Source organism: Equus przewalskii, chromosome 3, assembly GCF_037783145.1.
Source record: "Equus przewalskii isolate Varuska chromosome 3, EquPr2, whole genome shotgun sequence".
NCBI lineage: Eukaryota > Metazoa > Chordata > Mammalia > Perissodactyla > Equidae > Equus > Equus przewalskii.
In genome coordinates, this window is record NC_091833.1 from 118,837,833 (window position 1) to 118,906,809 (window position 68,977).

The 68,977-nt window shown below is 58.7% G+C and overlaps 1 protein-coding gene and 1 long non-coding RNA gene across 14 annotated transcripts; one reads left to right on the top strand and one right to left on the bottom strand.

Annotated features, from left to right (window-relative positions):
* Positions 1-23,273: 23,273 nt before the first annotated feature.
* On the top strand, positions 23,274-52,555 carry CTBP1 (C-terminal binding protein 1). 13 transcript variants are annotated; one of them, XM_070613481.1, is made up of 11 exons: positions 23,632-24,131; positions 30,129-30,228; positions 33,977-34,172; positions 36,163-36,317; positions 44,234-44,378; positions 45,430-45,636; positions 47,884-48,098; positions 49,737-49,867; positions 50,471-50,598; positions 51,247-51,364; positions 51,648-52,555. In XM_070613481.1, exons 3-11 carry the CDS (start codon positions 34,166-34,168, stop codon positions 51,832-51,834), a joined length of 1,293 nt encoding a protein of 430 aa, XP_070469582.1. In that variant the 5' UTR covers positions 23,632-24,131; positions 30,129-30,228; positions 33,977-34,165; the 3' UTR covers positions 51,835-52,555. The 13 variants fall into 13 exon arrangements, with proteins under 13 accessions (XP_070469588.1, XP_070469578.1, XP_070469579.1 ...); XM_070613488.1 differs by having other exon boundaries at positions 23,672-24,131; positions 51,651-52,555; XM_070613489.1 differs by lacking the exon at positions 23,632-24,131 and adding an exon at positions 24,682-29,219 and having other exon boundaries at positions 51,651-52,555.
* Positions 52,556-53,858: 1,303 nt separating this feature from the next.
* LOC139082415 (uncharacterized) lies at positions 53,859-57,284 on the bottom strand. Its single transcript, XR_011538389.1, has 2 exons — positions 56,980-57,284; positions 53,859-55,385 (listed from the first exon to the last, which is right to left on the bottom strand). It is a non-coding gene; the product is annotated as an uncharacterized lncRNA (long non-coding RNA).
* Between the last annotated feature and the right edge of the window lie 11,693 nt (positions 57,285-68,977).

Consider the following 68,977-nt stretch of genomic DNA (forward strand, 5'->3'; position numbering starts at 1 on the left):
AGTCCTGGGGGATGACGCCTAGGATGAGGACACTAGTGAGAAGGGGCCACCTTGATTGAACTTTTGAGCAAGCCCAACATCAACCACGTATCCCAGTAAGTCCATCCCCACCGACTCCACCAGCGTGGGCTAAACTCCTCAAATGCACTCAACACACAAAACAGGCCTCTCCTGAGGGGCCCGACACGAGTTCTCATCCACCCTTGGGAATAAAGTCAGCAAACAATGTGTTGTCAGTTGGCACGCGCTCTCACCGCTGCCTGCAGGGGAGGACGCTGTGAGATCTGACTTCCCGCAGTTTGTCCCCCAACCCCAGCCATGTCTGGTCTGAGCAGCTACAGTTCTGGTTGGGCTCAAATGTGCTCCTCCTGGTTCGGGCACAGCCCTGGGGCTGCACTTGCCAGCCACACATTCACAGACCCCCTACCTGCTAACACACAAGATTTAATAAGATCCAGTCTCACAAGGTAACACCCAAAATATCCAGGACATAACTGAAAAGCACTCATCACACCAAGGATCAGGTGAATGTCACCTTGAACAAGTCAGTCCATCAAAAGACGCCCAACACCGAGCAGACACGATGCTGGGGCTATGTGAGGACTCTAAAGCGGCCGTCATAAAAACGCGGCAGCAAGCAGCTACGGACATACTGGAAACAAACGAGAAAACGCAAGGCCTCAGCAAAGAAACAGAAAATAGGAAATTCAGATCTGAGAATTTAGAACCGAAAAAGCACAATAATTGACATTTTAAAAATGCAATAAATGGGCTCAGGAGCAGAATGGAGAAGACAGAGGAGAGACTCAAGAAACTTGAAGACAGTACAAGAGAAATGATTTTATCTGAACAACAGAGAGAAAATAGACTGAAAAAAAGAACAGAACCCCAGGTGCCTGTGAAACTGTAGAAAAAATCTAACATTTGTGTCCTTGGAACCCCAGAATGAGAAGAGAAAAAAAGCAAGGATTAAAAAGTATTTGAAGAAAAAGTGGCTGATAATCTCCCAAATCTGGCAAAAGACCTAAACCTAAAGATTCAAGAAATTGAGCAAAACTCAAATAGGACAAACCCAGAAATCCACACATACTGTGGACTGAATTCTGTTCCCTCCAAATTCACACACTGAAACCCAGACCCCAGGGTGGTGTCAGGATGCGGGGCCTTCTGTAGGTAACTGGGGTCAGATGAGGTCATGAGGGTGGGACCCTCCTGATGGGATTTGTGCCCCTCCGAGAAGAGACACCAGAGAGCTCAGGTCTCTCTCCACCGTGTGCAGACACAGCGGGAAGGTGGCGGTCGAAGGTGGCGGTCTGCAAACCAGGAAGCGGCTCTCAGAACCCGGCCGTGCTGGCACCTGCTCTCGGGCTTCCACCCTCCAGAACTGGGAGAAATAAAGGTCTGCTGTTTAGGCCGCCAGACTGTGGTATTTTGCTGTGGCAGTCTGAGCAGCCGAAGACCACACACAACATAATTATCAAACTTCTGAAAACTAAAGACAAAGTCTTGAAAGCAGTGAGAGACAAGTGACATCTTACCCATAGGGGGAAAACCACTTTAATGGCAGTGGGTTTTTCGTTAGAAACCATAGAAAGGAGGGGCACAAAACTTTTCCAGTGCTGAAAGAAAAGCACTGTCAACCCAGAATTCTAGATTCAGTGAAAAAATCAAGACTCTCAGATGAAGAAAACTAAGAATTTGTTCCCATCAGACCTGCCCTCAAAGAATGGCTAAAAGAAGTTCTTGACAGGAAAGAAACTTCTTTTAAAAAGAACCCTGGAACATCACAAAAGAAGAAGAAAGTAAGAAGGACTCAGTGTCCTCCACCTCGAGACTGAGGTGTTGGTGGAGGAACAGACACAGGATCACTGGGCCAGACTGAGGACCCAGAAGAGGACCTCCACTAGCACACCTCACTGATTTAGCACAACTCAATCAATTTGGTGGAGAAGGACAGTCTTTTCAACAAAGGGTAGCAGGGCAACTAGACATCCATATGTAAAAAAAGAAAAAAAGAAAAAAAAACCCAAAACAAATGAACAAAAATACCTTGACCTAAAACTCACCCCTTATACAAAAATGAACTCAAATTGATCACAGTCTAGATTTAAAAGTAAAATATAAAACTATAAAACTTTTAGAAGGATGCCTAGGAGAAAATCTTTAGGACTTGGGCTTGGTGAAGAGTTCTTAGATATGACACTAAAAGCACAATCTACAGAATAAAACCCTTGATAAATTAGACTTTATCAAAATTAAAAACTTTTTGCTCTATTAAAGACAACGTTAGGAGGATGAGAAGACAAGCTACAGACTAGGAGGACATATTTGCAAACCACATATGTGATAAAGGACTTGTATCTAGGATATATAAAGAGCTCTCAAAACTCAACAGTAAAACAACAAACTATCCAAATAGAAAATGAGCAGAAGATGTGGACAGACATTTTACCAAAGAGAATATACAGACAGCAAACAGGCCAACGAGGAGATGTCCCATGGCACTTGCCATTAGGGAAATCCGGATGAAAACCTGAATGAGACATCACTACCCACGTATTAGAACAGCCAGTTAAAATAGAAGATAGCGACGACGGCAAACGGCAAGAACGCAGCCCTATCACACATGCTGGTGGAACATACACGGTACAGCCACTCTGGGAAGACAGTTTGATAGGTTCTTAAAAAGCTAAACATAAACGTACCATACAACCTAGCAATCACATTCCTGGATTATTATCCCAGAGAACAAACACTTAAGTTCACACAAAGACCTGTGCACAAAAGTTCACAGCAGGCTTATTTGTAAAAGCCAAAAACCTGGAAACCCAAAATGCCCCTCAGTAGGTGAATGGATGGACTACCTGTGACACGTCCGCTCCATGGGACCCTACTCAGCGATAAAAAAGAACCACCGATACACACAACCTGGATGGATCTCAGGGGCATCATGCCGAGAGGAAAAACACCACCTCGTTAATGGACAAAACTGCCAAGATGGAGAACAGACTGGGGGTGGCCACGGTGGGAACGGTGGAGGTGGGGGTGGGCAGCGCGAGGGAGATCTTTGTGCTGGTGGAGCAGTTCCACACTGGACTGTGCTGTGGGGTAGGAGAACGCACACATGGCAAAATGACAGGACCAGACACACCCGTGGTGCCAGTGCTGGTGTCCTGCTGTCAGTTGTTCACAGTGATGTAAGATATTACCACTGGGGCACAAGGGGCGAGGAGACGGACAGGAGGAGACAGGTGCTGGGCTGAGGCAGCTGGTGACCAAGGGTGTGGGGCAGAGCAGCACCAGGGTGCTCTCGTCCTGAGCTGATGCTCTGCCTCCGGGAAGGAAGGGCCGGGACGAAGTGGTGGCTCCAGTGGGCCCTCCCGCCTCCCTCCCTCCACCAGTCCCCTGCCCCCGATGCCCCCCAAACCCTGCCATCTCCTGCCTCCCACGCGCCCCACCCCATCCCCGCCCAATGGTCCCCATTTTACAGACGAAGGAATTGGGGGCTTGGAAGGGATGAGCAGCTCCAGATCACACCCCAAACTTGGGTCCCAGCCCCTCTGGCCTGCAGGAGGCTGCTGTGTCCAAGGACCCACCCAAGTGCTCCCTGCACCCTCTGCCCTCTGCCCTCTGCCCCCGCCCAGTGCAGGAGACCTGGGGTCCCCAGCCAACAGGAACCGAGTGTGAAATGCCACCCCTGCCTGCGGGAGGGCTGGTCCAGAGATCCAGGACCCAGAGTGGACTTTCAGCAAATGTCCTCCTCAAACTGCAGCTTGTCTGTCCTCGCCATCTCATGCCTCACTTACCACATTAACACCAGCTCTGAGCCACTTCCCCCAGCTCCACCACCCTCCCCACTGCCCTGGAAACGCTCACACCGGCCTTGACTCCCTCAAGTTCCCCTCCCCAGCAGACCGGCCTTCTGGAGGACTCTCCTCCATCCAGGCCTGGTTGCTATGAGCACTGTGCCTTGAGCACAGCCCTGGGCCCCAGCCCCAGGTTCTCCTCTCCACTCCCACCCACCCCCCACCTTCCCTGCCTGCGCCCGCTTGCTGGGATCCGCATCTCACCTGAGCTCCAGCCACAGGCCCAGGAGCTGAGGGGCCCACCGCCCAGGAGGAGGTGCACCTGGAGCCTTGGTGTCCCCTCTCCCTGCTCTCATCTCAGGCCACGTCCAGGGAGCCCTGGTCCTCTGGCAAGTTCTTTAAAGCGTGTCCTTCCAAGATGACAAGCAGGTTTTCCAGCTTTGATTTCTTCTGCACACAGTTTCAGGGACTCCTTCAGCTCAGACACTCCCTTAGACAGATTTCACTAATTTCCCCGAAGGTGTTAAGAGCTGTTTTGGTCAATTCCAGCTTCCCCTCAGAGTCCGGCGTGCCTTCCTCCATAAGTTGGATGTCCACGGACAGGTCTTCCCACTTCTCGTCGTTCTGTTGTTCTAACGCACGCAGCCTTTGCTCCCTCTGAGCCAGAAGAAGAAGGGTCCCCAAGTGGTATGCCACCAGGACACCAGGCTGGTGTCGGTCCCAGGACAAAGGTCTTCAGGCCACGAGCCCCGCAAGCACCTTGGCCCAGTGACCCGTTAGGGGCCTGCGCTCTGAATGGCTCCAAACCCTGGCCAGGCCTTGGCACTGTCCTGCACAGACCTTTCCAAGCCTGCCTCGGACAGAAGGAGCAACCTGCCCTCGCAGATGGCCCCTGATCGGCCCTCCACTGGAGATGGATTTCCGCCTGGATGGGTGGCCTCTGATGTCTGTTACTGGGTCAAGACACTCCACTTGCCTGCGTTCAGGTTGTCCTTCCTGGCCATCTCCTGGCTTCCGTCTTACAGACAGAATCCTGGTGGGCGGGAGGGGCCGGGGGACTGGTTCTCTCCTTTCCGGAGGTTGGGGAACCACCGGGAAACCAGGGACACGCCCAGGGCCAGGGCTGCCAGGTAGCATGAGTTCCTGAGCCGCTCTCCTTACCCTCTGCATCTTCTGGGCACACCACATCGGAATGACGTCTTCTGCTAGGGAGCAGCCTCTTCCAGCCACCTCTGGGCCTGGCAGAGGCGCTGATCGCCAGGCGCAGGCGAGGACTCGGGGACATCCAGGAAACCTTGGGGCTGGACCCGCTGCGCACGTGGTGCTGGTGGTGGGGTGGTCCCGAGGACGAGAGCGGGGCCGGCGGCTGCCCTGTGCTGCGCTGGGTCAGCGGGACCCCCGGGGCACTCTTGCCGCCCGGCGCTTATCCGCGAGGCCTGGGAGGGCTTTTCGCTGGGTGAGGGTCCTCTGTACTGGTTCCCCCGCCGAAGAGGCCGCGGAGGCGAGGAGCACGGGCAGGTCCCGGAGTGCGGGGCTGGGACTCGGCCGCAGAGGGGCGCGCAGGTGGACGAACACGCAGACGGAGCGCACCGCGCCGTGTGGGCTACAGGCCGGGCGGCGCACGCAGCTGCCACCGAGGGGCCACCCCTACCCTTAGCCAGGCCCCGGGCCCGCGCCCCGGCTTTTATAACCGCCCCTCCGTCACAACGCCTCCTGTGACGTCACAGCTCACCCTGACCAGTGGCCCGGCGGCTCTCACCCCCTCCTCCTTATGTCATCACCCCGACTGGACGCCAACGGGGTGTCCCTACAGGAGGGCTCGCTGCCCACGCCGCCCGTGCGCCTTACAGTGTCCGGCTCCCTCCCCCCAGTGGCCGAGCGTTCACTTCACACGTGGAGCCCTGGGAGTCGGTGCGGCGACCGGCCACGCAGGCAGCCCTACCCAGTGCCCCAGGACCCTCGGGGATGGAGAGCCGGCAGGGTCCTCCCCGGGCCCTGCCCATCACTGAAGTTCCGCCCAGGGGTTCCATGGTGACCACTGGAGGCCTGGGTCCTGACGCTGCAACTGTTCTATTTGCTGCCCCGGCCTCTCCCGTCTGATGGCCGGCTCTGAGGACGGCACGCATGGCAGGGGAGGGGAGATGGAGAAGAGGGTGGGCAGGCTCCAGGTGTCCTGGGGCAAGCACAGAGGAGGCGAGACTCCAAGAAGAGGAAGGGTCCTCACGCCAGGGGTCGAGGGCCAAAGAGGGAGAAGGCTGCCCATCTGAGAAAGTGGAAGCACCTTCCTGGACGGCACCCATCACTCCTCCTACGCAGTGGTCTGCTCCTTCTGCGTCCCTGTGGTCATCACTGAAGACTTTAGCCCTGCTCGCTGCTGGCCACTACACCCCTGTGTATTTTCTGTGACTTCTGCTTCCATAATGACAATCCATTCTATACCTGAACTTTTGGTCCTTGACCTTCTCGCCTCCTGTTGCAAACATTGTTGGTATTTTCTCCAGCAGTCGTTTCTTCTTTTTGACACTGAATAGTGGTAATACTAATAAATAAAATGTAAGTTGTTCTGGTCTCCTGATGCAATGGGCTCAGAGAAAGTAGGCCCATTTCGGGGGAATGAATTGTGACTGGAGAAAACCAGTCATGGTCCTGCCCTTCCTCTTTGCCAGGATTGGTTGGGGGTGAGGAGGGCACTTGACCCGGTTCTGGCCAATAGGGCCTGAGAGGACGCCTGCTGCAGGAGAAACGTGGTGTCTGGGAAGGTTTTGTCTCTTTAACTAAGAAAGAAAGGCAGTAGGAATCAATCATCGCTCTCTGCCTTTGACCTGGTAGAGTGAGTGTGTGATGTTCGCAGCTGTAGCAGCCACAGTGAGACTGTGAGGAAAGAGGAAGGAGAATCCCAGAGGAGCTGATGAAAGCCTGCCCTTGCCGACAGGATGAATTCATCAACCCCGGAGCCTCCTGACTCCGGACTCCTTGTTGGCGACATCATAGCCACCTGTGGTGAAGCCACTTTGGGCCAGCAATTCTGTTACATGAAGCTGAACGTAACCCGGCTGATTCATTTCCTCCCCAGAATAACCTAAATATTTCTTGTTCCAATTCCACTTTCTAACAACCAAAATTTGTATTTATCCTGGTGAGGCATCAGCCATTGTAGGTTAGAGTCATATCTCATTCCTTTTGCATCCTCCAGTGTCCTAGCATCTTGCTCACCGCATAGTCACTGCTAAACATGTGCAATGAATAAAAGTGTGTAATGAATGGTTTACAGTCTGGGCCATCAACAGAGCACAGCCCTTCACCACACCAATATCTTCACTAGTGTAAAACAAGACAAAACAAGACAAAACAAGCAAAAACAAAAACTAAAACCAGAGAGAAATCGAGAACCTGAATGACTCAGTGTACACCTTGTGGTCACTGCCATGAAAGCAAATCAGAGGACAAGTCTAGGCCTGGCCCAGAGGAGCATGGATCCTGAGGGTGAAGGGCCCGTGTTCCCCTCAATCCCTGTGGGGAGGGAACCTGCCTACAGACCAGGAATTCATCTACAAACCGTCAGATGAGCTCGTCGTGGGATAAGCCAGGAAGCTGTCGGCAGTTGTTCAGGCAGCTCTGTCATCTCAATGCACACAACCCCTCGTTCCTCTTCCCTACAGAGCCAGGCACCCATCCTACGAAGACCAGTTTCCTGGCTCCCCTGAGCCCTGGTGTGGCCATGGGACTAAGTTTTGAGTAGAGGACTGTGTGGGATTTCTGAGGAGGATCTGGAAGTGAGGCAGCAGCCCCTTCACTGCCATCTCTCCTTCCTTCTGCAGACGTGGAGAGCGCATGTGATGGCCAGACCCCCTCAGGTCGCGCCTCAAGGATGGAAGCCTGGGAGGGTGATGGAGCAGAAAGATGGAGACTGGGCCTAATCTGGGTGCACAGAATCCAAACTTCGTTATACAAGACAGAACTGCAGGTTGTTTTTCCCCAGTCATTGTTCTGAGGGATTTTGTTATACGCAGATGCACTGATCCCCGACTATCCAGGGCTCCTTCCCCGCTCCACAGCTCTCAGGGGAGGGGTCTGCCAGGCCTGCATCTCCCGATCAGCTGCTACCGTCCCAAGAACGGGCTCCTCGCCTGCTCACAACTTCTGGAGCCCCCTCCTCTTCAGCTGCAGTGACTTTTCTCCAGTTCCCAGAACTGGCCCATCCCCTTTGCACCCCTGGGCCTCTGCATGCGCTCCTCCTTCGCCCTGGAGTGTCGGCCACCTGGCTAGTCCTGTCCCTCATCCACTCGGGCATTTCCTCCAGGGTGCCCTCCTGGCCCCCCACTGGCTCAGACCCCCTAACTTCTTCACTGTCCTATCACAATTATCATCACATATGTGTTTGTGGGTCTGTCTGATTAATGTCTCCCTTCCTACATGACACTGAGCAACCTGAAAGCAGGTGGTCCCGTCTGTGATCCCCTCTGTATGCCCAGTCCTGAGCACAGACCTCTCCCACGGAAGGTGCTCTCACATGCCGAGTGGTGGCCTCATGAGCTTTGGTGTTTCTGCTTCTGTGAGGTCAGCACAGGTGGTGCCGAGCAAGGGTGTTGGCTTCAGCCAGAGGCCCTGGTGTGGATTTCCTGCTCAGCTGTACGGTTTCAGGCAGGTGACCACTACAACTCTGAAAGTGGGCATACTGAGAGGCCCAGCTTCTGGGGGTGTGGAAAGAACCCCATGAAGTGCACGTGAAAATACTTGGCTTCCTGCCCTCCAGGGGCCACCTCCTGCCCACCTCAGCCCCAAGGTGGATGCACAAGTAACTCTGGATTCCTTTCACTAGGTCCTCACTCGCTGAGGACATTCTTCCACTTTCCGTTCTTGGAGTTGGCTGATGGAAGAGGCCACGGGGCAGTCCACCAGCCTGGCCAGTGTCCAGCAGGGGCTCAGGAGATGCACAGTGACTGCACCCCACCTTCCTGTCTGCTGGCTGGAGATGGCCATGTCCTTCTCTAGAAGACACAGGCTGCAGATCCTGTGGGATCAGACCCTGGATGGGTGAGGTTATTAGGGGAGGCTGCATATGGGGCAATTAGGGTAGGTGCTGAGAGCTTGAGGTGGGCAGAGATGACTGAGGAGGGGAGGAATGGGAAAGCAAGGGAGAAGCTCCCGAGACGGACAGACTGTGGACAGAGTCCGAGCAGACGCAGACCCAGGGGCACCATGAGGAGCCCCAGTTGACTCAACTACAGTTAGGCCGGGGGTGGGGGAGATATCAGGGCTTGGTAGGTGGTCTCTAGATGCTGCTGGTGTGGGTGGACCCTAGGAAAGGGGCTGGGGGTCACTAGGCAGCACTGGAGGGGCTGAGGCAAGGGCCCTGGGGCTCAGCTGGGACAGGCCAAAAGGCAGAAGAGAGACTGCCTCAAGGGCCAGTCGTGCCAGGGTGTAGGCGGGGCTGTCCATACACCCTACAGGCCTTTCTGGGTCTGGCCCGGTAAAGACTTCTGCTGATCTTTCAAGCCTCTGTTCAGACAGCCCTCCCCGCTGCTCTCCCAATCCTGCACATTCCAAGCAGGTCAATACAGTCCTGTGTAGACCCCACACAGGGCCCTGTGGGTTCAAGTCACCACATTCTCTCCACTACTGCCACTCCATGGCTATGTGGGGAGAAGCGTGGTAATGTTCTCCATTTTCCTTCAACGCCACTCCCCCACCCCGCCCAGAGGAAAGCATCATAAGCTCCATCGTCCACCAAACCTCCATGTGGTGTCATTGTCATAACCTACATTTTCCATCAACCATTTCACCCTCCCAATCCCCATGGGGAAGAGTTTGTCAGTGCCTCCATTTTCCATCAACCCACTTTTCTTTCCACCAACCATGAAGGAGGCGTCCGTCAAATACCCATATTCTCTTAACCCTCTTCAGCCTCCCCATGCCCTCAGAGAAGTTTGTCATAATCTCCACTCTCCATGGTATACTTCATCTTCCCAACCTTCCAAGGGGACAGCAAGTCATAATCTCTTTATCCCATCAATCTCATTCAACCTACCAACCACACACAGGGGAGGTTACCATAATCCCAATTACACATCAACCTACTTCTTCCACCCAAGCCCTCACAAAGAAGGCATATCCTAATCTCAGTGTTCCATCAACCCACTTCACCATCCCTTTCCCCATGGGGAGCCATTTTAATCTTCCCATTTTCCATCAATCAGCTTCACTCTCCCAATAATCCATGGGGAAGGGATTGTGATAATCTCCATTTCCATCAACTGGTCTCACCCTCCCAATCACCCATGAGGAAGGCAGAGCATAGTCTCCATTTAAATCAGTACTACTCCTCCTCTCAAAACCCAGGGGAGAGGCAAAGCATGATCTCCATTTTACATCAATTCTCTTAATTTCCAACTGCCCTTGAGGAAGGTGCCATCAGAGGCTCCATTTCCCAGGTGAGGAGAAGCAGGTGCAGGGATGAGCTCCTTGCCACGGGCACCAGCTGGCAAGTGGAGGCTCCAGAGTCCATGTTCCACAGCCTCCTGGTGATAGGAGTGCTCCGTAGGACTCTTAAGAAAATGGACATAGATGTGCTGCCAAAAATGCCTAATAATGGAAAGGAAAGTGGAAAATAATCTGAGCAAAATCTTGGAGTTGGGAATGGGAGCAGAGATGGGAAATAACCATTTTAAAGACTCTGGCGAAGTGGGGGTGTGTGGAGGGGAGAGCTTTCCAAGGATTTCATTCGAACGCGGGCTCTGGTGGGAGAGGCTCGTGCTTGGACCTGCTCATCTGCTGAAATGGTCACTTGAGTTGGCTACATTCCCATCCACCCCAGATCCTGAAGTCCACCCAAGGAAGACACCTTCCCAGGAGCCACCCTGCTCACTGGAGGCCATGGCCCCCAGGGCCTTTCTTCAGAGACTTCGGCATTGTCAGTGCTCCCTTTGTTGTAAGCATCCTTTTTGGTCAAATTGGTCCTCACTGCTGCACAGAAGGCTCAGACATTATCTCAAGTAAGAGTCTAAGCTTGAAATGGGGAAGTGAGAATTTAAGGGACCTGTGGAAGCCTCTCTGACACTCCTAGCAAGTGTTCATGGGCTGGAGTCATCGTCTCCCCTGAGCCCGTAGATTCACTTCTTTCCTAACATCAGGGGCCCAGTGGCTCTCCGCTCCTGTTCAGACCTGACATCACTCTCACAGGCCATTTGCATGCATTGCTTCCCCATTGTTCTTCTTTGAAGATGAGAGGCCAATTTTGCTCAGTGAGAAAAGGCTTCCACCACCCATTCCCCTCCTACCAGACCAACCTCAACGGCCCCCAGAGGTTCTGGAGCCCCTCCACCCTCTTCCGTTTTGGCCAAGGCCTGACCTGCCACCTGCCAAGCTCCGTAGGTTGGCCCTACACTGGTCAGTGCCACTTGTCCTCAACCCCATGCTCTTCAGCCTGTCTGGGCCCCTCTGAATGGACTGCGGCAGAAAACAGGGTGGGCCATTTTGTGGGAAGCACCGACCCCAAGGAGACCCAGGAAGCCACTGGACGCTGCAGAGGGAGATAGCTGCAGGAAGGCGAAGGCCAGGACGGGTGTGAGGGAGCTGGCCAAGAAGTGGGGCAACTCAGAGGGGGTCCCTGCCAGGAGCGGGTGGAGGTGGAGCCCAGATTAGGAAGGGCCTGAGGAATGGCAGGGCCATCGACCGAGAGCCAGGCCAGCTGATCTCTGTGCTCCCTCCACCAGCCAAGACTAGCGATGAGGGGTCTTCCTTCAAGTGGACCAGGGAGAGCTGAGGCTGGAGAGACAGTCCGAATGTAGCAGCTGGAACCCTCAGGGTGCTGGGAGCAGCCATGTCGTAGGGGCCAGTGTTCTGGGTGCTACTGTACCCCCAGCCCCACCCCGAACGCTGCAACAGGAGGAGTTATGTCTGCAAGATGAAGAAGAGAATCCTGTGTCTGTGGAAATTACTGTTTTAAAAGAGCTGGGCTGACTGGAGAACATAGCTGAGAGCAGAGCAGTGAGCTGGACAATCACCCTGAGAAAAGTCTCTAGAACCCAATACATGGAGATAAAGAGGTGGAAAGTAAGACAGACAGAGCGGCTCCAGCATCCACACACCAGGCATGCTGCAGGGGACTGGGCTGCACGAGGAGCAGGACCTGAAGGCTTCAGAGCCTCCAGACAACCGAGCCCCGTCGGCAGGTTGACAGACCCACTGACTGTGCAGACAAGTCGGAATCGAGCAAAGGGCACAAGGACAACCTGCCCCCGACGTGGTGCCTGAGCCCTCCCTCAGGGAGCTTTGTGGGCTCTTGCAGGCTCCACCACTCACTCCACACAGGGCTCTCGTCACAGGGACCTTCCTGCCTCACCTGGTCCTTTCTGGCACCTTCCCGACTATCTTTTCTTTATGGCCGTCGTCTCTGCCTGGCATGACATGGTTTGCTGGTTTGGCTCACCTGTTTGTGCCCTGTGGCTTGTCAGCTCCACATGCAGGCTCATCTTCCTCGTTCAAGGCCACATACCCAGCCCCTGGAGCAGGCCCAGCACACGATAGATGCTCAGTTAGTGTTTATTTGTTTGTTTGGTGAGGAAGATGCACCCTGAGCTACTAACATCTGTGCCGGTCCTCTACTTTGTATGTGGGTTGCTGCCACAGCATGGCTGATGAGTGGAGTATGTCCGTGCCCAGGATCTGAACCAGTGAACCCAGGCTGCTGAAGCAGAGCACGCAGAACTCTAACCACTCTCCCATGGGGCCGGCCCCCAATTATTGTTTTATTAATGAATGAATCGAGACTACACAGTCAATCTAAAAAGCCGCTAGAGATGAGTTACATTGCCCACAAACAAAGTGATCCCACTGACGGCAGATTTCTGCTCAGGGACCCTGAACATGGCAGGGGAGCAATGTCTCCAAGGGCCGAGGGAAAGGAACATGCGGCTGGATTCCACCCCCAGATGAACGATCCCTCAGGAGCGGGCCTGTGGTTATCACCACCAGCCGGCGGAAGGCGGGTGAGCTGAGGAAGCAGAAGTTTATTCTCTCACAGTCTGGGGGCCTAAAGTCAGAGATCAAGGTGTGGGCAGGGCCAGCCCCTCTGCAGGCTCCAGAGGAGGGTCTTTCCTGCCTCTTCCAGCCTCTGGTGGTGGCTGGCAGTGCTTGGCCTTCCTGGACTTGTGGCCACATTGCTCCCATCTCTGCCTCCATCGTCACCCTAACCCTCCCTGCTGGGTCCTGTGGGGTCACCTGGGGGCACGTCCTCAAACAAGGGCCAGAGCCTCTGTCAAGAGGGACCTGTAAGGCAAGTCATTCCAGTCACAGGAACTGATCCCCACTCAACTCTCTATTCTCCCATCACTGGCCCCATATTTTGTTCATGTTTTGAATGTCATTTATCATTTTCCAATGATAAATGATAATAATTAGGCCAGGTTATATTGTGGTAACCCACAGCCCCAAATAGCAATGGCTTAAAACAAAGAGGATTTATTTCTTGCTTATGCTCCTGCAGGCCCACATCACTGCCCAGGGATGCCCACCTCCACCTCTGGGCCACAGCCCATACATGACTGTATGTGTATTAGTTAGTTTGGCTGCCTAACAGTATTTGATGAAAATCATGAACGTGCCCATCCGAGAAGCCTAACAAAGTCTAAGCAGGATAAACTCAAAGAGGTCCACACCAGACACACAATAGTCAAAGTACTGAAACCAACTCCAGTGAGAATCCCGATCACGTAAGGGGTCCTCTAAGGTGGTGACAGCTGACTTTCCGTCAGAGACGCCAGGGCCAGAAGGCAGTGGGATGACACATTCAAAGTGCCGGGACAAAAACCCGTCAGCCAAGGATTCAACGTCTGGCAAAACAACTAAGATGTTTCCAGATAAACAAACACTGCCAGCATTGACCACTAGTGGACCTGCCGTGCAAGGAATGCAGAAGAGACTCCTTCAGGCTGAAATGAAAGCACACCAGAGAGTAACTCAAAGCCACATGAAGAAATCAAGACCACTGGTGAATGCAAATGTGAAAGCAGTGTTGTTGTGCTTGAGGTTTCCAAGTCTTCTCTTACTTCCTGTTGATTTAAAAGACATTTCCATAAAACACTAATTATAAACCACGCCGATGGGCATGCAACATCTAAAAATGTGATTTGTGATACTAGCAACATATGGGGAATGGAGCTATACAGGAGCAAAGTTTCGTAAATTATTGAAACTAAATTTGTGTTAATTCAGAATAGATTACTATAAATTAAGATGTTACTTGTAACATCCAGGGCAACTACTGGAGAAAAAAATAAAAATATATATAGTTAAAGAAATGAGAAGGGAATCAAAATGTTATACTAGAAAATATCCACCTGAGCAAAAGAAGCAGCATGGGAGGAGTCAGGGAACAAGAGGGACGTAAGACATGAAGGAAACAGACAGGGGAAAGGCAGCATCCTTCCTCATCCTAATTACTCTGACCATAAGTGGGTTGAACTCGCCAATAAAAAAGCAGCCAAAAAAGTGGAAACAACCCAAACGCCATCAACTGATAAAGGGACTAACAGATTGTATGTCCACACAACAGAATTTCCTTCACCATAGAAAGGAATGATGACCTGACACACACCGCAACATGGACGAACCTCGAAAACACTCTGCTGGGTGAAAGAAATCAGACACCAAGAGCTGACGTTGTAGGGTTCCATTTACGTGAAATGTTCAGGACAGGCAAATCCACGGAGACAGAAGGCAGATTCACGGTTGTGAGCGTCTGAGCGAGGGGACGTGCAGAGTGACTGCTAAGTGGCCGAGGGGTTTCATTTTGGGGCAATGGAAACGGTCTAGAATCAGATAGTGGCGACGGCTGCACCACACTGTGAACATCGTGGAAGCCAAGCTGTACACTTTAAAACAGTTGAAACGGTGACTTCTATGTTATGTCAACTTTACCTCAACAAAAAAATAACGTAAAATAACATGTGCTCGGATTTTTTCCAAATATTTTTTCTTATACATATTGTGATGATTCGATGGAAAAGTTTCATTGATTTGTTAACATGTTAAAGATTAATATATTTCCCAATGATAAGTCATCCTTACACTCCTGGAATAAACCTAATTTGGCATAATTATTAATTTTCTACACAATGATGAATTTGATTTGCTCATATTTTATCTGGTAGTTTTATATTTCTGTTTCTAAATGCGATTAGTCTATATTTGTAAAAATTTCATTTTAACTTTATCTAGGTTTGATCTCTGAAGATTATTTGGGTAGCTTTCCTACTTTTTAATTATCTGAAACACTTTTTATAAGAGTTGGATTACCTGCTCTTTAAATATTTGATAGAACTTTTCTTTAAACCGCCTGCATCTGGTGTTGTGGGTGGGGTTAGATCTTTAAACTACTGATTCATTTTTTGTGTGTGGTTATTTGGCTATTTGGGTATTCCATTTTTTATTGAGTGAGTTTTGTTAAGCTTAACTTTTTAAAATAGAATACTGTTTATTTTATTTAAGCTTTGACTCTTTCGGCAAAAATTGATTATAATATTTTCTCTTGATTTTAAAATCTCTGTTCTATCTGTGGTTATGTCTCCTCGTTCATTCCTAATATTGTTGAATAATGCCTTCTTTTCTTCTTTTTTCTTCAACCTTGCCACATGATGACTTTTGCAGTTTATATTTTCTGTGGCTGCATAACACATTAACCCAAAACTTAGTGGCCTAAAACAGCACACGTGCATTGCCTCACAGTTTCTGTGTTAGGATCCCAGCGTGTCTCTGCCTCGAGCTTCTCTCTCAGCGTCTCACAGGCTGCAGTCAGTGTCAGCTGGGGCCGCAGGCTCAACAGGGGGACCCTCTTCCAGGCTTCCTCACGGGGCTGTTGACTGGAGACACCAGTTTCTTCCCACCTGGGGCTCTCCATAGGGTGCCTTCCAACGTGGTGCTGCTTTCCCCAGAGGAAGCCAGAGAGGGAGAGAGAGGCCACAATCTCTCTGCCGGCTGATCTTGGAGGTGACGTCCCCTCACGTCCCCTGTACCCCGTTCACTAGAGTGCGCAGTCAGTGAGCGCAGCTCAGACTCAGGATCGCCTGGGGCGTGACTACTGGAGGTGTCTTAGGGGCTTCCTACCTCCCAGTCTTTTCAAGGGGCCACTTCTTGGTTTTGTTAATCCTGTCTGGTGTTGGCTTTTCTTTCTAATTTTTAATCTCACGAATCACTTCTTTAATCGTCATTGTTTTATTCCTTCCTCTTTCTTTGGGTTGACTCTGCCATTCCCTTCTAACTTCCTCAGGTGGACCCCAGGATAACTGCTCTCCCACTTTCTTCCTTTCCACTTTTCTTAGGTATGCGTTTTCAGGACAGGAACTCCCTTCCAAGCACTTGTTTAGCTGCATCCTAAAGACACTTTGGTATGGTGTTTCTTCACGCCCGCCTTCTAAATGTTTTAAGCTCTCATTCTGACTAATTCTTTGAGCCATTAGTCAAATAGGGTTTAAGGTTTCCAAATGTTTGGTGATTGTTTCTTAGTTCTCTTGTTACTGCATTTGGTCAGAGAACTTGATCAATATCACAGAGGTTCTCTGGTATTTTGTTGGGATTTGGTTTCGTGGCCTTGCCATGTGTCCCTTGCTAGTAAACATTCCATGCATGCTTGGAGTTCATTTGGGGGTGCAGGGTTTTCACACGTCTACTGAATCATGCCTGTTCATCGTGTTCAAGTTTTTGTAAGCTTATTAATTTTAAGCCTGTCTTATCTATCAGTTATGAAAGATGTGCATTACCATTTCCTTCTGTGATTGTAGATTCGATCATTTGTTCTCGTAGTTCTGTCAATTTTTGCTTTAAATATTTTCAAGCTGTGTTTTTAGTACATTCAAGTTCAGAGCTACAAAATCTTCTTGGCAAAATGTTTCATCATTATGTGCTGGTCCCACTACTCCTGACATGCCACTTGTCTTAAAGTTTGTTCCATTGGCTTTAATGAAGTTGTAACAGTTTTCTTGTCACACCTGATACATCTCTTTCCTTACCACTCTGTGTCCTTAAAATTAGGGCACAGCTGGATTTTGTTTTCTTCATCCAATTGGATAAGTGATTTTTTTTTTTTAAACAAACTGGCTGCTTTAATCCATTTAACTTTATTGTGATTATGGTAATGTTTGAGTTTTCCCCTTTTTATTTTTTCTTTTTGCCATACTTTATCTCTGCATCTTTGTCTCTTTTCCTGAGTGTGACTACATTGACCATAATTTTCCTTGTCCCCCCTCCACGGATCTGGAAGCTATCTGTACTATTTTAGTGGTTACCCTTAACCTTTAAACACACGCGCGTGACTTGAGTATAAAATTAATCCAGGCCTCCGTCCTCCCCCTGAATTACACAGGGTCTAAAATTGCTTTAATTCTGATTGCCTTCTCTTATCCTCACTCCTCAACAGCTTATCTTAAGATATTGTCTTCTGGTGTCTCAGCTCCACTTTGTCTCTGGACCCCAAATCGTCGCTGTCCTTTTATGCAAGTAATGCTCACGGTTGCTTCTCGCCTCGCACCCCTTCCTCCTAGGTCCCTCCAGCACTGCTTTCGACAAGGCCCGCTGTCGATAAGCTCTTAGGTTTCTCCCTCCTCTTGTGTTTGCAGGTCCTGCAGTGGGAGCCGAGGGCTGTGCCATCACAGGCAACGCCAGGGTGGGAGTCCACTTCTGCTTCGTTTCCAAGACTGTTTTCTGGCCTTGTTTCCAGACTATTTGCATTGGTTTGCTAGGGCTGCTGTAACAAAGCACCACACACGGGGGCTTAACCAACAGTGTTGTGTTGTCTCTTTGTCCTGGAGGCCAGAAGTCCAAGGGCTGGGGCGGGGGCGGGGGGCGTCTTGTTCCTCTGGGGCGCTGAGGAGAATCTGCTCCAGGCATCTCCCTGGCTGCCAGGGCTCGCTGGCATCTTTGATGTTCCTTATTTTGTAGGCGCATCTCCCCATCTCTGCCTCCATCTTCGCATGGCGCCCTCCCTGTGTGCATCTTGATCTCTCTCTTCCTCTTCTCAGAGGAACACCAGCTATATTGAATTAGGGCCCACCAATGACCTCATCTTAACTTGATCATCTGCAAAGACCCTCTCTCCAAATAAGGTCATATTCTGAGGTACTGAGGGTCAGGATTCCACCATATGAATTTGGGGGGGGGGGACACAACCCGTAACGCCATCTATCACCCAAAACTCCATGAATGACTCCTACTTCCCATGTCTTTGCTCAACTCACCAAATGTGACCTGTCTCAGGAGGAACTCTGGACTGGTGGGGGACATCTTTTCTCCTGAACATCCAGGGTCACTTCCCTGTGCTAACCAGGGAAACTTATCAGGTAACGGAGCTGGGCGCAGGGGATCCACATGCCAAGGAATGAGATGCAGCCTTCAGGCAACACGCCTTGTTTCACTGAGTCCTAGCAAGCCTGCCAGACAGGTGACCTTTCAGCCCCAACTTACGATCAAGGATCTGCAGGGGTGAAGTGACGAGGCAGGTCTGTCTGTGTCCTCCTCGTCCCCCTGGGCTTTGTGCGCTTTGCGGTTGCACTTCCCCTTCAGGCAGATGCTGTTCTCCCATCTCCTGGCCGAGGACCCAAGGCTCACAGAAGCTGCGAAGCTGTGTGGCAGCCTTCAGTCTTTGGGTGACAATTCTGTAGATATTTGCCCATTTTGGTTCCAAGTGCAGATGATCACTGCTATTCACTGCTATTCTGCCGTTTCTCACTGTGCAGACTGGTCGACAGCCCAATGGTTTCTCCTAGGACATCATCAGAATTTCCAGACATTTTTGCGATATATCTGGAGACCGTGATGTAATGCTGTGGCTTTATCTCAGGCACAAACACTGAATTTATCTACCAATGCGCGTAAAGCCTTGGGTTGGATATCGGGCACTGGGTGATGCTGCGGTTGCTTCGCGGTCCCCGTCAGGGTCAGAACTGCCCTTGGGCCGGGGAGGGCAGCACACACAGTGTGCTTCTTGGTTGGCACGGGAGTGAAGTGACTGGGAGTGGAGTCTTGCTTCCACATGTGGCCAGCATGGGAGACTGTCACAGACATTTAAGTTGAATTCAAGGCCACAGATGTGGAGCCCACGAAGAAGTATTTGTTCCCCCAAGACGTCAGTGATTCTTTGTGGATGTGGTTTTCCCCAATACTCGAGCATCGCACACGGGGCTGAGGCTGGCACCACTTGACCCAGTGCCAGGGCCTGGTTTCCTTTCCCGGGTGACCAGCAGCTCCCGGGATGGGCCTGTCCTTTGCAGGCAAACCGGCATTGAGCACCTCCCATGTGCACACAGCAGACCCAGGTGCAGCAGAAGGGCAAGCTGGCAAAGGCAGCCCGTGCAAACACACAGCTGGCGGCATTGGCTCATCCCAGGCCTGAAGGCGGAAGGGATGGGGGGAAAAGAGAGGTGGGTGGGCGGGTCAGGGAACCTGGTGCAGGGCTGCGTCTGCAGAAAGCTGGGTGCCTTTGTGGGCAATGTGGGCACCTGTGGGTCCTAGAATGCAGCTTTTGTCATGAGTGCAGAGAGCATGTAGTCTGTGGTCATAACCCCAGTGTGGGAAGGCAGTGCTTGGGGATGGCGGGATGGGGGTAGGGACCAGATAGAAGCCATGACAAGGGCTGCGCAGGGAGGCTGCCGAGAGTGGGGCTGAGGGAGATACTGGATCCCTTGCCCACCTTCATCATTCTCTCGTTCTTAGTTGCACCTGTGAAACTCCCTGGCGCTCCACTCCAGTTGCAAAATGAAATTGCAGGTGAAATGTGTCCTAGAGAGAAGCTTTGGTTCTGGCCTGAGACGGCCTGCTTCTCGGTAGCCCCGCCTGCTGGAGTCCAGAGTCTGACTCAGAGTCTCTGGGACACTGGACGGCCTGACGGCTCTCTCCCGCTCAGCATAGCCAAGCCAGAGCTGTGGGTTCCCCCCGGGCAGCCCGCCCACCCCCTGGGGCCTCCCCACTGAGGTGGATCACAGCCCGACTCCAGCTGCGGAGGACGGAGTGGCCAGGACCCCTACTTCCCAGTCGGCCTTCAGCCCAGCGGCAATTCCTCCAGGCCCCCGCAGCTGTGGCCAGCCTCTCCCACCACTGCTGGCCTCTCTCGGATCGCCAAGTGGGGTCCCTGTCCTGCACACCCCCAACCCACACTGCTGCTCTGGCTGCAGGGAATCGAGCCTGCTGTCCCTCGGGCCCTCCGGCCACTGCCCTGTGTCCCCTGCACCCGCATCAGGCCTCTCAGTTTGCTGCTCCCTTTTCTGGAATGTTCTTTTCCCAGATCTCTGCAGGCTGCCCCTTCCCCCATCAGGGTTCCACTCCTGCCCTCTCCTCCACAACCCCACTGCACCCCACAGTCGGCTGTCAGCCCCAGTGCTTGTGTGACACCTCTGGGGGCTCCTCTCTGTGCAGCCCCACAGTGGACGGAGCGGCCAGCAGGCCCTCAGGCGCGCCCCCGCCTCGGTGGTGGCAGAAGCGGGAAGCCAGCAAGCATGCCGTTATATCTGGAGAACCGTCAGCACCACTTTTGTTCAACTGGAAGCCGGATGCTGAGGCCACCTCTCAACGCCCACGGGAGAGACGAGCTCTCAGAGCCCACGACGCCCCCTCAAAAAGCACCGAGCCAGCCGAGAGCGTGTCCCACAGCAACCGGTGGGAGTCAGAAGCACCACTTAGGTCCACACTGACCACCGTTCCATAAACTACGCAGGTATCTGAACAATGTTTCAGAGTACTCGGAATAACTAAAAGACAAAGGATCTTTTATTGTCCACAGAGAGAAAAGTAAAATATTAACTTCTGGCTTAGAAAAGTTCTCACATTCCTTAAGGAAAGAAGCTGGGGCTGCAGGGGCAACACCTCCGGCGACCTGGTGGGGAGGCCTGGTCTCTTCCCCAAGGAGCACCTTATTCTGCTCTTTCTGGGCTCAGGGCCGTCTCCCGCCGCCGGCGGGGTTTGGGTTTGCTTCAGCGGAGAGAGCTGAGTTACCAGGATGCACTGCGGCCCCGGGTCTAGCTGAAGAACGAAGGGGTGGGGATCCTCCAGTCCTGTCCTCCGGGGGGAGGGGGAGTTTTCCTGGGAGCGGACAGCTTCGCAGGGTGGTGACAGCTGAGACGGGCCAGGCTGGGTGGGTGGCACTGTCCTGGGTGTCAGGGTCCACCCTGGGGGCCGTGGTGGAGACAACCGGGGCAGGGATGCGCTTCCCCTGGGCCTCCTGGTCTGCCAGCTCTCTGAAGGTAATTCAGGATCTTCAGGGCCATGCACAAAGGTATAGGGGGCGAGAGAGACTGGAGGGCATCATGGTGGCCCAACTGATCCCCAGGTCCCTTCTTGGAGGCGGGAGCCTGTGGCCTTGGTGCCTCTGGCCAGTCCTGAGGATTGAGGAGGCATGCATGGGACAGGCACATTCAGAAGGGTACATCAACCCTTCCCACATCTCCACTGAGCAAGTTCCCACCTCAAATACATGGGAGTGGGGGAGCAGCAGCCCCTGACATCAAGGAGCTGACAGTATAGCAGGAAGAAAGCCCAGACAGAAAAGTAACTGCTCTACCAGGCATAAGGGTGGCCATGGGAAAAGCAGAGGAAGGCAGCAGAAATTGCATGTGCAAAGGCCCTGTGGCTGGTGGGAAGAAGAGCCACGTGGCTGCAGCATGGCAAGCTGGGCTGGGGGCGGAGGGGCGGGGTGGTGCCTGACTGGAGAACCAAAGGGACATTAGTGGCAGATACCGGTGGCCTGGGCCCAGGGCTTTCTGTGATAAGAAGCTTGGATTTCCTCTGTAGTGCAAGGAGAAACCTTAAAGGGTTTTGAGCAGGGGACGATGGAATCTGATTTACATCCTGGGGCCACTCTCAGGGACAAAGTGATGCGGGGTGACCCTTGTCTGAGGGCTGTGAGGTGGAGGGGGCAGGTATCAAGGGGCACCCTGGGTCTCAGTGCTGGAGGTACCGTGAAGGCCAGGAGGAGCTGGAGGAGCTGGCCCAGGCCACATCAGTGGGTCTGGTCCCACACGATGTTAACATGTGAGATGAGTAAACCTCCGCCTGGGAGAACGAGAGGGAGACACACACCCAGGTCTGGAGTTTTGATCTTTCCTTTGAGACTTCCTCTGCATCTGCGTTTAGGAAACTTCTCTGAGAGGTGTGCTAACTGCTCATTTATATCCTGTTTTCTCTTTTTCCCTACACATTCTAATTAATTCGATTTGGGAGGTATTTTCATAGGTGAGCACCAAGCGAGGGTTTAAAAGCATTGGTTTTGCACATAGGGACCCAGTCCCCTATCATCCTTTATTGAATTCACCCACACTTTCTCATGGCTTTATGAATTTTAAAAACATATAGATAACGGGGTTGATTCCGGGATCATCCACTGTGTTCCACTGAGCTGTACCCAGAGTTTAGTGCTGTTCTGTTCTAACAATGTGCTTCTACCTAAGAGGACAGCTATGGTGCCTGTCTTCACTGCCCAAACAGCATTCCAGCTCTAGGGAATCAGGGTCTCCCAGGGGTGGCCTCTAGCCTTTCCCCATCACCTCCCCTTGGGGTCTGGCTAGCTCCCACCCTAGGGGAGCCCCCCATGACGCTCAGGGCTGGGTCCCCTCTGGACTTCTGGAACTAAGCACAGGCCACTCTCTCCGGTGCTGAAGGCCGTGGCCAGAGGACCCAGGCATGGACCCACACCTGCCACCTCCAGGGACCCCACCTGGGTTGAGGGAAGTCCCTGCTCTGGCTACTTGCTGTTGGCTCCTGGCACTGTGCTCACCGTTGGGTGGGGAAGCTGGCTCCGGGGACTCCTGTCCAGGCCGCCTTGTTGGGACGCGCCCCCTCCTTCATCCCAGGAGCCCAGGTGTAAGGCCAAGCTTTCCCAGAGAAACCCTCCAAGGTCCGAGGTCCGCAGGTAGCTTCCGGCTGTCCTGTAGCTGCCAGGAGCCCGAAGGCCGCACGGGCTGAGCACCTGCAGCGCCTCCTCGCCTCGGCCCATGGACATTTAAACCACTCGCACCCATGAGGCACCCATGAGCTTGCTCATGAGCTCTCTAGCCAGGCCTTGAGCCGCCAGCGGAGCCAGGTAGGTGCGGGGCAGGATGGGCCCAGCGTGTGCATGTGCGGAGCAGGTACATGCCTAAATACACGTGCGTGTGCGGGTGCACGTGTGTGTACCAGACAGGTACGTGTACTGCTTTTCTGTGCGCGTGAGCGGGTCAGGTGCCTGTACGTGTGCAGGGCAGGTGCACGTGCGTGTGTGTGTGTACCGGGCAGGTAGGTGCGCTGCTTTTTTGCGCGCGTGTGGCGGGGGCAGGTGCCTGCACGTGCGCGGGGCGGGCGCGGGGCAGCAGGGAGCCCCGCGGCGTCGGCGTCGGCGTCGGCGGAGCGGGCGGGCCCGGCCTGCAGCCGCCCGCCCGCGTGGTGCAGCGCGGCGGCCGCGCCGGGAACCAGCAGGCTGCTGGGCCGGAAGCCCCGCCCGCGCGCGCGCCCCTGTCCCCGCCCGCCGGTGGAGCGGCTGCTGGCGCGGCGCGGCGCGGCTCGGCACGGCGGCGCCCGGGCGCAGGCGAGCGGGCGGAGCAGCGGACGGCGCCCAGGCCGCCCCACGCGCCGGGCTCGCGGCGGAGCGCGCCGGACTGGTCGGGGCCCGCGGCCGCCCGCGCCTTTCAATGGGCAGCTCGCACTTGCTCAACAAGGGCCTGCCGCTCGGTAAGGCCGCGCGCGCGCACTTCCGGCCGCGGGCGGGGCGGGGCGGGGCCGGGGCGGGGCGGGGCGGGCGCGCGGGCCGCCGGCTTTGTGTCGAGTGCGCGTGCGCGCCGGCCTCCGCGCGCCTCCGGCTCGGGGCGGGGCCGGGGGCGGGGCGCCGCGCGCGTGCGCGAGCTGCTGCGTGCGAGTGCGCGTGCGCCTGCGCCGCCGTCACCGTCACGCCCGCCCCGCCCCCGCCGCCGCCCGCGCAGGTGACACAAAGGGGCGCCGGCCGTCCCACCCTGCAGAAGCGGGGCCCCGGGGTCGCGCCCCGCCGATCCCCAGTGCTCGCCCCGCTGGGACTCCGATCCCTCGGACCCGCAGCCCCTCCCGGACCCCGGCCTCTCGGACCCTCGGCCCCTGATCCCGGGACCCTCGGACCCCCGGACCCCAGCCCCTCGGACCCACAGCTCCTACAGCCTCCGGCCCTTGACCCTCGGACCCTCGGCATCCCACTCCTCCAGGACTCCGGACCCGCGGGTCTCGGCCGCGCGCTAGGTCACCTCCCTGTTCCTCGTGTCCCCGTTACACACTTCGGGACACACGGGAGAAACTGCCGACAGCTGGCTCGGAGAGAAGGGACAGGATGCCTGTCTCCTGGGCACGGTAACGTCCTGCCCTGCTGGCCGGAGGACTGCAGGGCCTGTCACCTCGCGCCACCTCCCCGCGCCCCGCGAGGCGGCGGGCCCTTCGCTCCCGGGTCCCCTCCCTCCGGGGTCCCCTGCGTTCCGGGTCCCCTGCCTCCGGGGTCCCCTGCCTCCCAGCGCGGGGTGATGCTGGGCCGCTTGGGCGGGGAGGGGAGGGGGCAGAGGTGGGCCTGGCCTGAGGTTCTGCTGGAGGAGCAGGGAGGGCGAGCGCTCCTCCACCGCTGGGGTTTATTCAGGCCGTCTTATTGGCGCTTAGTTTTATCACAGGCTTTGTGCTGGTATTTGAGTTTATCACCCAGTCTTTAAAAACGTATAAAATTATAACGTTTGGCTCGTGGCGGGGGCGGGAGGAGGGGGGAGGCGCCTGCGTTTCCATGGGTGGCTGGACAGGCCTGACTGTGCAGCTAGGGGCCTGCCTGTCCAGGCAGGTAGACGTGGGTGGGGGGCCTGCCCCGACCAGGAGGTGGAGGTGGGCGGCAGCTGGGCCTGGGACAGCCACCCACATGGTTGAACTCAGCAAACCGTGTGCTCCGCTCCTTCTCTGAGCCAGGCTGCTTCCACCTTAATAATCAAGAGATTTGGACCCAGGTCTGTTTGTTTCAAGGCACCTGTTTGTCCCTGTTGTGTTTTGAAAGAATGAGGACCTGCATGGGTGCTCTAGGCAGCACTGGGGACTGGCCCATACCACCGGTGGGGCCCTGAGCCCGGGCTGTGGGGGGGCAGGCCGGGTTGGGGACACCCTGAGTGGATGTTGCTTTGCTCCCAGCTCGACCCCGCCGCGGTGTGTGCCCCTTGGCAGTGCACTTCAAGCTCTGCCCAGCTGTCGGTGGCCATCTTGCTCATTTTGCACTTCCCTGTCAACTTCCAGCGCGTGGGCCTCCTTCTGGGAGGGGCTGTTCCGGGGTGCGGCTGGGGAGGGGCCGTGTGGTCTGTCTGTCCTCCGCGGCCTGGGTGGGTGAGGGCCCTCAGCTTCCTCTTCCCGCTTCTCCCTCTGCGCGGTGCCCTGGAGCCTGCAGAGTCGCCTCAGCGGGAGGAGCTGCAGCCGCACCTGAGCCAGTGGGTTGGCGGCTAGAGCTTTCTCTGGCTGGGTTCCCAGCCCGGCCCTCTGCCCGCCTGCTGAGAAACGAGGGCACCGCCTCCGGCATGCCCAGGAGGAGAGCCTTTCACTGGTGGCGCGTTGGAGAAGCCGGAACCTGGCTAAGGCCAGACCGCCTAGTGATCATCTCCTCCCTGATTGGTTAGGGCGTGGAGAAGTGGAGCGGGATGGGTTATCTTCCGTGTATCCTCAACCAAGGAGTCACAGAGGTGGATCGCTCACCCCGCCCCTGCTTTCCAGGGCAGCTGGAAAGTCAGGTTGTAGTTGGGGGCCCAGAGCAGGGGCAGTGGCCGTTGGCGTGCGGAACCCTTCCTCCCGTCCTCAGGACCTCCGTTCTCTTCAAGAGTAGCAGATTCATTTGTGTAGAACGTACAGAGGAGCCCTCAGCAGAAAGCTGGACCCAGCAGTGGAGGCATTTAGGGCTCCTGCAGCAGGTGCAGACCCGCCAAGGGGGTCAATGCAGCCCCTCCACTCGTGTGGGTCAGCACCCCCGGGCTCCTTGGAGGAGGGACCACAGCCGGCCAGAGCACAGACTTGCGCCTGTCTCCGGGGGAATCCCAGCCCAGCCCTTATCCATGCGTGGTCTCGGGCTCCTCGTGTGACCTCTCTGTGTGTGTCTGTGAAGTGAGGATGGCAGCGTGAAGCGATGTGGGATCACAGGAGTGAGCATTTGCCAAGTGTTGAGGGCACGGTCGGAGACATAGGGCAGGGGACAGGGCCAGGGGCATAGCTACGGCTGGGGACAGGAGCAGGCAGGGAGAGAACCAGGGACAGGGACAAGGTCGGGGGACAGAGCTGGGGACAAGAACAGAGCAGGGGCAGGGAGGAACCAGGGCTAGGGGTAGGGGCAGTGCCTCCACTCGGAGCTGCTGTGTGTGTTCACCGTCGTCCTCGCTGTCCCTGGATGTCGGCCTGGCAGTGCGTGCGGTCTGGGGCTTGCCTTCCGTCTGCCCTAGAATGTGGGCTTTGTTGACCTGGGCCACATGGGTCCTGCTGGACTTTGTCATGGGGGAGTCTCCCTGTCCCCGGCTTTGGCCTGTTGTCCCTCCTTCCAGCTCCTGTGGTGCCTGCGCCTTCCCCTGGCTCGGGGCGCCTGCCCTGGGGCTGCACTTCCTGCAGGGACGATGCATTCTGTGCCCTCAGCTCTCCCGGCTCCTTCTCCATCAGATTTCATCGCCGTCTTTGTGTGCTTTGGTCGGGGCATCTCTGTGATGTCTTGTGATGGACGTGCACCTGGGGCTGCGTCGGTCCCCACCGTGTGCAGGTGTGGCCCTGTTCTGCCCACCTGCTCTTCCAGCCCTTCCGCTGGGGTTTGTGCTGTTTCGGCCTGCTCAGCCCTAACGGGTGGCTCTCCTCTCCTCTCCAATTCCAAGAAACAGGCTCGGGGCTGGGATGCTGGATGCGGGCCGCTCAACCTGCCTCGCTCCTGGCTGCTTTGAGCTATCCTTTCCGGCCTCTTCTGTTCAGCCTGAGGACACACGGGGAGGCAGGGGCTGGTCCCACCTGCCCCACTGAGGTCCTGGTGAGGGTCCCATGGCAGGGCCAGTTCTGGGAGGGGGAGCACCCCTGTGTGCATTTGTACGTGAGGTTTCGCTATCTGGTGAGTTGTCACATAGTAGGAGGTTCATAAATGTTTGCCAGAGGGACCTGGGCTGAGATGAGAACCTCTCTGCAGTAGAAGGGCCCTCAGTGTCCAGAGGGTGTCTGGCCTCGGCTCCCCCCAGCCTGGTGGCAGCCAGCGCTTGGCGAGGGATTCCTTTGGGCCACAGAGCACTGGGCCGTGATGGGGCTTTTCTCTGCCCTTGGAGCCTCCTGTATCAGTGCCCTCAGGGCGTTGCCCAGTCTGAGCAGCTGGGAGCAGGCTTGTCCGTGCCGCAGAGCCTGCGGCTGGCAGCACGTTTGTTGCCAGGAACTTCTCCTGGCAGATCCCCTGCCTGCCCATGGCTTCTGGGCGTGGAGGGCCTGGCCAAAGGTGTTTGCTTTGTGACGCTTTTTATCCTGTGCCTACTCTCCTTCTAGAAGGCTCACAGTTTCACTCTGCTGGTGGCACGAAGGAGGACCCAATCCAGGCCATGTCCTGGTCCTCACTCTGTAGGGAGACCTGGCTCATAGCCCAGGGTGGCTGTGTCTGGCCCAGCCCTGCTGTTTGCACAGGTTGGGTGCGATGCACGCCACACGTCCCCCCACTCCAGACAAGACTTCACACCCTGCGTCACGGACATCTCCTCCCGAAGCTCGGCTGCAGACCAGCCCACGGGCTGCGTACTGGTGTGGGGCCCTCGCATGTCTGTCCAGGGGTCTCCTGAGGAAATGCATGTGTTCCTACGGAGCCAGAGAGCTCATGGGTTGTCGTCACACCGGATGCCAGATGCAGGCTTTTAGTGCAGTTGGGTCGTTAACATGAGTGTCACCCTCAGGGAGGTGGTCCCTCATGTCCCCGTCAGCGCTGGAGCCTGGCTGCAGCCCGGGGCCGGGGTGGCTGCATGGTGCCAGGGCGGGAGCTCTGCTCGGCCTTGGAGGAGAGTGCCAACCTGGTGGGACTAGAAGCTAGGATGGCTCCGAAGAAATTCCTGTGGGTGCAGCTGGTGGGATGGGTCAGGGATTGGGCCACAGCCCAAAGGGGGCCCTTTCTGGACCCTCCCCAGCTGTGGCCGAGGCCTGTCCGGAGGTGGGCTTGCTGCCTGTGGCTCCCCCGTCCGGCCTTCCGTAGCAGTGGCTGCGTCCCCAGTGGGCTGGCCGTGAACTCTGGGGTCTTGTGAGTCTGAGACTTCTGTGTCCTGCAGCGAGGCCAGGCCTTGGAGACGGAGTCCCCACATGGGGTCTCCCGGCAGCAGCTGTAAAACGTCTCAGGTCGAAGGACAGGGAGGTGACGCTCCCTGAATCACCAGTTGCTGAGCATGAACCAGCGTTTTCTCGATGAGGATGAAGTTCTCATTTCTAGGGTTCCAAAGTGTAAAGCTAGCAGGATACGTGCACCACACGTGTACATACGTGACAATACGTGGTCTAGGTGAACACGCATGGGGAAAGGTCTTGGTGACAAGTCCGTGTCTTTTGTGACAGTCTCTACTCAGCATCTGCCGTGGGGGGAGCCTTCCTGCATTGCAGAGAATTGAGGACAGCACAGCACGTGCGAGGCTGGCCCTGGCTGGTCAGTCCTGCTGGAGGTTTTATATGGCCCATGTCACCTGCCCCACATTGCCCGAGGGCGCACCCTGGCCGCCTTTGCACACACAGTTCCTGCCAGACAGTATGTGGCTCTGCTCTCAGGGCGTGTTGGGCACTTTTCCCAGCCAGACCATGCCCTAGGCAGCGTGGCCCGGCCCGGTCCTCAGGGCCTCCAGGTGGGACAGCCAGAGTGATGCCTCACTGCCCCCCAGAGAAGGCTGCTGGGTTACTGACAGAGCGGCACACCGGGAGGGAGCCAGGTGAGGGTCAGCCGGAGTGAGGGTCAGCCAGCGACGCGGCGGGAGGGAGCCGGGGTGAGGGTCAGCCAGCGATGCGGCCGGAGGGAGCCGGGGTGAGGGTCAGCCGGGGTGAGGGTCAGCCAGCGACATGGCCGGAGGGAGCCGGGGTGAGGGTCAGCCGGGGTGAGGGTCAGCCAGCGACATGGCCGGAGGGAGCCGGGGTGAGGGTCAGCCGGGGTGAGGGTCAGCCAGCGACATGGCCGGAGGGAGCCGGGGTGAGGGTCAGCCAGCGACGCGGCCGGAGGGAACTGGGGTGAGGGTCAGCCTGGGTGAGGGTCAGCCAGCGACATGGCCGGAGGGAGCCGGGGTGAGGGTCAGCCAGCGACGCGGCCGGAGGGAACTGGGGTGAGGGTCAGCCAGCGACGCGGCGGGAGGTGGCTTTCAGGAGGGTGTGACCCATGGCGCTAAGCTGAAGAGCGAGAAGAAGCCGGCCACGTGCACCTGTTCTGGCTGAGCGTCCAGCTTCACGGAGGAAGATGGACAGGTGGGCAGGGCCGGGGCCTCCAGCTGTGCTAAGGAGCTTGCGTTTCCTACTGAGGAAGGCATGCGCAGAGGGTCTTAGTGGAGTAACAGGCTCTGGTTTTTGTTTCTAAAGCCTCTGGCTGCAGTGGGGAGGAGCCTGGGGATGAAGTGGCTGTGGTGTCCCGGCCGGAGGCCATGGAGGAGTGAGGGGAGCACCTAGGATCAGGGAGACTGGCTGGTGGACTGGGCGTGGGGTGAGAGAGCCTGTGTGTCTGTGTGTGAGTTTGGGACCTGAGCAGGTGGAGCATAGGCCCGTCACTGAGGGTGGAGAGGAAGCAGGGCCCATTCCGGGGGGCGAGTTCTGGGTGCGTTGAGTTTAGATACTCATCAGAGCTGCAAGGGGAGGCATGGGCTGGCTGGGGACGCTGATCCTGTGTCCAGGGCACAGTGTCGCCTGAGCAGGGCTCTCAGGACCCCTGGCACTTCCTGCAGACACTGGTGCCGGGGCACTGGTGTGATTGGTCTCGGGGCTCGGCACCTCGGGTGACCCCAGAATGTGCCAGCTGCAAACCCTGGTCCCTCCTGAGAGTCACAGTGGGGAGCCGTGGCAAGGACCGGGCAGGGCAGGAGTGGCTGCCAGGCGGGACGACTGAGGAGTCAGCTGCGTGGAGGTGGCCAAAATGAGTGCGCTCTAGACACCAGAGTGAGGCCACTCCCCAGTTGTCCAGCGGTAGAGTAGTTTTAGACTCACAGGAAGATTAGAGAGATGGTACAGAGAGTGTCCAGTGCCCTGCACGCAGCCCCCGTTGTTGGCGTCCTTTGTTGGTGTGTGCATGTGTCGCGGCTGAATCCCAACCATCACTCGCTGCCCCATTGCCGCTTGGTGCTGCATCGTGAGCGCGCAGCAAGCACATACCATCTCTCCCTGCAGGAGTGCTGCGGACGGTCGGGGGCTGCCTGCGTGATGTTCATCGCATGCCTTTCTGCTGGGCCCGAGCTGGGGCAGCGGCTGGCAGGGGCATCTGCTCTGGGTGAGTGGGCCCTGCCGCCACCCTGCTCCCAGCATCTGCCCAGCAGCACGGGGTGTCCAGGGCCCCCACCCCACTGGCTCTTGGCACAGACTTCCCCTCACCTGCCATGCTGGTCACTGCGTTTTCCACCGCCTTGCCGTGTTGCTGGGACGTGGTATGTGCACGTGGTCATAAGGCATGGTGCGGGCGCCTTGCATCCCCCACAGTGGGCAGCCAGCCCCCACAGCCACCACCTCCCACAGCATCTCGTCATATGTGAGTCGGGGCGTAAAGCAGGCGTGCATGTCAGAGTTCACTCGCTCCCCACATGCTGGCAGGGCGCCCTCGGAAGCCCCCGTCCTGGCAGAGCTGGATTGTAACCAGGGCTCTCCAACTAAAGCTCACATGCGTCCGTCCCCAGGTGGAACACCGGAGTAGGGCAGGTGGCCAAGGAGGCCCAGGGGGCGGGGAGCGGGGGCAAAGGGCAAGGCTGGGTGGGGGCGAGGCCTGCAGAGGCCAGAGGAAGAGAAGGGAGCCTGGGAGTGTCGAGTATGGGGAGGTGCTGGGGCACGGGCAGCCCTGGCAGCCCTGCCCGTCGGGGACCAGCTGTGGGGAGAGTGCGATGGGTGAGGGCAGGAGCTCGGGTTTGTGAACTGGAGGGAGGGCTGCAGGGCTGGGCCACGTCCTGGCTGCACGGGCCTGTCCTGCATGCTCAGAGCACTGGGTCTGGGGCTGACCAGGGGAGGGCCTTGAGGTACCTGAGAGCCTGGGGCCAGCCCAATGTGAATATGAGACCTGTCTGAGCTCCCTGGCCGGCCCCTGCTGCCTAGGGGACCAAGTCATTGCCCTGGCAGGTGTTTCTGGGCACCAGCTGCCCACTCGCCAGGATGGACCCCTCACCAGGGTCACTGAGGGGGCTGGGGCCGTCCCTATAGTGTCTTGTCCCTAGAATTTGTTTGCAAGGCACTGGCCCTATGTCCAACCTGCCCACCCTCCCAGACCTGGGCCACTTTCTGGGAAGGGGGCAGGGTGGGCATATCTGGAGTCTGGGGGGCTTCTGGCCAAGACCCCATCCTAGCCATGACCCAGCCGCAGGCCCACCGTGGCTCAGCTGGGCCGCAGGGCAGTCGGGGCTGGGCGTTGCTGAGGCTCCAGGTGGGCGCAGACCCTGCTGGCTCCTGCCATTCATGGGCCAGTGGCTCTCGGGAGACTTCTGTTGGTCACTGCGAGGGAGAGGGAGCCAGGCGGTGTAGGCGCCGGGAGCACATGGCGGGGTAGCCGTGGATGGACCCCGGCAGGGCAGGGGGAACAGGGTGGAGGTGGAGGGGGGGGCACGAGCCTCAGTGCTCACGGGCAGCAGTGCACCCATGGGGAATGGGTAGGAGATGACCCACCCGGGGTCCATGCCCGCTGGCCACAGGCCTTGCTCCTTCGGCCATCCCTTCATCCCCTTGTTGAATGTGTGGCTGTGCCCTGTAGGGCAGAAGCCCCAGAGGCCCTGGCCTGGGGCCACGTCTTGTAGGAGCTGTGCAGGGGTGTCTGGGGCAGGGGTGGCCATAGGAGGCACCACAGGTACCGGTGGGCCTGGTGGCCTTGTGGTCCCTGGGGCATATCGCTGGCTTTGCTCTCGCAGCTCGCCCGTCACTCAGGAGCCGCCTGTCTGTGGCCCGGCCTCCTCGGCTGGTGTGGTCTTGTCCAGTCTTTTACCTTGTTTTCTCTGCCACCTCCTGTGTCTAGGTGGCTCTTGTGTTGTTGTTTGAGCGATGAAGTCACTTGTAGGGGCTTCGGTTGGGTTTATTTCGAGAAACAGGGTGGAGGTTGGTGTTTCCACCCCTTGAGCGCCCCCTAGCACTAGGGATGGTCGAATTCCCACGTCACAGCCGCTGCTAGGCTTGGCCCACCTCCCCTGGCCACGCAGACGTCGTCATCCTGTCCACATGGCACCGAGGCCTGTGGGGTGCTGACCGGGGAGGGTGAGACCCAGACACAACAGGGTGGAGGCGCCTCTGGTCTGCACACTGGGCCCAGGGGTCTCTCAGCCCATCAGGCCTGGGACCTGCCCTGGCCCCGGGCCGCAGCAGATGCAGGCTGGCCTTCGAGCCCTGCGTCCGCCGGCCGCTCCCCTGGCGGGCACCTAGCCCACAGTAGGGAACACACTCCCGTTCCTTTCAGGCCCCTCCTGGGCTTGGCACTGGCAAAGCGAAGCTTCCTTTTCAAATCCTCCTCTTAGAGACTCGTGGCCATGCTGGCTGCCTTCCTGCTCCCCTGCCACCACCCGTCCCCGAGTTGCCTTGGGCTGCACTTGGCTGGCCCGGCTGTGGCTTCTCCAGAGGGGCTGGCTCTGCGTACTTGAGCCGAATCAGCAGAGGACTCGGGCCTGCGTGCGGTCTGGGTAGAAAGCAGGTCTGCTGTTGGGGCAGGAGCAGAGATCAGGCAGACCCCAGAACACTGAGGGTGAGCGGGCTCCCGAGGGGCCACTGGTCAGCGTGTTTGGGGGGCTTCGAGTCAGCAGGGCCATCCGACCTCAGCCCAGGCATGCAGCTCAGGACAGCAGGGCTCCCGCTGGTCCACCCGCGCTGTGTAAAGTGGCCGGTTCTGTGAACGTCGGCCCCGTCCATGGGGTCCTGGGAAGGCCGTGGGGCCAGGCCTCGCTTGGCTCCAGACCTGGTTCTTGCGGCCGGGGGTCAGGCGAGGGTGAGTGCTGTGCATGTTCTGAGGCTGCAGCCTGTCCCTGGTTATGGGGGTCAGGCTGCCTGGTACCCTGTGGCTGGCAGTGGGCAGGGGGTGGCAGCATCTGACCTCCACTCCACAGATCTTCCCTTCCCCGTGGAGCCCCTGCTCCAGCCCGCAGCGCTCCTGCACTCACTGCGCGCGTCTGTGGCATGCCTGGGCCTGGTCAGCAGGATGTCCAGCTGCACGTTGGGTCAGCCCCTGTGCTGTGTCCTCGCACCGAGAGCGGGGCCCAGGTTCTTGGGGGGTCAGGACACGCTCCCTGAGGGCTGGGCGGTTCGTGCTCACTCCCAGCCTCCAAAACCTCCTTGTCCCAAGTCTGTGACCGGTGCCTGACCTGTGTATTCCCTCAGCGCCCCGTCAGGCACTGGCCACTGTCCCCGGTTACCCTGACCTCAGGAAGAGCTGCGCAGCATTTTTGGGAGACCCACGCCTGGATTGAGTGCCTCCCTGGGACGCTGCCTGTGGGGTGGGCAGGGACCGGTGTGGAGGATGACTGTATGCACAAGCCTGGGGACAGCCCCAGCCCTGGGGCCCCGGGTGGCATGCAGGAAAGTGGCTGTGTCAGGGCCTGCATCCCACGGCCCCTTCCCCTGGCGGCGTTGTTGGAAGTCCACTCTCCCTGCCCAGTCACAGAGGCCCAGGAAGCTATTGGCAACATGAGATAGAAGCTTCCAGAACTGGTCGCAGACCCACTCCCAGTGCCCCCCTCTTCCCACGCCCGGTGCCCCCAGCCTCCTGATTTGTAGGCACCCATGGCATCTGGGTGGGGCCAGTGCTCTGCGGGGGCTCCTGAGTGTGTGGAGGTGACTGTGGGGCTGGACCTTGAGGGTAAGCCTCTCTGTGTCTGCATCCTGGCTGCATCCCCTCGTGCGCCCCCATGCCGTGGCAGGGCCCTGGCCCAGGTAGGTCCCCACTGGCAGCCACGGACTCGGGTCGAGGAGGCAGTGAGAAGTTTTGCCCTCCTGGAGCTTCTGGAATTTGAGTTCCAGTCGACCCTCAGTGGTGTTTTAACGTGTCTCTTGTGTTTAATTTTTAGTCAGACTTTGACCCCGGCGCAGGCTTCAGTGGTCGCCGTGGATCAGGAGCATAAAAGCTTTGGTTCGAGACAATTAAAGACGTGGGATGAGGATCCAGTGACAGGACGCGGTTCTGCCTGGGGATTCTGAAGATAAAACGCTTTGAAAAGTCGAATTCATGGTCCTGGAAGCCGAGCCCATATTAAGAAATGTCAGGTTGGTTGGGGCTCCTGGAGCGTGAGGTCGCCAAAGCCGGCCCCCAGCACGGCAGAGGAGGCTGCAGCTGACGGTGGCGGTCATGCTGGCTGTTCCATCCAGGGTGGCCCGTGCCTTAGAAAGGGGAGCGTGTGGGGCTAAGACACCCACGTGCCCCGCAGGAGCCTTTCTCTGCTTTCTGGGGAAGCAGCCTGGGCCCGTGGCCAGCGGCAGAGTCGGGTGCAGGCCTCCGTCGGGCCTCACGTGGCACTTGCTGCTGTGGCTGGTTTCTGTCGAGAAGTGTCCCAAAGGAGGTGGGTGTCAGCCAGGCCCACGTGCGGCAGAGCGAGGGCAGGTCCTGGGCCTGGATGGAGGCCTGAAGTCTCAGCCACCACCCAGCTGGGGAGCAGCCAGGCGTTGGGTTTGCTTTGATCGCTCTGCCAGCGAACGCAGTGCTGGGTTAGGACCTTGCTGCTGAAATCGAGGCCTGATTGGGCCCTGGCTGCGTGGTGGGAGGCCCGGCGCCTCCCTGGGCGACGGGGGTCGTCAGTCGGTCGGTAGGGCCGTGGCACTGCCTTGGGGCAGCCCTGCGGATGCTGTTTTCTCTGCTCCTCACCCAGTCACAGTGTGCTCTCCCTTGGGAGGTCCCAGCCGGGGCGCAGCCAGGCCTTCCCAGCGCCCAGCTGTCTTCCCCGAGGCGGGCAGTGGCGTCAGGTCCAGCCTCGGTGGCAGATGCAGCCTGTGCCCTGCAGCCTGCCGTACGGCCCAAGTACACAAGGACTGCGAGAGCTTGGCCCACGTGGGTCGTCAGGCTTGATGTTCGTTAGACATCAAAGCTGAGGAATGCTGAAAGTAGGCATTTATCAGTTCACTTAAAAAAATAGCGACAATAGCCTCTCACCTGCTGGAGTCAGCGATCTTCTCAAAGTAGAAGTTCCTGCTCTCCAAGCACAGCTGGAGAGGTGAGGGCACTGTCTGTGCGGCCGTCTGCTGACTGGTGTGACAGCGCACGGTGCCCGTGTGCCGCACCGTGGTCAGGGGGGTCGGCCTGGAACCATGCCGCCTGCTCACGCGCTTGCCTCAGAGCCAGGGGAGGCAAACCAAGAAGTGGCCCTGGCCTTGCAAGGCCCACGCTGAGAACCGCTGGCCTGGGGCAGGTCTTCGCCGTCCACGTGGGCAAGGCTGAGTGGCACACCTGCAGGAGCAGCGGCTGCTGATGGGCACCTTCCAGGTCCTTGTCCCGTGCCCCGTATGTTGCCCTGTGCTGGCTGGGCATTCACAGCGCTGTGTGGTCGGCTGCCTAGCAGGTCTTGCGTGGCCATGGAGGCAGCGGCAGTGCCTGTCTTGAGTGTCACCCTTTAGCCCTCATCTCCTCCTCGGCCCAGGAGGAGGAGTGGCTGCCCCGCTCGTGGAATAAGTCTGCTTTGGTGGTTTGCGTCGTCGTGTTTGGGGAAGGGGGGTGGGGTCTGGCCTGGCTGTGTCCAGTGCTAGAACTCCTCCGCCTCCACACAGCTTCTCACCCTTTCAGTCTGCAAACAGGAATGGCGCCAGGCACGTCGTGTTGCAGTCGGGGTTTCTGGGCAGCCACCCTGCAGCCTGGGACAGAAGCGACACCCCAGGGCGTGTTCCCAAAGCCCGTTATGTTAGGGTCTGCATGTCCAGTGTCACGTGGGGAAGACCCTGCTGCTGGGGTGGGGCACAGGGACCCCTGCCCTCCCTGCTTTGCAGGACTGCCCGTGTCTTCACGCGGCTTTGTGGCCTGCACCCTGTGGGGGTGGCGATGGCCACCCCAGTCTGCGTCTATGCAGCGCCAGTGAGCTTAGTGAGCACCAGTTTGTTTTTCCCGCTGATGTTTAACATACTTTTAACAAAGATCCAGGTGACTGGACACGCAGAATAGAGAGTCGCGGGGGTGGCTGTGTTGGCTCCAGACGGCAGGCGGCAGCTGGAGCGAGGTCTTAGCCGGGGCCGAGCTGCTGCAGGATGCTGAGCATCTGCCCTGTCGTTGCAGGCGTCCGACCTCCGATCATGAACGGGCCCATGCACCCCCGGCCCCTGGTGGCGCTGCTCGATGGCCGGGACTGTACGGTCGAGATGCCCATCCTGAAGGACGTGGCCACGGTGGCCTTCTGTGATGCGCAGTCCACACAGGAGATCCACGAGAAGGTAACACCGGGCAGAGGTGCCAGGCAGTGGGAGGGCGGGTGGGCCGGGGGCACAGGCAAGCAGGTCCCTCAGGCCGTGCCTGAGCGGGTGATGACCCCAAGGCACCCTCCTCAGTGGCTCCCACTCCCCCAAGACAAGAGCGCTTCTGTCATCGTCACCCGGCCCTGTCAGATGGTGGAGACAGGATTTTCTCTTGAGTCATCTCCACTATAGCCAGTTTTTTCCCAGGAAGTGAGTCCTGAGGGCATGGAGATCCTCCTGGGCCCCGGTCAGCACGGAGAGCCTCAGCATGCATCCAGGATGCCCCTGGGGCTGCCATTCCAGTGATTTGCAGCTTTGGGGCAACTTCCATGATTTGCGTCCTCAGCTCCCTGGATCCCCGTGATGTGAAATGCAATCTGTTTCTGTTTGTAGTCACTGCCAAGTAAGCACTTCCACTGAGACAGCAGAAGAAGCTGGACGGAGGTTTAAAAAACTTAAAAGCAGCCAAGAACTAAGATGATCAGGAGAGGCCCGGATTGGCGGGGATGGGCAGGCCCTGCCGTTTTGGACCTGGGCTGAGAGGTTGAGGCGGCTTTGGCAGCCTCATGGGCCTGCCAAGGATGGGACCCTGTGGGACGACCCTGCTCTGGGTTGAGACCCTGGAGAAAGGATGAACTGGAACCAAACGCACCCTTACATAAGCTGCCATCCAGCCCCATAACATCTGCATCAAGGCTTGAACTTGGATCCCAGGCGACCCGCACCGCATGCCCGGCGCCTCACGGAAACGGCGGACAGTCCTGGGAGGAAGGCACCACCAGCCTAGGGCTCCAGTCATTTCTCCAAATCATTTCTAGTACAGCATCCATCACACGGTCACAGACCACCGGGCAGTAGAGGACACGAGAGCCGTGAGCAAAACCAGCAGAAACCGACCACAGGGCTGACCCGGAGCCAGGTGGACGGCATGGCCAGAGCGAAGAACGGAGCTTGCGCCTTGGGCGAGGAGCTGATCACTGTGGAAAGCGAGGCGGCAGATGTGGGGGAAGAGTCTAGAAGATCCAGAGCTGGGAAATAGCCAAGCTGGGATGAGGCCTCGCCTGCAGGGCCCGCAGCAGGTCAGGGTCAGCAGGCGGGAAGGGGCTGGGCGCCAGGAGACAGGAGAGGGCACCGGGGGCACATTCGCAGCTTCTCACCGCAGCGTGGATGAGGGTGATGGGCCAGAGGCACAGTGCAAGGAGGCCACGGCTGACGGTTCTCCAGAGCCGACAGGAGACAGCAGTCGATGGTGGGAAGGCCAGGCAAGTCGCGGAACGCACAGCGGGACAGCCCCTTCGGAAGACGCCAGGGGCTTCTCATAAAGCTGAGCACACGCTGGTGACGTGCCCTCACGGTCATGCTTCTGGTGCTTGTTCCAGAGAAACGAAGCACACGTCTGTACAAAAACCTGCATGGATGTGCCCGGCAGCTGTGTTCCCGACAGCTGGAACCAGAAAGCTTGGGTGGCCTTGCGCCAGCCTGCGTCTGCCAGGGGGCTGTCAGCAGTGACAGCACAGGAGCCGTGGAGGCAGCGACACACCGGATGGGGCTCTGGGGCGAGAAAAGCAGGTTCTCAGGGTCCACGCTGTGTGGTTCTGTCCCTTCTCCCATGACGGGACAGTGGTGGTGAGGACGGACGGGTCCAGCGTCCTGGTGGGGGAAGCGTGTGACTGTAGAGCCAACACAAGGGTACTTCTTTACGCTGAGGGCAGTGTGTCCTGCGTCCTGCTGTGGTGGCCGCTGCTCGAGTCGGCGTGATGAGATTACATAGACCTGCACACCTGCCCACGTGCAGGGAGAGACGGCAGAACTGACGAAGGGGCACAAACGACCTGTCACATGCGGGGTGCTCTGCACGCGATGCCTCGGTACCATTCTGGCAGCTTGTTGTGAATCTTAACCTATTTCAAACTAAAAAAGATATTTTTAAAGAAAACATATATGGAATGGAAAAGAGACATACGGATAGAAATTTTTAAAAGTTATAACTAATATTAAAACAAGTTTTGTCAATAAATTTCAAAGCCAAGACAAAACATGTTTTTTTCTAAAATTGTAATTTACCTCAAGAAGTTAATATAAAACCCAAATTAGCAAGTTAACAGACAATGGGGGCAGGCGCAGGGGTAGGGCCCTCACGTGATGGCAGACTCTGTCCCCACCACAGACAGACAGACAGACGGATTCCGCCCTCCACAGTCAAGGCCTGGTATGGGGTTATGTCTGCTAGAGAACAGATAAGTGCACAGAGAAGCTGTTCCAGGGACGGACTTGTGTTTTGGCTGGAAGAGCGTGCTAGGACCTGCGTCACAGTGTCCTCAGAGGTCGGAACTCACCTCTGGTTGTGCAGTGAGCAGCAGCAGCGAGAAGGGGATCGTCAGAGAACTAGGCCTTGGAAATTAAACACGTGAGTGGAAAACCGACATTTTAATAGGACGCTTGGAAAATATGGGTAGGGGAAGCCCAGAAGAAAGATGGAAGTGATAAGGAAAAAGGAGAGGCGCACAGACCCCCAGGAGCTCTGCATCCAGCATGCCTGTGCAGACGTAGCCCTCTGGGGTCCTGTTTCCCAGTGGACTCGAGTCCTGAATAAGCACTTCCTTTCCCAAGCTTTGCTGCCAGGTGTGGCCAAGTGACTAAGTCCAGCCAGGGAAAGGTAAGCAGGCTTGTGTGCATGGTGCCTTCCCTCTTTCTCCTGGCTGGAAACCAGATGTGATGGCTGCAGCCTGGGCGCCACCTGGACCATGAGGAGAAGCCATGTGCTGGGAAGGGTGGAGCAAGAAGACAGGAGCCCAGGCCTCTGGTGGCTGTGGAGCTGACACAGGACCCCTGGACCCCCGTCTGCAGGCAGCGTGGGAGGGAAATAACAGCCTGGCTCATGGGTCACTGTTGATCAGGCTTTCTGCCTCCTCATAGCCAGTTGAACATTATCTGAGTGTTGTAGCAGGAGAGATTGTGATGTCATCACCACAACATGATGAAGGAAACTTCCAGAGCCACGTGGAGACTCCAGCTCTCCTGCCACCAACACAGGACGAGTGTCAGTGGGGCGCCATTCAAGTTTGGACTTCACCAAGCCCGGGGGTGAGGTCTTACCTGCAGAGATAGGAATCTGCCCAGCCCTACACTGGGCAAATTAAAGCATCTGCGGAGAATGCGTTTCACCCAGGCCTGTGCCTCAGAGCAAACTGCTGGTCGAATGTCAGGGAGGCCTGTTTCTCAGCCACATCATGGTGATCCCACTAAGGACAGGCACATGTGATGGGCAGCTGTGGGAAGGAAGACCCAGGAACCACGAAATGGCGCTTCCGTCGAGGGGGCCGGGGTGGCGTCGGGTGGTGCTGTCCTCCCCCTGGGAAGCCAGCCAGCCTGGAGCAGGTGCCGGGAGTCCCCAAGGGGCCTTTCTGGGAAAGCGGGATCCCATCGAGGTGCAAGGATGAGGGAGTAACTTGGGGATGTGCTTAAGGAAGGGTTGCAAGTGTACACAGAAAGCACCTTGAGGCCCTCGTGGGGGACCTGGCGGGAGTGGAGCGCCCTGTCCTGGGAGGTAGGTGCTGGGGCAGAGTAAGAAATGAAATAGAAATCTCGGAAAAACACAGAAATGGGTTTTGCAGTAAGTGGGGGGCAGCAGAGGGCAGGAGGGACCCCAAAACAGCCCTGTCCCAGGCCTGAGGACGGCAAGTGGCTCTCAGTCTGTGCGCCTTGGGGACACAGGATGGCCCTGGCTTCTGCACACGTGGTCGTGAAAGTGTTGGCAGCACATGTGGAGGGGATGCGTCTGCTGCCCTGGATGGAGCGGAACAAAGGGTCAGTTCTGCAGAAGACAGGGCTCGGGAGGAAGTCGTTGGGCAAAGGCCGCCAGAAACAATCGAAAAAGCGGCAAGTGTGAAGACCTGTGGGGGGGTCTGCGGCATCACAGCCCCCCTGGAAGAAGACAGATGCCAGCAGGACGCCGGCGAGGCGGGTGTTTGGGTGAAAACCGAGGAGGCAGGCGCCGGCCCCCTCATGCCCACGGCACCAGGTACAGCCAGGGCTTGGCTGGTGCACCTGCGTGCTCGTGGGGTCCACATTGCCACTGCCGGTCTCGATGGCGCTTTGGCACTTCTGCGGAAACCTGCAGCTGCAGTCTTCAGCCCAGCATCACACTCTGGCCTGCATGCGCCTGTTTGTTGTAGAGAAACATCCAGAACGATCTACACGTGTGTTGGTGCATGGTGTGTCACCGCTGTGCCTCTCTGAGCAGCAGTTCCATAGAGTAGGCCATGCCTGTGCGTGTGGACCTGGAAAGATGAGTACGGTGTGAAGAAGACTGAGGGCTCGTGAGCCGGCACAGCGTGTGTGTGACTGTGTGAAGGGAGCGTGGCAGGCCCACCCCTGCCCCAGGATGGAGGGTGTTCGAGGCCAGGGCTGGTGCCCACCAGTGTACATATTCCTGACCAGCCAAACCCTGGCTTTTCTTTGGGGTGGTGCCTGGCGAGTACCCCTCAGGCCCTGCTGCCACCAGGAGCACCCAGGGGCCTGTGCTCAGCCTTCTGAGTCAAGAAGGGACTCATGCGAACCCCATGCTGGAGTTGAGGACACTGAGTTAAGTCACTAGCCTGACCACATAGCTAGTGGAGGGTGACGTGACGTGAGTGGACGTCTGCTAGGATGGCTTTTGGGAGGCTGCTGGTTCCCAATCTGAGGGCAGACTTGGCCTGGGGCTTCCTCCCTGGGAGGTTGCTGTGATGGCCCCAGTGTCGCAGCCACTTGCTCACCATGAAAGGGAATATGAAGAACCTGCCAGGGGAGTGGATGCAGCAGCTGCAGTGGCCTTGGCCTGTGGACTTTGGACAGAGCCCCTGCTGCGGTGGGCTTTCATCCTGCAGCTGAGCACAGGCCTCCCTGGTGCGGGGTGGGGGATAATGCTCATCCTGTTCTGAGAACACTGCACCTAGTACTGTGTGATTAAAAATATGCTCAGTAGAAAAAGAACTAGGACATGAAAAAAATAGTTTACCAAGAGACATATGTGGGCAAGTCACACTGAGAAATGCAAATTAAAGCTAAAATAATGGATTCCAGTTTGCATCCATTACATGTAGCATTTTAAACTCTGGAGTGCCCGGTGATGGCCGGTGAGTCATCCTCCGGGCACAGCAGGCAGCAGCACCCAGAGCCTTAAAGTGGGTTCCCTGTTTCTAACAACTTGTCTCAAGGAAGTAAGACAAATACACAGATTGTTATTGCAGTACAGCCAGTATTGGCAGCAACCCGAACGTCCCAGCAGTAGGCAAGTTCAGACAAATTATGGACCCTCCATGTTGGTACTCCACATGGGACACCTGCAAATCAAGACTGAAGAGTGTGACCTGCCCTTGTTAAATGCTCAGGATAGAATGCAAGCTGCCATGTGACACACCTGCCCGTGCTGCGAGGGTCTGTCTGTCCGGGGACTCAGGCTCTCCTCCGGAGCCTCCCCCTCCACAGTTTATCTGTCCCCAAGTCCAGGGCTACTCATCTTGACACTTGCTCAGGTGCATCCATCTCTCCATTTCTGGTGCATGGCTGTGCCTGCCCACAGTGAGCACTGACAAATGTCTACATGCACCTTGCCCTGTGGCCCCCTGCCTCACCTGCCACGGGGGTCCCACTCACCAGCTCTTGTGGCCATCCTGTCTCCAGTCCATGCAGCACAGGGCAGCCAGAGGGGTCTTCCAGGGGTCCCACCGCCGAGCCCTGTCCCTCCCCTCTGCCCCATGGTCCTTGCCACCTCCACTGCTGGGGGGTCTCCACTTCCTGTCCACCGTCCCCACATGCTCCTGGTTAACCCCCTCCTTCCCATGGGTTCTGGCTGCTACTCTGCCATCACATGGCTCCTTGCCCGTCCACACCAGGTCCAGTCAGGGCACCAGAGGTCTGTGTCCACATGTGGCTTTGACATCTTTCCAGGAGGCCAGGGACAGCCATCAGGACGTGGGCAGTGTCAACTTAAAACGCAAATTCCCCTGTTATTTTATCCGCAGAATGAGTTTATTCGGGAATAGCAAAAAGAATTGCAGTTCAGGACGTGCGTGCTCTGGTGAACCACAGGCAAATCCAGGGAACAAAGGAGGGAGCTGCTTTTATAGAGAAACGGGGCGGGGGGGGGGGGAGCGGGGGGCTCTTCTAAAGGAAGGTCCGCGGGGGGAGAGGAACAGTTCAGGGCGGCCATGGCTTCTCATTGGCTGAGCTGCGGCGTTTCCCGTTGGCTGCGCTGTTGCCTGGCAGGGAGAGAAGTCTTCCTCCCGCAGTGAAGGGGCCTCGCTTCCGGTTTGGCGTAACTGACCAGTGGGATGGGCGGGCCCCCCGCAGGCCTTCCACGTCCAGTCCGGTTGGGGTTTCTGCTCTTTTCACAGCAGAGCCCGCCCCTCATCCAGGCTCCTCAGCAGCTCTCTGCCTCCAGGAGCGCGGATTCCTGGGCTCTTCCGGGCACGGGCCCGGGCAGCACCCGACCTTCCCTTCCCCTTGGAAGAGTCCAGGCCACCCCGGCCTGGCCCCACCTGTGTGGTCCCTCGGGGCTGCCCTGCCGTCCTCGGAGGGAAGTGTCCGTGTCCTGGGCAGCTCTCTGTCCACACCCGGACGCTCGCTCTCCTCCGCTCCCCGCAGGGTCGGAGTCTGGGCTCCCGAGGCGCAGGCTTCTCCCTCTGGCAGCCTGCGCACGGCCAGTCCTCGCGGCGCGCCTCCCGGGGACCCGGGGCCAGTACAGGAGGAGCCGACTGCAGGAGAGGGTGCAGGACACAGCAGCCGCTGCGTGCCCCTGAATTTGAGGGGCCCACTGCTGTGTCCCCCGACCACGACACGTCGTGGATCACACGTGCGTCTGGAGCCCCGCGGCCCCCTGCTCTTGGGCCCAGAAACTGGACGCTGTGGGTCCTCGGCCCGCGTCTGGCCGTTGCCAGTGTCCCTCGCGACTCCCATAGCCTGGCGGGGGCGGGGCGCTCACGGCCGAAGCAGGCCCCGCCCGCCTCCACCTGCACGGAGTTCTCGCGGAGCCCCGCGGGTGGTGGTAGCGGCGCTGGCGTCCGTGTCACCCAAACTCAGGAGACGCGGCCCCCGGTGCCCGCGTGGGCTCCGCGTGGAGCCGCCACACAGGCCCGCCGACGTGCAGGGCTGTGCCGGCCGCAGCTGCCCCGCGTGCCCGGAGCCCCCCCCAAGCGTGTTGGGGACCGGCCCACGGCCACGCTTCCGAGAGGCGCAGAGACGCCGCCTGACGCCCCGGGGGCCGCGGGTGGCGAGGCCGCCCGAGCGCGCGTGGGGCGCGTGCACCAACCTGCCAGCCCGGCCCCGCGGCCGGGGGCGTCGGCGTATCCACCCGGCCTCTGCGTGTGAGACCGAGGGCGGCTTCTTCCCGGGTTTTCCTCGTTGTCGTGGACTCAGCCTGCGTCTCTGCAGGGCGTTTATTCGCGGCTCCGCGTGGCGCTGCTCCTGTCCTGGCAGCAGTTTGTCACCCCGCTGGCAGGGTCTGGGGTTTTGGACGCGCCGCGTCTGCGTCTGATGCCCGCCGGGGAGGTAAGCCCGCCACGCCCCGCGTCTTCTCCGCGTCGCTCCCGCGGGCTGACTGTGCGCTGCCTCCTGCGTGGGCGCCGTGACGCGAGGGAGGGACTCTTGGCTTCCCGGACAAGTCTGAGCGGAGAGTGAGCAGGGTCGCCTCCGGTCACCTGAGAGTCACGAGCGGGCGTTGGGCGGCTTCCGCCCGGAGAAGGCCTGCGGCGCAGCACCGGGAGGAGGCTGGTTGGGAAGCTGCGGGAACCTGGGCGGGCGCGGACTCGGGGGAAGCGTCCGCGGGGCCGCTCCGGGCTGCGGGCTGGTTCTTGGGCCGCTGGCGTCCAGGAGCGGCAGGCCGAGCGCTCATGCTGTGCGCCGCCTTCCCCCAGGTGCTGAACGAGGCCGTGGGCGCGCTCATGTACCACACCATCACGCTGACGAGGGAGGACCTGGAGAAGTTCAAAGCCCTCCGAATAATCGTGCGGATCGGCAGCGGCTTTGACAACATCGACATCAAGTCGGCGGGGGACTTAGGTAGGGCGCCCCAATGCTCCCCTGTGCGGTCCCGGTCGGCGGGGGACTTAGGTAGGGCGCCCCAATGCTCCCCTGTGCGGTCCCGGCCGCCCTTCCGGCGTGAGCTCATCAGCTTTGCTGTGTCTGCCCGTTCAGCCTCACACCTGGGCCATCCTGCCGGGCGTCTGGTTTGGTGGAAGGTGACTTGTGCCGGGCGCTGGTGGGCCCGGCGCCCCATCAGGGCAGGAGCAGGTCCAGGTGGCCTTCCTGAGAAAGCCTTGCTGGGCTGTCCTCTCTGTCCTGCGGCTTCTGCAGCTGGGCAGGCAGCCCGCACGTCCCTGTAGGGTTTCACGTGTCCCAGCCCCAAGACACAGTGGGAAAGGCAGTTTATACTGACTTAGGACACACGCAACTGTGATTCACACCCCTACTGAGACCTAACAAGGAGCACTGGCCCGCACCCCGCTGGCTACAGCCTCCTGCGTTCTGCTCTCTCCTCTCCCTTTCTTGCCTCGGCTGGGCGGGGTGCTCAGGCCCAGTAGGGCCCTTCTCTTCTAGGACGAAGCTTCAGGAACCGCAGACTCATGGGAGCTGCTGTTGGACATCACACATCCTGGGGTCCACTCTGATGTGCAAGCCCTGCGTACCCACCGCCACCCCACTGTTGCTGTTCCTAGGGGCTGTGCGGGCTGGGAGGACGGAGGCCACCCCAAAGCCAGGCCCCAATTGGCCTGGGGAGCTGTGGAAGGCAGGAGGGGCTGTACCTGTGTGGGTGTCAGTGGCTGTGGGGCTGGCTCCGAGTTCCAGCCTGGCTGTGACCCCTTCCCAGAAGGTCGTGTGGCAGGTGGTCCATGTGGGGCAGAACTGGTGTTGGCCTCTGCCCGGGCAGCCTCTCCTGTCCCCCACCCCATCCACCTGCTGGACCCACAGGTGGCTTTTCCACAGGGCACGGAGCATGTAACGTGCCTTTGTCTCATAGCCTCTGGTGGCTCAGGGACGTGTCCTTGGGCCTTTCACAGGTGAAGTGTCAGGATGGGCTCTGGTGACCGTCACACGTGTCTTGTGTCCCCAGGCATCGCTGTCTGCAACGTGCCGGCGGCGTCCGTGGAGGAGACTGCAGACTCCACCATGTGCCACATCCTCAACCTCTACCGAAGAACCACCTGGCTGCACCAGGCACTGCGAGAGGGCACCCGAGTGCAGAGCGTCGAGCAGATCCGCGAAGTGGCTTCCGGAGCCGCGAGGATCCGTGGGGAGACCTTGGGCATCATTGGGCTAGGTGTGTTAGCTGCTGCCCTCGCCCTCTTGCGGGCTTGGCACACGATGAAGCCAGGGCTTGGCTGTGCTGCCAGGTGGTGCCCCAACACGGGGACAGCCTGGGTGGAGGGGGCTCTGCCCCAGGAACACCAGGTGTGGGCCACACACATGCAGATGTTAAACGGGTGTCCACAGGGTCACGCACACACTCACACAGCTGTGCACGCTCAGCCTGACTTCTTCCCCCTGGTGACGGCAGAGTGGACGTGGCCTTCAGACCAGCAGCCGCCTGCTGGCCCCGAGCCCTGCCGAGTGGAGGGAGGTCGTTCACTCCCTCTGCTGTGCGTTCATTATTCATTCATTCACTTGCTGACTGCAGGTGGCTGTCCTGGGCCAGGCATCCTGGGTCCCACACGCAGCAGGGAGCAGGCCTGAGACAGCCCCAGGCCCACACTGGGCTCACAGCAGAACTGTGTGTGTGTGATCCCGGGAGTCGAGAAGTGTTGAGAGAGACGGTGAGGGTGGGGTGGCATGGGTGGGGCAGCAGGTGGGGGTGGGGTAGGAGGGAGCTTGGAAGTTTCAGGAAGTGGGGCAAGGGGCTGAGTGTGGAGGGAAGGGCCTGCGGGGGGGCCGGGCTCCTTCTCTTAGGGCCATTCTACCTTCCAGCCTTTTCTCTCTTGGCGGCCGTCTCCATGCCAGAACACAGGCTCCCCAAGAACGGCCTGCCCCGTCCCCAAGCACGCCCCAGCATGGTCACAGCTTCTTGCTGGGGCCCTTGGCATGCTGCTTCCTGGACTTTACTTTCTCCAGGCAGCCTGATCCCCCGCTGATCTCCCCACCCTTGCCCCGCTGGCTCTACAGCAAAGGCTCCACCTGTGTGGCGTTGGGGAAATTGGAGGGATGTTTGGGGTCATCTCCGTGATGGAAGTTGCTGCATTGGTGTGAGAGGTCAGGCTCGTGGACACCCACAGGACACAGGGTTGTCTCTCATCTGACGTAACTCACTGTCCCGCTGGATGTGCACACACACCAGGGCTGCTCGGAGCCCCGCAGCCCTGTGAGCATCTCCCCACCCCCGCCCAGCACCCGGTCCGGCCTGCCTCCCTCTTCTTGCCGGTCTGAGGGCAGAGACAGCACCTTTTGCCTCAGGGCCTGGCCCACACAGTTTGTTGAAGGATGGGGAGGCAGCTGGGAGCCAGGTTTGGCCACGTGGGTTTTGGGGCCACATAATCCTCTTCACGCTATGTGGGTCAGGAGGTTCAGTGGGGTGGTTTAAATGTGCTTCTGACCAGGAAGCCTGGGTGGCCCTGGAGCCTGCCTCCTGACCAGCGCCAGGCAACAGCTCTGGGGACTGCTGCTCCTGGTCTGCCCTGGCCCAAGCCCCCTGCCTTTTCGGGCCTCTTTAAGTGGGTGCTCCCTGCATCTGGGGATGTGGCTGTGGTCACTGCCATTTGAGAGCTCCAAGGCTGAGCAGCATGAGGCGGCCCTCACTGACTTGCTCACGATGCTGTGGGCCAGCATTTTAGGTGGGTTGGCGGGACCGTTCTGCTTTGGCCTCACCTGGGGTTCCTCGTAGCCACAGTGGGTGCCTGGGGCCTTGCGGCCCTGCTCCTTGACGTTTGTCTCCCAGATGGCCAGCTCAGGCTTCCCCACGTGGGGTCTCGGGCGCCCAAGGCATTCCCAGCCTCTGCTTTCATTGTTAACGTCCCACCACCCAGAGCAAGCCCAGGGGGCTCTGGGAGCGGGGGCACCCTGATGTGTTGGTGGTCTGCAGGGTGGCCAGCCGCAGCACACACCCCTGAGACCTTGGGGCTGAGGCCACGTCTGGCTGCCTCACATGAGTCCGAGGGTCAACAGCGTCCCCAGGTCCTGGCCCGCCGTAGTTCTCTCTCTTCTGTCTCCACCACCCTGCGGCCCCACTGTGGCCAGGTCAGAGCTCCCTCCTGGGGTCCCGGAGTGAGGCCTCTGAGCCCCTCTGGCCTTCTTTGGGAGCAGAGGAGAGTGGGTTCCATCCTCCAGGGCACAGGGCTCCTCTGACACCGCAGCCCCCACCACACTACACTGTACCCCACCCCGTGTCCAGAGCTACTGTCTGCTACCCGGCTCCCTCCCGTCCTGCCCCTGCTCTCTGAAGCCTGTGCCTTGTGCATCTGGGAGCGGAAGCCTTGGGGCCAGAGAGGGCCCCGCTCCCCCACTGAGGGGCGTGTGTCCCACGGTGTCGCCACCAGGCCCCTGGCCGTGGTGACACTGTCTCCGTCCCACCCACCAGGTCGCGTGGGGCAGGCGGTGGCCCTGCGGGCCAAGGCATTCGGCTTCAACGTGCTCTTCTACGACCCCTACCTGTCGGACGGCACGGAGCGGGCGCTGGGGCTGCAGCGGGTCAGCACCCTGCAGGACCTGCTCTTCCACAGTGACTGCGTGACCCTGCACTGCGGCCTCAATGAGCACAACCACCACCTCATCAACGACTTCACCGTCAAGCAGGTGGGCTGCCCCCCTCCAAGGCCAGAGTCGGCACAGGGTCTCGAGCGAGGGCGAAGGTCACGGCTAGGCCAGCAGGGTCTGTCCTGCTCTGGCCGCGCAGGGTGTGCACGGGTGGGTGGTAGGTGGACCTCTCCAGCTGCTCGTGCCAGCACCCCCGCGCAGCTCGCCAAGGTACCGAGTTGCCTGGGGCAATTTCCCTCTCCCACCCCTGCGGGCTGAGCGACCAGTGCGACTTGGGACCCGTGCACACGCACGGCTGTCAATTGTTCCCTGGGTTCTATGAGGCTCCTTTGGCTGAGGGCCCACGGTGAAGGCAAACCACTGACCTTCCAGTGCCAGTTTCTCATCAGGTCCTGTCGTCCCCACAGATGGGGCGGACCCAGCAGCGTGGGGGTCTCGGGTCTGGCTGATGTGGCCACCTGCGCTCCCACTTCAGCACTGGGCCATCAGCTGAGGTTTAAATCCGCAGCTGGAGGAGTTTGTGCCGTGGTGTCAGCCTGCGACCGGCATGGCACGAGCTCAGGCCTGTGTGTCCCGAGCTGCCCCGGGTCCAGCAGGACCTTCCCGCCAACTCCAGGCCTCGCACAGGGCTGTGTGTGTGCCGAACCTGTGCGTGTTCACATGCGTGCACAGGGGCATGTGCGTCGGTGTGGGCAAGTGTGTGTACCTGTGTGGGCACAGCTTCGTGTGTGTACGTGCATACATATATACAAGCGCTTACCTTTGTGTGGGTACGTGTGTGTGCACGTGTGCATGCACGGACGCGGGTCCCGCTGTCCCGTGGAGGATGAGGCTGGCATCCATGCAGCTCCTCCCTTTGTTCCCGCCGGGGTTTGGGTTTCTGGGGGGCAGGCACAGGCTGGGGGTACCAGTCAGAGCCTAGTGTTCTCGAGAACTGGGTGTGACTTAGTGATGGCCGCCTGCAACACCGGCAGGGCAGGCTTGGTGGGGGTGAGGTCGGGGTCACAAGAAGCCTCACCTCAGAGAGGGTGGGCATCTCCAGGCCGACCCAGAGGGCTCACAGCAAAGGTGGGCAAAGGCAGCTGGGCTGGAATAAGGCACTGTCAGCACAGCCCCTCAGGAGGCGCCCTGGGGGCTTCCAGCCATTACCCCAGGGCGTTTGGGGTGTGTTCTGAGGCCCTGAACCCCCACCTCCTGGGGTGAGGCCCTGCTGGGGGAAGGTTGGGCCCCCACCTACCTGGCGAGTGTGGGGTCAGGGGCCGGGCCACCAGGGCCACACGGTGCCCAAGACACCCCAGACCCTTTCCAGGCACCATGCGCAAAGTGGGGGCTGGGCTCAGAGCCCCCTCAGCCTGGCCCACGCCCCAGTGCCTAGGGTGGAAGGAGGCTGGGCCAGGCGTTGGTCTGTCCCCTCCAGCCAGCCATCTCAGTGGGGCAGAGGCCCCATGCGTCCTGAGCCCTTGGCCAACCCAGGAGAGCCCTGTGGCCTCAGCACAGCTGCCCGGCCCTCCAGGCACAGGGCCCGAGAGCTGGGGTGGGCTCATAGGGAAAGGGACCTGCTACCACGTCCTGTAGTTGGTCCCTCTGCTCGGTGCCCCTGCCTGACTCCACCCTCGTGGGCGGGCAGGTGAGGAGTCCCGTCAATTGACTCTTTGTGCCATTGTTGTGTCTTCCCAGATGAGACAAGGGGCCTTCCTGGTGAACACGGCCCGGGGCGGCCTGGTGGACGAGAAGGCCTTGGCCCAGGCCCTAAAGGAGGGGCGGATACGTGGCGCGGCCCTGGACGTGCACGAGTCGGAGCCCTTCAGGTGCCCCCCAGTGGCGCCGTGGGCGGTCCCCGAGATGGCACCTCTCCTGGGCGGGTGCTCACGCCCCCCCACAGCTGGCAGGAGTCAGGGGCCGGCCCTAATGGCTGCAGCACCGAGGGACTGAGGCCCAAATGCCCATCTATGGTCTCTGAGCCCGGGTCCCTGCCTTGGGCAGCTGAGGGTCCAAAGGCACAGATGGGCCTGACTTCGTGTCCAGCCCATGATCCCGGTCCGGCCAGTGCCCAGCCAGGTGTCGGGGGGCAGGTGGTCGGCACCTGCAGGCTCATTCAGAGGCCTCACAGCCAGGAAGCCCGTCTGGGCAGCAGGCCAGCCCGGGTCTCCAGCCCTGGGGGACAGCAGTGCGGGAGGACCTGGGGTCACAGCCTGTAGCTTCTGGAGCCAGGCCCCCTTGAGGGAGGGGCCAGGGCAGCGTCCCCCCAGTGCAGGCCCCTCCCTGTGGCTGTCAGGAGCCCGTGGCAAGTTTCACCATCCTGGGGGTGGACGGATCTGATGGAGGGGTGGGGGCGTGGTTCCAGACAGGGCCAGGCACCCTGCGCCCCACCCCAGGCCACGGCGCTCTAACCTGCCGTGCGTTGTCCGTAGCTTCAGCCAGGGTCCTCTGAAGGACGCACCCAACCTGATCTGCACCCCCCACGCAGCCTGGTACAGCGAGCAGGCGTCCATCGAGATGCGCGAGGAGGCAGCCCGGGAGATCCGGAGAGCCATCACAGGTGGGCTGGCAGGGTGGGTGGGACGTGCCGATGGCAGGGTCCTCAGGCTCTTTCGGAGACCAGTGCCCGTTGGGTGGCCTTTCTCCACCTTCCCCATCATTTAGCCATGTCTATCTTATGCTGGACGTGCACGGAGCTGATACTGACCCACCCTGGTGTGGGTGGCACAGCCGCAGCAGACCCCCAAATGCAGAGGAAGTCAGCCCCCAGGTCTCTCCTGTGGCCACAGCGTGCTGGTCCTCAGTCAGGCATGTGTCACCTTTGTGACCCTTGCTCATTGTCACTGAGGTTTCAGCATATGTGTCATTTCTTACCACCCTTTAAGAAGGTCAGGCTGTCCTTGGTGGGCCCTGCTGGCTGCTCTCTGACACCCCCAGGTGGAGCAGACAGGGTAGGGGAGCTCCTTTGAGCTGAGGGCGCCTGCTTGGGGTTGGGGGTTCCCGAGCTGCGAAGGTGACCGTGCCAGACAAGCGGCCTCCTGTGCCTAACAGGAGTGAGCCAGGAGGAGGGGGCGCATAGCCACGGGGCCTCTGTAGCATTAGCTCCATGGGGGGGCGACCCAGGTCTTTGACCTACAAGCTGCTGGGGTCCCCTTGGTGGCAGCTGCTGAATGCGGGCCCCATCCTTACTCTCTGTTCCATCTCCCAGGCCGGATCCCCGACAGCCTGAAGAACTGCGTCAACAAGGACCACCTGACAGCTGCCACCCACTGGGCCAGCATGGACCCAGCCGTCGTGCACCCCGAGCTCAACGGGGCCGCCTACAGGTGAGCAGGCCGGTGAGGGGGCTCTCAGGCCTGGACGTGCGTGCTCACCTGGGCCCCAGTGGACACAGAAGGTCGGGTGCCCTTCAGGGCCTGGTGGATACAAGACCATCTGGGTAGAGGCCGTACTGGGCACAGGGGGGCAGGGTGTGTGGGAGGGCAGTGGGCCCGCCCCAGCAGGTGGCCTCGGGAGCAGCCCCCTGCCTTCCTGGCCCTGTGCTGTCAGTGCTGCAGCCACAGAAGGGGCCTGGCTGCGGGGCCTCATCTGCTGTCTCTCCTCTCCCAGCAGGTACCCCCCGGGCGTGGTGGGTGTGGCCCCCAGTGGCATCCCAGCAGCTGTCGAAGGCATTGTCCCCAGCGCCATGTCCCTGTCCCACGGCCTGCCCCCCGTGTCCCACCCGCCCCACGCCCCTTCTCCCGGCCAAACCGTGAAGCCCGAGGCGGATAGAGACCACCCGAGTGACCAGTTGTAGCCCGGGCGGAGCTCTGCAGCCTCAGTCGGCGGGGCCGCCGTTGGACAGGCGCGCGGAGTGGCTTGCAGGCGCCACAGCGATCCAGAGACTGTCCCGGCTCCAGGTGGCCGGGAGGAGGCGCCAAGCCTCCCAGCGTCGACTGTAGTTGTCCCGTCCCGAAGGCCGGCCGCTGCCCTGTGTCCTTTGCGTCCTCGTTAAGCAAGAGAAGTTAGTAGTTAATCTCATGAGTGTCCTGTCCGTGTCCAGTCTTAGAGCGTGACAAAGGGTCTGTTTGCCAGGCCGTCAGCCAGGAACCGGGGGGCTCAACAGGTCGATTTCACACGGTTTCCTTCCGTGCGTTGAACGGCCCGGAATGAGGCAGTTGGCAAACTTCTCAGGACAATGAATCCTTCCCGTTTTTCTTTCTACGCCACACAGTGCATTGTTTTTTCTACCTGCTTGTCTTATTTTTAGAATAACTTAGAAAACAAAACAAAGGCTGTTTTCCTAATTTTGGCATGAACCCCCTTGTTCCAAATGAAGACGGCACTGCGACACGGCTCGAGACGAAGAGAGCCTGGGCCCGCGGCATCTGTCCGGGCTGCAAGCGCGCCATGTCCCGGCCTGCGCCGGTGCCGTCCGTCCTGCTGATGTGGTAGCTCGCAGTATCTTGGTTAAAATCATGTTTGTGACTGTCACCATTTGTATGAATTATTTTAAAGAAATAAAAGCCCCAGAAAGAGTGGCGTGCCCAGCGTCTGCTTCAGCAGCTTGGTCTCGCGGGGACGCTGGGGGCTCTAGGTGCAGGTTCCAGTGGCCTTGGGGCCAGTTACAGCCCCGGGAGCCATGTCCGAGGGAGCCGCAGGTCCTGGCCCGGAAGCTGTGTGCCTCAAGTGCTGGTGCCGGCAGTGCCAGGGGCATGCAGGTCCTGGCACAGCCACTGCCAGGACAGGGCCCACCCGCCTCCGCCTGGTGCTCCTCTCACAGGGGCCTGAGGCCCGGGGAAGAACGGATGCCGTGGCCTCTGCAGAGGAAAGCCAGGAGGACACTGCAGGGACGCAAGAAACAGCAGTCAGTCCTCATGCAGCTCAAGGCTAAACCCTTTGTCCCCTTCTCACGGCTCCCTGGGAAGCCCCATCAGCGCCCGCCAGCAGAGCCGTGTGCACAGGTTGCCTGCTCCCTGTCCCTCCCTGGCATCGCACGGCCTTCAGGGTGCCGCCGAGCTGGCGCCCCGGCCTGCCTCGGGCCCACTGGTCTGGCACCACGTGGTTCCTGACCTTGGCCCTCCTATGCACCTGCATGAATGACCTCGACTCGCAGCTGCACTTGCTCCTCAGTCTTGCGCTAGATGGGGTTCCTGAGGGCAGGGACGGGCCCGCCACAGAGGCCTGCTCTTTGCCCGAGCCTGGCATTTCCCTCTCGGCCCCAAGCCTCCACTGTGGTGCCTGGGGCTCACGTCCCGGCTTCTCCGACTCTGCTCCCCTTTAGCTCTGTGCGTCCTGGAGCGCGTCCTTCAGTGGTCTTTCCAGCGCTGTTCTGCCAGGGAAGCCATCCACAAAGGCCTATTTGTGGGAGACTTCTGGAGAAAACTTTAGTTTTGCCCACACCCTTGCTGAGGTTGGGCTGGCGCAGGATTCCAGGGCCGGAGCTGTTTTCTCCCCACTCCGAGCCTCCTCATCGTCCAGCCTCTGTCCTCGGGAGCCAGGGGTCATCCTGGTCGCCGTCCCTCGGGGGTCCCGCTTTTCTCTGCAGCTGCCTTCACAGTCCCCTCTTTGCCCAGCATTCTGCCTTCTCACTGCAGCTCGTGTCCACGAGTGGCTCTGTTCTTGTTTCTCCTTCCCAGAACTCATTACACGTTGTGAATTGGCAGATTCGTGTCTTTACTCAGTTAATTCTGGAAAATTCTCAGCCATCCTGTCTTCACTTGTTTCCCCCTTTATCACCGGTTTTTCCTTCAGGAATCGTGAGTAACACTGAAAACACAACATATAAAAACTGGGGAATAGCTGAAGTAATTAACGTAAAGTATTAGAAGAGAACAGAAACCGTAATTAAGATAAATTTATATGTATCTTAAGCAACTAGAAAAAGAATGACAAAATTTAAAGTCATAGATGGACCAAAATAATATAAGCTCAGAATTAACCAAACAGAAAACAAACACATAGCAGAGAAGATCCACCAATCCAACAGGTGGTTCTTTGAAAAATTAGTAAACTCTGTCAGATGAATTAAGAAAATAAGTACAACTGCCACCAGCCGTGAAAAGGTGTCGTTACAGATCCCAAGGTCAGTAGAATGACAGCGGATCTGATGAACATGCTGAAAATTTAGAAGAAATGAAAAAAACAACACTTGCGAACACTGACACAAACATAAAGACCTGAACAGCTCTATAACTTTAAAGAATTCAAATTTAAAAAAGATTTCCTCAAAAAAAAATTACAAATCTGGATGACTTCGTGGTGAGTCTTAAATATTTAGAGAAGAAATAACTAGTTTCACACAAACTTCCACTCACAGGGAGTGGGTGCACCTCCCAACTTGTGTCATGAGGTTGCATTAACTCTGATTCCAAAGTTGGAAGAGAAAAAAAGACCATCGGGAACCGCCACAGGAGCGTCCAGACACGGTGACCTTCCCCACAGCGGGGGTGGTGGTGCATGCACCGGGCGTCCGCACAGGACCAGGGCATTCGTTCCCCAGCCCTGGTGCCCTAGTTCCTGAGGGCGCACGGCTCAGCCCTCCGCACGGTGTCCTCAGCCATGAGAGCTGCGCCCCCCCGAAGCCCACCCCGGCCGTAGTTGGTGCTGTGGGTCCAGCATCCTGCAGCCTGCTGGGGGGTCGTCCCTTCTGCTCACTTAGTCCCTGGCTTCGGAGTGCAAACCTCCAGCCCCTTTGTCTCAGCTGAGGATGGCTGTGGACACCCGCCCGCTCCAAGGGGACCCCCGCCGACCCCCATCCCCCTCTGCCCCAGTGCTCTCGCTGGGCCCTGCAGGGTGTCGCCAAGAGGGCTCCTGCCACACCAGCTGTGTGTGGAACCCATCCCAGGGCCGCTTCCCCGGAGCCCTGCTGAGACCCCCGACCGGCATTTCCACTCCCGGGGGCTCTGATACACGGACACGCAGTGACTGACCGCCGGGTCAGGGGCATCCAGAGCAGCTCTCACCATAAAGGGCAGAACCTGAAACACCCCGTCCATCAGCGGTGGGATGGATGGCCAGTAGTGGTTTCCACAGCAGTGAAGACGAGTGACGTTCACAGACAGTGCGTGTGGGCCTCACACGTCAGAGGAAGGACCAGACCCTGGAGCACGGCCGCAGGCTCCTTCACGTGGGCCCACGCAGAGAGAGACTGCCCCATGGCGCTGCGTCGGGCGAGGGGCAGGGCTGGGGCTGCTCTTCTCTTTCCCGGAGCTTCTCTCTCACTCGAGTCCACTCAGCTCCAGCAAATCACCGCTCACCCCTGGGCGCACCAGCCCATCGTGGCTCCAGTGGCTTCTGCTGCAGGCGAGTGACCTCGTCACTGTCCCTCCAGATCTCAGGGTGGTGGTTTGCCCTGTGACCTCGGTTCTGTGACGGGTCCAAGAAAAGTTGTTGATTTTTCAGTTTTTCAACTATTTTTGTTGCAAGGACAGAAGTGACGACTTCTAAGCTCTTTACATGTCTGAACTGAAACCATACTTTCTATTTTAGTTTGAAAACCTGTTTTGCTCTGACTCCCTTTGCAGAAACGTGTCAGGAGGGACTCCGAATGTCCTCTGCTGCGCGCTCGGTGTGTGGCTGGTGTTTGCTGAGCGAGCGAGTGGATGAATGAATGGACCTCTCATGCTGCCTGATCTCCTGGCCCATCACCCTCTTCTTGGGTTTACACCCTCATTTTGCTGAAGTGCATCCTGCAATAGCTTCCTGAGAATGGGCTCAAGGGAGGTGATTTTGTGAAACCTCATGTGTCTGAAATGTCTTCTCGCCTGCCCAGATTGATGGCTCTGGGACCCCCTCCTCAGGCTCCCCTCCCACCGGGTGGGGCTGCTGCTGGGCCTGCTTTTCCTTGAGGCTCTCTGTCCCCAGAGGGGCCCGAGGGCAGCTCTCTGGATGGACCCCAGCCCAACCCAGTGAGGAAGCCTGGGCCGGTGGTGCCCACTGCAGACCATCTTGTGAAAGTGATGGACAGGATGGCATTGCCCTGGGAGTTCAGAGCCTGCTGTGGGGACGCCCCCAGTCTGTGACCGTTCTGTCCAGTGGCTGGCTCTGAATCTGGTGGCCCCTCCCTGGTGCTCACTCAGGGTCTCAGATCTCCCACCAGGCTTTACAGTCAAACCCCACCCCATCCTTGCCAGCCCTGCCTCCTGACCTGGTGCCGTGGCGCCTGGTTGTGGGGGGTGCCACTCCCAGCCCTGAGGCCCCCTGACTGCTGCCCCCCAGCTCCTGCGGGGCTCACTGGAAGGTGTGACCAGGGGCCTGTGGACTCGAGGCCAACCCCACCAGCGGCGCCTGCCTCACTGTGCCCGAGGCCTCGGTGCTCGGCCCTGCTGGGCAGGTGGGTTCTGCTTCCCTATTGGATGCTGCCCAGCCCATCTCTGTCCCGAGGGCCAGTCCTGTGGGCCCTTTGGGAGGCTCCAGGACCTGCAACACATCACCGCCTCGTGGAGCAGCCCCTCCTGGCTCTGGGGCCGTCAGGAGCCCGAGGGTCCCTTGACTGCATGTCCCGCAAGCCCCCACCAGGTCCTGTGGGTCCCCTCCCGGCATCACCGGCACCTGCTCAGGCCCCCACCCCCTGGCAGCCGGAGGCACCTCTGCCCCGGCCTGCCCGGCCCCCCACACTGCTGGGGACTTGGTGAGCACGAGGGTGGCCTGGACCCCAGCAGGAAGGGGCGGATTCTGGATGCATTGGTTTCGCTGACGTGGGTGTGGGTGTGAGAGGAGGCCGGAGGGGTGACTTGGAGGGTCCCTGGCTCAGCCCAGAAGCAGGTGGGGCTGTAGAGGAGGGCCGTGGGGACACGAGGAGTCCTTGGGCCCTGTGACCCCGGGCGAGGCCCTCCCCTCCCAGTCTTGGGGACCCCAGCTCATCTCCCAGAGTCTAACATTGTGCCGGAGGCCACGGCCACAGCCAGGAGACAGGGACACAAGCACAAGGCAGGACATTGCAAGGAGGAGGGAAACGCACCGGTGCCGCCACAGTCGTGGGAACAGAAAACCCTACGAATCAGCAGAGCGCTAGAGCCGATCCAGACGGCGGCTGCTCCACAGGGACCGCTCTGCCGGCCGCTTGCCAGCGCTTCCACCAGCTGCCGACCGAGCACAGGCGGAGCACCGGCCCGGGAGGCTGCCCCTCGCACGACCCATCGCCTGGTTCCCGGTGAGAAAACCGGCCGGCCTGCCTGGCAGCACGCTTGACAGGCAGCTGAGGAATGATCAAAGGGCGCCGGCCTCCCGTGAATGCTGACGCATCTGAGCCACCATAGTCGACCCGCCCGCCTGCTCTCCACGTTGACGTGAGGGCGCTGCGATCTGCCAGAAGGCTGGCTGTTTGTTTTCAGCAACTTCAACAGTCTTATCCCAAATCTGCATGGAATAACAGGGGTCTGTGAACTGGAGGTGCTGAGACCATGGGCAAGGGAACAAGCGGACGGGGCAGCAGAGTCACCACAGGGATGGAGGGAGAGCGGGTCTGGCGCGTGTGTGTATATGTGCTTGCGTGTGCGTGTGTATGTGTGTGCGTGTAAACTGAGACATGATCTGGGGCACAAACCAGTGGAGAGGGACGGGCGTAGTGGAAGAAGCCGTGGTGCTTATGGGCCAAAAGGCAGCTCCTCTGGGCGGTGGGGCCACAGGATGACCGAGGGACACCCCACTGGCGGTCTTGCCACCTGCAAGAACACGTGAGCCCTGGGCAGGGGTGCCGAGCGGCTCCCTGGGCTGGGGCAGAGTGAGGCGGGCGCTGGGGTGGGAGCTCTCAGCAGTGGTACCGACAGGGAGGGGCGCCAGCCACCCTACTGCCATCATGGCTGCCCCCCTTTGGTCCTTTGGCCAACCCAGCGGCGGCTGCCCTCTGCCCTCCGCCCTCTGCCCTCCGTCTGGGTGTGGCTCTAGGGGCTCAGGGCTGTGGGGACAATGAGTGGGCATTCAGCACGGGACCATGGCCAGGAAGTGGCGGGGCAGTTGTCCTGGGGTGGCCTGAGCAGGGGACAGGGCAGGGAGGCAGGCTCTCTCCCTGTGACGTCGGCCCCCGCCCAGACAGCCCCCACTGCCCACAGGAGGCGGGACAGAGGCAACAGGTCGCATCCCCTGGAGCCGGGCCGGCCGCCCGGCCACTCTGGCCAGGGCCCAGCTGGACTCGCAGAATTGATTTTCCAGCAAAAAACAACCCCGGGCAGAGGCGCTGAGATGAGGGCCAGCTGCAAGGCTCTTCCGGGCTTTCTGCCCTGGCGGCCGGCGCTCCTGCGTGAAGAAAACCATCTGGGCCGCTGGGCCGGCGCCCGGAGGAGGACCCGGGGCCCCGTGACCACCACTGCTCTCCCTGGCACACGGCGTTCAGGCCAGCCCAGGTCACGGGCGTGGAGCCCTGGCTGCCTGGCCCAGAGGCCTGGCTAGCGCGCCGGCCCCGAATCAGTGTCCGACCGTCCAGCCCCAGACCTGGAGTACCGAGGCCACGCAGGACTTCCCCTCTGCCCCCTGCCTCTCGGCCGCTGCTCTGGCCTGAGCCCCTGCCATCCACCCTCCCACAGCAGGGGCCCTTCACTGGCGGGATTGAGAGATGTCTCCCACAGGCATCGCGTGGTGGTTCGGTCCACGTTCAAGAGGCACAGAAAGACGGGGGGTCGCACGCCCTGCCCGAGGCAGCCGCACCCCGAGGCGGCCAGCACGGCCTGAGTCCCCTTCCCATGTGTGTATAAACACGGAGCCCAGGAGCCCCCACTTCTCTCTGTCCCACAAGGGCAGCGGACTCTGTTCTATTTTAACTACTGAATGGTCTCGGCGACGTGGACCCTCGGGTCTGGGATCCACTGCAGAGATGAATCCTGCTTCCTCTGCCCCGTGCCCGCTCGTTCCCTTCTTACAGACAGCGGTTCAGCCTGTGGCTTGTCCTTGGGTCAGTGTCACGGGGGAGCAGATTTGTAGGGTGAATTCCCAGGGGTGGAATTGCTAGTCCAAGAAATGTCCAGGTGTAATCTGGGGAGATAATCCCAAATTGCACACTGTGGGCACAGACCAGTTTACACTCCCAACAACATGGAAGGGCTCGTGTTTCCCCACAGGCACCGGACACAGTGAATTATCCAACTTCACGATTCACGTCAGTGCAGCAGGTCACTGTCAGCACCTTCATGCCATTTTATCAGCTTTCCTTCCAGTACCAGTAAAATTGCACCCTGCCCATGTCTCCACGTCCTATGAACTATCTGTTCAAACTCTGTTTATTTTCTATTTGGGAAATAATGGCTGGTCTCTTTCTTATTGATCTGTAAGAGCTCTCTACATAATAAGGAAATTACACTTTTATCTGTGAGTTGTAAATACAGTTTCTTCACTTGTTGTTTATTTGTTTACATACACATTTATCATCTTTCTCTGCCATGAGATGGCCAGCCTTAGGAGGGCAAGGAGTCTCTGACTGCCCAAGCACAACGTCCCTGTCACCAGGAGCCGACCCCGGGCTCCTTGTCCCCCATGCACACTGCCTCCTGGAGGCTGCCCCACCCAGAGCTGAGACCCCGGCTGAAATGAGACCCTGCCTCACCAGTGCCCCTGAGTGCCCTGGAGTCTGCTGGGAGTGGAGGCCAGGGCAAGGCCCCAATGGAGAGGCTGGGGCGCCCCTCGGGGGGTCAATAGGGAAGAGCTTCCCCCAAGAGGCCCCTGAGGTGGGAGGGCAAGCTCCCTCCTCACTCAGATAAGGACCAGGGGCTTGAGTCCAAGGCAGCTAATGTCTGATGGTCCTAATTAGGTCCAGAAGCTGAGATTCCCCAAGGAGGAAAATCCCAACTCAACAACAGGGCCAGAGGCTGCCTGAGGCCTGGCGTGTGGTGCTCATGCCTCTGCAGTTCCTGGAGCCCAGGGCCCGTCCCCGCCTGGAGGCGGACGCAGCGGGCTGGGCTCGGGTCGGACCTTGAGGGTCAAATGCATTGTTCTCAGCTAATTTCATACCTCCCGGGGCACCAGCGATTCCCCCACAGCAGCCAGGCCAACTCTGGGCTCTGGCCAGGCCCCCGTACCTCCTCTGTACTTCCTGGCTGTGCCAGGGCATCCCCTCAAAACTCACATACACACGCAGCCCACATAGCCCCCATATACATGAGCCCCCACTGCTCCTGAGCAGCCCTGCCCCTCCCCCCACCCCGTGTGGAAGGGGACGGTCCCCCCTCCCTGGCTGTGTCCCCCATGCCTCTGCTCCAGGAAGTGGCCCTTTCTAGCTCCTCCTCCTCCTCCCCGCCCCGCTCCAGCCCAGGGCTGAACTTGGTGCATCTGGTATGAGCTGGGACTTTGTCCCCTGGATGCCTCAGCTTGGTGGGGGCCATACCCGGAGCTGGTCCTGCCATCTCACCCAGGCTCAGGGAGGAGGCTGTGGGGGGGTGGGGCATGGACTGGGCGGGCAGGCAGGGGGTGGGCAGAGGAGTCCCCATGATGGGCTGGCCCAGGGGAGGCTGGGGAGAGAAAGACACCTCCATCCTGTTGGTGGGACACGCAGGTTTCTAGGAGCTAGACCCGCCCACACCCATCCCCGGCTCTGGCTCCCAGCCTCAGTGTCCCCATCTGAGCAGTAGGTGGTCACTGCTGCCCTGAGCAGTTGCTCTCTACCCACTGCACTGTCCCCTGTGGCTGCCCTGGGGGCCTAGTGACCTGGTGGGGCAGGCCCGCGGGTGGCAGCCCACGCTTGGGACCAGGGGCCAGCTTTCCAATAAAAGTGGTGATTGTTTTAGCAAATGGAAGATCCTGGAAATTACTGGGTGAAAAAACAGTTCTTGGGCCCAGCCATGCTCAGCCCGAAGACCCGGGGGGTGCGGGCAGCGGCCCTCGGCTCCCTGGACTCACAGGAGAGGAACGGTGCAGGTGGACAGCGGGGCGGGCCTCACACGGCCTTGGCGGAGACAGGGGGCCAGGCCCCCGGCTGGGGCCGCGCTGTGGACACTGGGTTTGCTTAGAGTGGAGTTGCTGGGCCTGAGTGGGACACGGGGTAGCCTGCGGCTGCTCCCTAGGCGGCGGGAGCCCCTCCCCTCACTGCCCCAGGGCCTCGTCAGTGGGACCTGATAACAAGGTCTGTTCCGCTCCCCAGCTCTGCTCACAGCTTGGGGGCCACCCCACCCCGCAGCCAGTACCCTGGAGCCAGTTCAAACACTTCAGACGATGACTCCAGCCAGAGTGGTCTCTGCGCCCCTCCCCCAACGCACCTCTGCCTTCACCCTTGCCAGCACGGCCCCTGCTCCCCTGCCCCCCTCAGCTGCCCCTCTTCACCTGCCCCTGCACCTGCCCCTGCACCTGCCCCCTCCTCACCTGTCCTCCCACCTGCCCACCCCTTGCTCTCCTCCAGTGGCTGCAGCCTCTTGCTCTCATCCCCACACACCCAGGGTTGGCTTTGGGTTTGCTGTCTCTGTGCCATGGGTCCATACATCCCAGCTGAGCCCCCTGCCCTGTGCTGGGCAGACCTGGGTAGGAGTGACTGCGTGATCCACTGGCTGGGGTCGCACACCCACCAGGTGACCTTGGCCACTGGCTTCCCCTGCTCTGGTAGAAGCATGGCAGCTCCATGCAGGCCCAGTGGTCAGCCCAGGGGAGCCAGGGGCCTGGGTGTGGTGGACATGCTGGGGCAGCTGTGTGAGGCTGGAGCCCTGCAGGGGTGCGAGGTGAGCAGTGCCAACCCCCTGTGCTGGGGCCTCTCAGTTCCACAGGCCAGACTGGACCAGGCCTCAGCCCGGGGCACTCTGAGAGGAGGCCGAGGGTGGCCCCTGCCCGCTGGCTTGCATGGCGGGAAGTGGTGCCCTGGGAAGGGAGCGTCCTCCTGCTCAGGGCCTTGTGCTGGCCCTGGGCAGGGCAGGGTCACCCTGGTGACCCTCAGCCCAGGGGACAGCGGGGAGGAAGAATTCAGCGGGAGGAGCCAGCACATCAGAAATGAGAACCACATGCCAGCCTGGCAGCCCCTCCCTGGCCGGGGCCCACTCTGCTCCTGCTCCCAGCCCCTCCCTGGCTGGGGGTGGGAGATTTAGAGGGAGACAGAGGCCTTTTGGGTCTCCACATCCACCTGGTGTCTCTAGGAGAGCTCGGGGCGGGGGGTCAGTCAGGGACAGGTCACTTCCTGCTGCCCTCCTCCCTAGGGCCTGGGGCCTCAGGGACCCCAATCCCTGCTGGCCGCTCAGCCCAGAGCCCCCCATCCGAGCACACCACCCGGTTTCAGGGGTGAGAGCTCCTGGCAGGGCCTACTGGGCGGGGCGCCGCGTGGAGGCTGAGGTGGTGGGGGCCGGGGCATTTTGGGGTGGGCGTCTGGGTGAGCGAGGACGGGCTGCCACGAGGGCCTGCTGCATCTCACCTGATTGACACCAGATGACTCTTGACGTCCGACCCCTGTGCGGCCACCCTACCTTCTCTGAGGCCACCAATCCACACGCGCCACTGATAAACACGTCAGGACATTTGGCCTCTTGGCCGGAAGGAGCGAACCTGCTGGCGCCTGACCGGGCCCTTGGGGCCGGTGGTGCTGGGCCATGGGCTGGCCTCTCAAGAGAGACTTGGGCTCCCGTTGGTGACCCTAAATCCTAACGCCCATTGAGTGCCCCCGAGCGCCAGGCACTGCGCCCTCTCATCAGAGCCCACAGCTCCATGGGCTCATGCCGCAGCTCTCTGAGGCACGGAGAAGAGGGGCAGGAACAGGCAGGCGTCTGCCCCAGGGGGCGTCCGCACAGGCTCAAAACCAATGTCTTTCAACCAGGCAGCTTCCAACTGGACAAGATGATAAAGAGAAGGCGCCACTCAGAACAGCAATAAAAATCGCGAACTTCACACACCGACCTCCCCAGGAAAGATCCTGAGACCGTCCTGAAGGACTTCCCACTGACGGAAGTCGCGTTCTGTCTGAGATGGGGTCCCGGGGTCACAGGGGCATCCGTTCCTCCTGAGCTAACCTTCGTGTGACGCCACCAGTGGAAGGCACCGGACCACGCGCCTGTGACTAGGTGAGCTGATTAGAAGGTTAACATTGAAAAGCAAGCAACTGTGAATAGCTAAGAACGTTCCGGAGTAAAGAGCCATGAGGGAGCCACCGGTACCGGGTGTCGGCACACATTTTCAGGCCACGGCCAGTGACTACTGTGTGGACCCGTCACCATCTCCAGATGGAGAAGGACACACAAACACACAAGGAGCTAAGTGTGGGTACAGGTGGCATCTCCAGTCAGTGGCGACAGGTGGGCAAGGAGCACCAGCCACCCACTCCCCAGTCCTAACCCTGCAAGCGTGTGGCAGAGACCGCCTATGCCTCCCAAACACGCCACATGCTTGGCAAGCTGGACTGAGGTCACGTGACCATTTCTGGCCAACGATGGAGCAGAAGTGATGCTCAGCAGCTAAAAACCAAACACTAAAGAACTCTTACGACTCAACAATAAAAAGATAAACAGCTGAACTAAAGAATGGTCAGAGGACTTGAATAAATGTTTTTCCAAATAATTTATATAAATGGCCGACAAGCACATGAAAGGACACCCAGCATCATGAGTCGTCAGGGAAACGCAAATCAAATGAGAGAGCACTGCACCCTCAGCTGGAGGGCTGGAGTCAAAAGGCCGGAGAACAGCTGGTGCTGGGGAGGGTGTGGAGCCATCGAACCCTTGCACGCAGCGGCTGGGCCTGTACACAGTGCAGCTGCGGTGGACACTAGGCTCCTCAGAATGTTAAACACAGCTGCCATTTGGCCCAGCAATTCCGCTCCTAGCCATGACCCAAGAGAATCGAAACCTCCATCCCCACAGAAACTGGTGCACAATGTTCACGGCAGCACCAGCCACAGCAGCCAAAGGTGGAACAGCCAGACGTCAGCGGATGAACCACGTGTGGTCTTTGCGTACAGTGGAGTATATTCAGCCACAGAAAGGGAGGAAGCACCAACACAGGCATGAATGTGGATGACCCTGGAAGACGTGATGCCAAGAAAGAAGCCAGACACAGGAGGCCCTCCGTCCTGTAGAGGACGTCTACAGGAAACGTCCAGCGCAGGCAGATCCACAGGGACAGAAAGTGGGTTAGCAGTGGCCAGGGGGTGGGATGGGGGACAGCTGAGGGAAATGGGTAGAAGGTTTCCTTGGGGAGTGAAGGAATGTTCCGGAATTAGACAGAGGTGGTGGTCGCACAACCTTGTGAATGAACTAAAGACCACTGAATTGTACACTTTAAAAGGGTGAATTTTATGTCATGTGAATTATATCTCAACAAAGCTGTTTTCTTTAGAAAAGTCAACGTGTTCTCCCATCTGTTGTTGGTGTGAGACAGGGCCACAGCGAGAGGGCAGCTCCAGAGACTCGCAGCCACGCCGGGTCCCAGGTGTGGCAGAGCATCCCTTGGCGGGACCGTGGTGCGGGCTGGCCTCCCCTGTAGCTGTGAATCCCTCTGCCCTCCGTTCTGTACGGGCGCCTCCTCTTTTAGGGGCTGCGTCCTCTCTTGTGATTTTGCAGGGCTGTCCCTGAAAATGTTCTGGCCATGCATGCCGCCTGGACTGCTGGGCACAGGCCTGGCCCATGGGCAGCCTCCACGCTGCCGTGCAGGGGGTGAGCCCTGGGGGCCGGGCAGGACCGTAGAGGGGGTGCTCTGGGCAGGAAAGGGCCAGCCCGACACTGCAGGCGGGAGGAGAGGCCAGAGGGGCAGAGAGCAAGCCCCCATCCCACAGAGGGCTCCCAGCCCACCCTAGTTCCAGCCAGGGATCCCCCGCTCATCCTGCCTTGAGTTGGTGCTGCCCCTTGCCTGGCAGGAGCTCCCCCGTTGGTCCACAGGCCACATCCCAAGTTGGGTGGGGCTGGGGCAGCAGAGGAATCGCCCGCAGACGGGTCCCAGCGGCCGCGGGAGTGCAGGGGTGCTCACACAGCCCTCACAGGTGGGAGGGACAGGGGTGCAGGACTCCAGCACAGAGGTGGAGAGTGGGCTTGTGCTGGGGGAAACCAAAGCCCAGGGCGCAGGATCAGGCCCTGAGCAGACAGGAAATTCCCTGTGCGGCGGCCAGGCTGCGCAGGAGGGGCTGAACCGTCCAGAACGTTGTGGCCTGTAGATCCTGACTGGTGGACCTACCAGGAGCTGGGAAAGAAGCACCACGTGGGGGCTGCAGTCAGCGGTCTTGGGGGTCCATCCGCCCAGGTGTGGGTGCTAAGGCCACTCAGCAAGGGCTCAGGCTGCATCCTGCCTTAGGGGGCTCAGGGACCCCAATACAGTTACCACCACGGCAGAGACCAGAAAGGGACAGCGAGCGCCTCCTCCCCTCCCCCCCCACCCTCCTCCCGGCACCTCCCACCCTCCTCCAGGCTCTTCACCATCCACTCCTCCCAGTTCTACTGACCCCTCCTCCCTGCTCCCTCCACCCCTCCTCCCTTTCCTCCCCCACCCTCCTCCCCCCTCTGCTCCCCTCCTGTCTGCTCCCCCAACAGCCTCCCCACACTCCTCCTCCTCCCCATTCTCATCTGGAGCCCAGGACATCCACTTAGATGAGAAGGGCCTGCACATCCAGCCTTCGCCTGCTCCTGCCTGGACCCTCTCTGTCCTCCCTGTGGGTCTGCCCTGGAGCTGGTCTCGATCAGGGGTGGGGATGGGAGAAGCAGCCACACCTGGCCTGCAGTTGTGTGGCCTCGGGCTTCCTGCTAGGAAACGAGGGGCAGCCAGAGCCAGGCGGGCGCCCCGCCCTGATGGGGAACAGCTGTCTGCTGCGGGGGCAGCAGCGGAAATACATTCCCCAGGCCCTGAGCTCATGGGTCACATTCTCGCCGACTGATAACGTGTCACAGGGAGCTAGGCGGGTCCCAGTCCCGCCTGAACCTCCTCCGCAGGCCTGGGGGCCCGGCCTCTGCACTGCCTCCCCAGGGCCGCTTCTCTTGAGGCCAGGCTCCTCCTCTCTGGCCGGCTGCATCCTGGGCCAGGCCCCCAGGTCCCGCGGGGCCCTCCCAGCACCCCCACCTCTGCCCCTGGCCCCCAGCCCAAGCCCCATCCCGTTTCCTGAAGGATAGCTCCTGCCCCATCACGCTAAGATGTCATTTAATCAAACCACCGTTTTCCCCACTGACTCTAAACCTCAGCTTTGTCCTGCAGGAGCTTCTCACACAATCCAGAATCCAATTCTGGACTCTGATCCAGGCACCGGACCCTTTCCTCCGTGTCAGCAGCACACGGCCTGGGTTTCGTGGTTTCTGGGCAAGTCCTGATACCCGCGCACAACACTGGATGTGACTGACCGTGAGTCAGAGCGTGCCGGGCGCCAATGCTGTTGCAGGTGCTTCTCACGGGCTAACCTGCCCTCACATTTGACGAGTGTGGAAACTGAGGCACAGGGAGGCTAAGTCACCCCCCATGGGCGCACAGCTGGCAACTGGCAGAGCCGGGGCTGGAAGCAGGGCCCCGCTGCCCCTCGGCCTTCTTGCGTTCTCTGGGCATGTGTGCTCTTCCTCAGCAGTTAGGCCGCCTCCCCTGCCTGAGAAGCTGGGATTCCGGCTGCAGGTGGGTGCGCGCTGGCCCCGGGCTGTCAGCATCGAGAGCGAGTCTCCTGTTTGTCTGTCTGTCCAGCTCCTCTCATTCGCTCTGCGTTCAGCATGAGGTTCCGCTCACGTCGATTCCTTGTCATTCTTGTCAAAATATTTCACAGTTTTTGTTGTTGTGGGAAGGCTGCTGCTCACCATGCTGGGCCCCTCTGTGTCCGCGGAAAGACTGCGTCCGCCCCTGCACCAGGCCAGGCCCTGACCACGCCGTGACCCCAAGGACGAGGACGCATATGAGCAGCCTGGGGCGCTCCCAGGACGCAGCCTTCGAGAAGGCCACGGGGTGTGAGAGCCACGAGTGCCTCTGGCCTTCAGCCGAATCGTTGCTGGGCTGCTCGTCAGAGCAGCTTCGCCTGCATGGCGCTTACTGCCGCAAGCAGAACGTCTGTCCTGCCTCACTCCAGTGCTTGTAGCTGGAGGAGCAAGAAGTTGCCAGTTTCTGTGTGTTCATCTGGTATCACACTCTAGGTAATCCTTCGATAAAACAGGAATTGAATCAATTTTTAATTTTTTAAAATAGGGTATGGGGGGGTCTCCAGGTTTATAATCACATCATCAACACAAATATTTTATCTGTTGTTTTCTAATGCTTGTGCCATTTATTTGATTTTCTTATCTTATTGCTTTTGCTAGAAACTCCAAGAACAATGGCTATGGCAGGTGTCACTTTCCCTTCCTGCATTTTTTGAAACAATTTTGTGTTTCCATGTAGAGTGATCTTGGCACTGTTGTGTGCAAAGTTTTTCATTTCTTTTTCTATTTTATTGGTATTATTAATAACAATTGATGGATTTTGTCACATTCCTTTTCAGAATTTATTGATTTGGTTCTATGGATTTTCTGTGCTAACTTGTCAATGAAACTATTTGTCAATCATTGAGCCACTGCAGAAGCCTGGCTGGACCCGCGAAGTCATCACATATATTCTGCAGATCTTTTACTGCTGGTCCCTCAGTTAGATTTTTTTCTCATCTTCATTTATAAGTGATATTTGTCCATGGTTTTCTTTTTTTGTATGACATCAGGTTTCTGTATTAAATTATACTGGCTTCATGAATTGTAGAGTTTTCCATCTTTTCATGTCTTGGAAAAGTTAACAGGACGCTGGGGTGACCGCGGTTACATCATTCTCACTGTGAACATCTGTTCCTGCTCCTTTCCTTTGCTGGTCCATTTTTAATCACTTTTCCAGTGTCTTGTATTTGTCTGTTCATGTTTTCCCCTATTCGAAGTTATTTCGGTAATTTGTATTCAGTAGAAAATTACCTGTTTGCTCCAGGTTTCCGATCAGCCGCCCCAGATTTGAGCTGTGGATGGCGTCATTCCCTCAGTCTTTCCATCCGGAGCCTCCTTTCTCATTCTGAATTATATGTGGGTTTCTAAACGTCAATATGCGTGAATTCTAAATCGAGACCGACGTCCCTTAACTAGGCTTTTGGGCAAGGCTAAGAGGCTCTATTTTATCTGCTTATAGAAAAGACACTTGATATTTCTCTTTTGTACTTATTTGGTTTTTATTTAACTGATTTCTGGTTTTATCTACATAACTCCCTCTGTCTGTGTTTGAAAATGTATTTTACTGCTCTCATGCAAATTTCCTAGGAAGGGCACAAACACTTGCTCAGTTCTTTCCTCTGAGCCTCCGAGAGCCCCTGGCTCTGCTGGGACATGTCTATGTTTCCGTGATTTCCAGGGAGCTCGCGCATCCAGATTCGATTTCCTGTTTTATCTAAGCGTCATGTAGGAATGTGCTCTCAGTTTCTGAGTGGTCAAGATGGGCGGTACGTGTGTGACACTTTTTGCTATTTATTTTAAACCTTGTTGGGTTATAATAGGATCATTTCATTACTCTACTTTTTTTCATTGAGGTTTCCTTTGTGGCAAGTACGTAATGTCACGGTCTTATAGAAAACAGTGTGTTTTCTCTCTGAGGAAGGTGAAGATCAATATCTCCATCCACGTCTGTTTGTGTTTTCGTTGCCCCCAGACCTGCTCAGGAAGCGATCCATGGAGAGCTCCCGTATCTGTGTTCATCAGCCCTTGTTTCAGCTTTCAGTTTGGCTTTCTGCATTTGGCTTCCGTGTTGTTTGGCACATAGGGGTTGGTGACTTACATCTCGGTCATTCCCGACCATCTGTTCGCCTATTTACTGTGTGTGTTAGCGCGTCCCGGGCTTCACGCACAGGCTCCTCACCATCCCGCTGCCTGTCCTCTCAGCCTCGTCTCAACATCAGTCTCGTGTCCTCCGTTCTGATTTGTGGTCAGTCTGCTGGTCTTTCTCTCACGTCCTCCTTGGAGGGGTTTGTGGATGACACACGCTCTAATTCTTTCGTGCTCACACGTGACTGTTTCTGGGCTGTTGTGGGATGCCTGGGCGGGGTCCTTCTCCCTCCGTGACCCCTGGATGACATTTCACTGTCCTCTGCATCCACTGCTGCAGATGAGAACGCC

Excerpts from the sequence above, each read along its gene's own strand:
- CTBP1 (XM_070613477.1), top strand. The coding sequence starts at position 23,450 with ATGGGCAGCTCGCACTTGCTCAACAAGGGCCTGCCGCTCG. Across the intron at positions 45,637-47,883 it reads CTTGGGCATCATTGGGCTAG|GTCGCGTGGGGCAGGCGGTG; the intron begins GTGTGTTAGCTG and ends CCCACCCACCAG. Across the intron at positions 49,868-50,470 it reads CACGAGTCGGAGCCCTTCAG|CTTCAGCCAGGGTCCTCTGA; the intron begins GTGCCCCCCAGT and ends CGTTGTCCGTAG.